The sequence below is a fragment of the Cenococcum geophilum genome (assembly GCF_001692895.1).
Source record: "Cenococcum geophilum 1.58 unplaced genomic scaffold K441scaffold_88, whole genome shotgun sequence".
In the NCBI taxonomy this organism is placed as follows: domain Eukaryota; kingdom Fungi; phylum Ascomycota; class Dothideomycetes; order Gloniales; family Gloniaceae; genus Cenococcum; species Cenococcum geophilum.
Window position 1 is genome coordinate 319,552 of NW_027137646.1, and position 67,100 is coordinate 386,651.

General features: G+C 44.0%; 15 protein-coding genes across 15 annotated transcripts in view; 8 read left to right on the forward strand and 7 right to left on the reverse strand.

Moving 5' to 3' along the window:
* Positions 1 to 21,116: 21,116 nt before the first annotated feature.
* On the reverse strand, positions 21,117 to 23,871 carry K441DRAFT_670982 (MFS general substrate transporter). Its single transcript, XM_067650352.1, has 5 exons — positions 23,446 to 23,871; positions 23,367 to 23,388; positions 22,207 to 23,228; positions 21,619 to 22,134; positions 21,117 to 21,553 (listed from the first exon to the last, which is right to left on the reverse strand). The coding sequence occupies exons 1-5, from the start codon at positions 23,704 to 23,706 to the stop codon at positions 21,341 to 21,343; spliced, it is 2,034 nt and encodes a 677-aa protein (XP_067496781.1). The 5' UTR covers positions 23,707 to 23,871; the 3' UTR covers positions 21,117 to 21,340.
* A 275-nt stretch (positions 23,872 to 24,146) lies between these two features.
* On the forward strand, positions 24,147 to 28,410 carry K441DRAFT_691227 (MED14-domain-containing protein; the record flags this gene model as incomplete). The annotated part of the gene is made up of 4 exons (XM_067652463.1): positions 24,147 to 24,209; positions 24,969 to 25,076; positions 25,150 to 28,151; positions 28,191 to 28,410. The coding sequence occupies 4 exons, from the start codon at positions 24,147 to 24,149 to the stop codon at positions 28,408 to 28,410; spliced, it is 3,393 nt and encodes a 1,130-aa protein (XP_067496782.1).
* Positions 28,411 to 29,256: 846 nt separating this feature from the next.
* Positions 29,257 to 30,101, reverse strand: K441DRAFT_670985 (uncharacterized protein). Its single transcript, XM_067650353.1, has 2 exons — positions 29,997 to 30,101; positions 29,257 to 29,934 (listed from the first exon to the last, which is right to left on the reverse strand). The coding sequence occupies exons 1-2, from the start codon at positions 30,078 to 30,080 to the stop codon at positions 29,329 to 29,331; spliced, it is 690 nt and encodes a 229-aa protein (XP_067496783.1). The 5' UTR covers positions 30,081 to 30,101; the 3' UTR covers positions 29,257 to 29,328.
* Positions 30,102 to 30,387: 286 nt separating this feature from the next.
* On the forward strand, positions 30,388 to 32,772 carry K441DRAFT_594729 (mitochondrial intermediate peptidase; the record flags this gene model as incomplete). The annotated part of the gene is made up of 1 exon (XM_067644966.1): positions 30,388 to 32,772. The coding sequence occupies one exon, from the start codon at positions 30,388 to 30,390 to the stop codon at positions 32,770 to 32,772; it is 2,385 nt and encodes a 794-aa protein (XP_067496784.1).
* A 171-nt stretch (positions 32,773 to 32,943) lies between these two features.
* K441DRAFT_358614 (Tat binding protein 1-interacting) lies at positions 32,944 to 34,362 on the reverse strand. The gene is made up of 7 exons (XM_067641362.1): positions 34,035 to 34,362; positions 33,965 to 33,974; positions 33,870 to 33,882; positions 33,774 to 33,816; positions 33,648 to 33,710; positions 33,572 to 33,600; positions 32,944 to 33,519 (listed from the first exon to the last, which is right to left on the reverse strand). The coding sequence occupies exons 1-7, from the start codon at positions 34,105 to 34,107 to the stop codon at positions 33,115 to 33,117; spliced, it is 636 nt and encodes a 211-aa protein (XP_067496785.1). The 5' UTR covers positions 34,108 to 34,362; the 3' UTR covers positions 32,944 to 33,114.
* K441DRAFT_648705 (uncharacterized protein) lies at positions 34,146 to 37,678 on the reverse strand. Its single transcript, XM_067646904.1, has 3 exons — positions 37,440 to 37,678; positions 34,684 to 37,378; positions 34,146 to 34,629 (listed from the first exon to the last, which is right to left on the reverse strand). The coding sequence occupies exons 1-3, from the start codon at positions 37,556 to 37,558 to the stop codon at positions 34,618 to 34,620; spliced, it is 2,826 nt and encodes a 941-aa protein (XP_067496786.1). The 5' UTR covers positions 37,559 to 37,678; the 3' UTR covers positions 34,146 to 34,617.
* An 11,401-nt stretch (positions 37,679 to 49,079) lies between these two features.
* K441DRAFT_682703 (uncharacterized protein) lies at positions 49,080 to 50,208 on the forward strand (the record flags this gene model as incomplete). The annotated part of the gene is made up of 4 exons (XM_067651610.1): positions 49,080 to 49,177; positions 49,208 to 49,272; positions 49,483 to 49,696; positions 49,788 to 50,208. 4 exons carry the CDS (start codon positions 49,080 to 49,082, stop codon positions 50,206 to 50,208), a joined length of 798 nt encoding a protein of 265 aa, XP_067496787.1.
* On the forward strand, positions 50,003 to 50,507 carry K441DRAFT_358730 (uncharacterized protein). Its single transcript, XM_067641364.1, has one exon. It carries the CDS (start codon positions 50,211 to 50,213, stop codon positions 50,409 to 50,411), a length of 201 nt encoding a protein of 66 aa, XP_067496788.1. The 5' UTR covers positions 50,003 to 50,210; the 3' UTR covers positions 50,412 to 50,507.
* K441DRAFT_358729 (uncharacterized protein) lies at positions 50,508 to 51,420 on the reverse strand. The gene is made up of 4 exons (XM_067641363.1): positions 51,253 to 51,420; positions 50,972 to 51,200; positions 50,791 to 50,868; positions 50,508 to 50,726 (listed from the first exon to the last, which is right to left on the reverse strand). Coding segments are annotated over exons 1-4 (432 nt in total). The 5' UTR covers positions 51,255 to 51,420; the 3' UTR covers positions 50,508 to 50,603.
* Positions 51,421 to 54,550: 3,130 nt separating this feature from the next.
* Positions 54,551 to 55,362, reverse strand: K441DRAFT_691232 (glycoside hydrolase family 23 protein; the record flags this gene model as incomplete). Its single annotated transcript, XM_067652464.1, has 2 exons — positions 54,551 to 55,163; positions 55,223 to 55,362. 2 exons carry the CDS (start codon positions 55,360 to 55,362, stop codon positions 54,551 to 54,553), a joined length of 753 nt encoding a protein of 250 aa, XP_067496790.1.
* Positions 55,363 to 56,210: 848 nt separating this feature from the next.
* Positions 56,211 to 59,475, forward strand: K441DRAFT_623207 (glycoside hydrolase family 55 protein). Its single transcript, XM_067646030.1, has 4 exons — positions 56,211 to 56,796; positions 56,846 to 57,675; positions 57,723 to 58,199; positions 58,255 to 59,475. The coding sequence occupies exons 1-4, from the start codon at positions 56,517 to 56,519 to the stop codon at positions 59,047 to 59,049; spliced, it is 2,382 nt and encodes a 793-aa protein (XP_067496791.1). The 5' UTR covers positions 56,211 to 56,516; the 3' UTR covers positions 59,050 to 59,475.
* A 499-nt stretch (positions 59,476 to 59,974) lies between these two features.
* K441DRAFT_623209 (uncharacterized protein) lies at positions 59,975 to 62,506 on the forward strand. Its single transcript, XM_067646031.1, has 10 exons — positions 59,975 to 60,525; positions 60,578 to 60,700; positions 60,761 to 60,808; positions 60,866 to 61,019; positions 61,078 to 61,334; positions 61,385 to 61,697; positions 61,751 to 61,859; positions 61,915 to 62,023; positions 62,079 to 62,298; positions 62,372 to 62,506. The coding sequence occupies exons 1-9, from the start codon at positions 60,086 to 60,088 to the stop codon at positions 62,278 to 62,280; spliced, it is 1,755 nt and encodes a 584-aa protein (XP_067496792.1). The 5' UTR covers positions 59,975 to 60,085; the 3' UTR covers positions 62,281 to 62,298; positions 62,372 to 62,506.
* Positions 62,507 to 64,276: 1,770 nt separating this feature from the next.
* K441DRAFT_742533 (the histone deposition protein Asf1) lies at positions 64,277 to 65,462 on the forward strand. The gene is made up of 3 exons (XM_067654391.1): positions 64,277 to 64,536; positions 64,611 to 64,650; positions 64,709 to 65,462. The coding sequence occupies exons 1-3, from the start codon at positions 64,428 to 64,430 to the stop codon at positions 65,034 to 65,036; spliced, it is 477 nt and encodes a 158-aa protein (XP_067496793.1). The 5' UTR covers positions 64,277 to 64,427; the 3' UTR covers positions 65,037 to 65,462.
* K441DRAFT_670994 (uncharacterized protein) lies at positions 64,709 to 65,603 on the forward strand. Its single transcript, XM_067650354.1, has one exon. It carries the CDS (start codon positions 65,043 to 65,045, stop codon positions 65,463 to 65,465), a length of 423 nt encoding a protein of 140 aa, XP_067496794.1. The 5' UTR covers positions 64,709 to 65,042; the 3' UTR covers positions 65,466 to 65,603.
* A 916-nt stretch (positions 65,604 to 66,519) lies between these two features.
* K441DRAFT_594569 (uncharacterized protein) overlaps positions 66,520 to 67,100 on the reverse strand; it is a gene marked incomplete at both ends in the record, with an annotated part of 1,367 nt that continues 786 nt past the window's right edge. Inside the window, 2 exons of the mRNA XM_067644958.1 lie at positions 66,520 to 66,738; positions 66,883 to 67,100. The exon at positions 66,883 to 67,100 is cut by the window's right edge and continues 471 nt beyond it. Of these exons, the coding sequence (XP_067496795.1) occupies positions 66,520 to 66,738; positions 66,883 to 67,100 (437 nt within the window). The remainder of the gene's footprint in view (positions 66,739 to 66,882) is intronic.

Here is a 67,100-nt window from a genome sequence, read left to right on the forward strand (position 1 = left end):
ATAATCAGCTACTATATAGAATCTATGCTTTTTTATATTATAAAGTTATTACCTTTAATACTAATAATTCTTAGAATGCCCTAGCTTAAAAAGCATAACTTAAGAATAGACTTCCCTGTTTTAGAGCTTAAGTTTAACTCTAATTACTATACCTATAACTATCTCCTATAGTATATCTCTAACTATAACCAAGTAGCACTATATAGACGTATTACACGGCTAACGCTTAGATACTATTAGCTAATAGTAAAAGAGGTACCTAATACTAGCAAGCTAATATATAATAATAATTCATTGCTTAACGTCCGATTTGGATCCCTATTAGGCCCACGCGGACTACTCCTTATGTACATGTGGGGAGAAAACTCTATTTAAGAAAACCCCGTGATCTATCTCCCCGCCTTTTGGGACTCGCCTATAAGGCGCCTACGAGTCGCCTGTAGTGCTCCTACTTCCTTACTTTTTAACCTTCTTAGGAACCACTGCTGCCGTAACAAGCCTATAGACGCGCTAGTATCGCAAACTTTATTCTACTACTGTAGAGTTATTAGGGGGCACCCGTTACTCGCCCCTCTACCCTCTATTACCATTTCCTTTATAACCCGGAACTGGTTTAGTATATTTTGGCTAATAAGCCACTAAGTAACCGCCTTAAGGCCTTTTTATGTTAAGAGCAGTGTATTATAGTTCTCTATACCAGCTACTAAGAGTATTGCTTCTTAGTTGGTACATAAGGGGCATAACAGTATTACGTATTTTAGTGTCTGTCTTAGCTAGCCGTATTCGCACCTCGGGCTACCTACTAGGATACCTACCCAGTAAAGCTAGTCTTTTAGTCCTATTATTCCTATTCTTAAGAGTGTTGCTATTATATTTTCTACCTTTGTTAGGCCTTCTCGAAGCCCTAGAGTGTTTACCCCCTATAGTATTAACCATGCTACGGCTTGGGTTCCTCTTACCTTAGTTAGCCTTTATACCTTTAACTCCTATATACCTCTCCAGCGTTGGTTTAGCCAGTATTGTATTATAGTAGATAGTTTCCTAGCGTTTTTTTATACTCTACTTTAGCCCCTTTCTCTTTCTTACTGTTGTCTTTACTAGCCTCTTATACGTCTCCCTTCCTCCTCTATATAGGCCTGGGCCCTAAAGCAGCACTATTCTTCTTTAGCTTTCTTTACCTGTTTCTCTAATATATCTTCCCTACTTTAGGGTTATTGGTTTGTTCTCCTATAGGGCACCCTAGGGTCCCTCTATAGTTTATTTAGGCGTGTTTTAATATACTTTATAACATTAAAATTGCGTTTATTTTGTGTCCTTTATATTGCGGCGGCTTTAATATATAGTTATAGGGGGGGAATATTGGCTTCCCTCTTAAGCAGTGCTGTAGCCGTTCGCTTATATCCGCCTATTATGCTCCAGAGGCAGGCTATTTAGACCTTTTGGAGTAGTTTAAGGAGCGACTTGGGGGGGCCTTTCTTAGATTCTCTAGTGGCCTAAATACTGGACCTATACGTTATGGTTGGCCGGACAACTGCTATATATAGTAGGCGTAACCTCTAGAAGCATGGACCCTATATAAAATTAATAATTCTAGATAATGCAATATACTGTACTTGGCCCTTACGGGCCGCTTAGGCCGCATATACGCTCTACTAGAGCTTGCTATCTACCTATACTCCTAATACCCTTAGGCCCTAAACTGGTTAACCCCCAAAGCCTTAGATATGAATTGTGTGCTAAAAATCTACAGATTGGTTACGTTTTCTTATAAAATGGATTAGCTAGTACTTCTCTGGTGAGAATTGGACTCTATATCGTCTTACCTATTCTATATATATGTTATAAGCTTTCTCTAGTATTCTGCAATTCTCTGCGGCTATTGGCCCGTATATAATTAGATTTATATCGTCAACAAAGCCTATCCCCTAGGTCGCCCCCTCCTTAAAGGAGTCTAGTAGGTTGCTTATAAAGAAAAGGAAGAGTATAGGCAAGAGGGGTAATCCTTATAGTATTCCTGTTGCAACTATAATAGGGGGGCTCTGGTATCCGCTAAAGACTAGTAATATCTCTTTCTAACCTATAAACCCTTAGACAAATTGTATAATCTATTCTGGGAAGCCTTTTACCCTAAGGATGTATAAGAGACGCTTATAGGGTATATTGTTGTAGGCGCCACTAATATCTAAGCTGAGTATTAATACTATAAAGTCCCTTCGCATCGCCTATACAGATTTAATGGTGGTAGCGAGTAGCGTAAGTGCTAATAGTGTTAAGCGGTTCTTTCTTACCCCTATTTGGCTTTATAGTAGTAGGGCGTGTTCCTTAGCCATATCTACTATACGGTCCGCTATTACCTTTTTTAAAATCTTACTAAGGGTGTTTTCTAAGGCAATAGGGCGGTAGCTTCCTAGGATTGAGTAATTTGCTTTACCTTCTTTTTATAGGATAACTGTCGTTATAGATCTTCTGAGTCGCAAATAGTAACCTATAGCAAAGCACGCTCTAGCTACATCTGTAAGCTAGGATGCTATAAGTAGTCCACAGGTCTTTAAGGCCTTATTTAGAATCCTATCTAGTCCTAGTACTATATTATTTAAAAGGCGGCTAATAGTTTTGGCCATTTCCTTTATTATTATATCGCTGTTAACCCGCAGGCAAGTTACCGGTATATTACCCGTAATATTACTAAGGTCTACTAGAGCCGGTTAGGGGAAGAACCTTTCTATAAGGATCTTTACCTTCTTATCGTTATTATTAGTGGCCTATAATTCCCCTACTCTTTAAAAGGGCGGTAGGTAAGGGTCTTCTACTAGGCGCCCTACCTTTTTCTTTACCCATTTCGCTATAGCCCAAAGGCCCTTATTATAGGGGAGGCTCGGGTTAAAAGTATGCTCGTTTATAAACCGTCTCTAGTTATTTCTTGCCTCTTTTTTTAGGATATTCTTTAACTAGTTTCTTGTGTCTTTATATCGTCTTTTGTCTTTAGGGTTATAGCTACTTATATATTTTCTTCTTGCTTGTCGTTAGCTGGCGATAAAAACCGCGTATTATGCGGGCCATACGTGTCGCGTATAGGGGCCCGGTTTTAAGACCGGGCAGTACTCTTCTAGCCCATTTTTAATTACTGCCTAGATCTTTTCTAGTCTTCGGTTAATTTCCTTAGGGGTAGCTAATAAGCCTTGCTTATTTAGTACTAGGTAGATTTCTTCTAGGCCTTAAAATTATTATTTAACTATATTAAGGAAGCTATTTATCTTAAGCTTTCTTATTACGTATCTTTTGCTATTTAGTTACGCCTTAATATCTAGATCTAGCTATATCTGGATAAGGATATAGTCTAAAGTAAGTACCTATTCTTCTTTGGGGTTATATCTTTTAAGTCTCTAGTATAGGCCTTCGTCCATAAATATAAGATCAATTATGCTTTTGGCGGTGCCTTATTGCCATATAATTGCTCTTAGGGGGGTGGCCAGCTTAAGGCCCTAGATGTCTATAGCTCTTAGTAGGCACTCTACCTATCGTTTAGCAGTAATATAAATACCCCCCTACCGCAGGTAGTAGAGGTTCATGTCTTCTAGTAGGATAAACTCTATGCCTTTGGTTTCTAGCAAGCTTATTACTAATATAATATTCTCTGTTTATAGGACCCCTTTAACCCTAGGGTTATACATATTAATAATCTATACTAGTCCCCTATATATCTGGATTATTATAACTGCAATATCTAGGTTAACTGCTTGCTATAACTATAAGGATAGGCTAATAGCTTTACTAATTATAAAGTATACGCGCGTGGCTGCTTTTGGTTTATATAGGAGCTAGAATCCTTAGGGGCAGTATGTTAATTATATATAGGTATTATAGTACGGCTCTTATATAGCGAGGATATGGTGTTTCTCTAGGTCTAGGCTGTCTAGTAAGGGCCTAGCGAGACGGTGGTTTGTATTGCCGTAGTTATACTATATAATAGATAGGTAGCGGACCCCTAGCAAGGGTCCTTCGCCTCTCCTTCGTTCCTCACTTCTTCTATTTCCACTTTCTCTAGAATATTTAAAACTTCTATCTCTTATATCTACACCCTAGTTACTACTTATTTTATATAGAGCTTTCTATTCCCGTATCTTATATTCCTACTAGCGCTTCTATATCTAAATCTATTATTATCTCCGGTTCTTCCCCTATTCTTACTAGTTAGCTATATACCCTTTAAGAGTTGGCTGCAAATATTATATTTGCCGCGTTAAGTCTAATTCTTAATTATCCTAGTCTTAAGCTTACTATAGCTAACTATAAGGGTTTTCCTACAGGGCGTTCTCTTCCTTGTGTCCCCTATAACCCTTATATCCCTATACGGTCTAGTAATATCGCACGGCGTCGCTTCTGGCCCGTTAAGGCTTGGGATGGCTAGCCTAGCCCCCCAGTGTTAAAGGTAGGAAACGCTAAAAAGGCACCTACGCCCCCCTAGCTTATCGCCTGTTATTTCCATTCGTATAACCTAGTATGCAGTTATTCCCATAGCTATTAAGCCCTTACCTTCCGTCTCCTATATTTAATACAGTCTTCTCTCTCCCACGCCTTATATGTGCTTTAGTGGCAGTTTACGCATTTTATTTAGTTTTAATTTAAGCAGTATCTTATATTATAGGGGCCTACACAGTAGCCGTAACACACCTATACTGCGTATGTGGATTAGGTATATCCCTATTATATACAGCAATAATATTATTTTAGGCGGAGTTTGTAGTTATAGAGCCTTATATTATATATAAGGCCATTTATAATAATACCTTTTTAGATAAGAAGTTTTTATATTTCTAGTGTATATATACTAATAATAAGGGAGCTATACGTTTAACTAGTGTCTCCCTAGTAAGTCTCTGGCGACCCTTATATCCTCTTATTATTCTTATTATATACTTAGTTTATATTTTTATATCGGAGCTATTAAATTTAGGTAATCTCAAGACCTAGTATAAGGCGTTCCGTTTATTTTACTATCTTATATATAGTTACTGTATTGTCCGCCTAGCGTCCCTTTTCTACTTTAAGGCTTAGGGGGACCGCTAGGACTTTAACTAGGTAATCTTTACGAAGCACTTTTATGCTAATACGTTCTCCTAACCTATCCCCTACCTTTATAGCTCATTCCTTTGCCTATTAGTCCCTTAGGGTAACTCTAATATCTCCGCTCCTAAGGTGTTAGACTATAATAGCGTTATAAACCTCTTTATAAATCTTTATAAGGACTTCTATTTCTAATTATCCCCTAAACCCCTCTACTTTTTCTATATTTAGTTATATTATAATTATATACCTAGATATTGTTTTTAGGGGGGTAGGTTCCCTATACTATAAAAGCGCAGCTATAGCGGCCTAGGTGCGGTTCGCCGGTAAGGGGGGGTTTTATTTATTTTTAATTTTGCTTAGCCGTTGGAGGATTTAATTAAGGGTTTGCTGGAGGGGCGCCTAAGGTTTACTGGACTGGCGGAGCCATTTTACTAGCTGTATTAGTTCGTTATGGCTAATAGTTACTCCCCCGCAGCTATAGATACTAGACGCGTCTAATAGGCTTTATATTTTATTAGATGCCTTTTTAATAGGGGTCTTCCCGCTTTATGGTGTGGTATTCGCCCGTTTTTGTTGTAGAGGGCTATTGCTGGGCGTGGTTCTGGTAGACGCGCGCAAGTACGAACCACCGTCGTTTGACGTATGCCTCCCCTATGATGCGTGCATCTTAGGGGGATTCTCTGGGTGTTTTTCAGGGTTCTTTTGGTTGGTTTTGGTCTTTTTGGGCCAGGTGCAGCAAGAGCTCCAGATCCTTAAGGCTCTTATATAATAAACTTTAAAAAAGAGCTAATTAATAGTAGTAGATTCTTTAATTAACGTCTGATACGGATCCTATCTAGGCCCACGCAGACTACTCCGTATATAAGGGGAAAGTAATATTAACAGGAAAAACCCCTTGCTATTGGGGGGGAGGAAAAACCCTATGAGCTACCTCAGTCGGATAAAAAACCCCGAATTGCTATATTTGCACGTAGTGCGGCCCTATAGGCCTACAGCTACGTCCTCCTCCTTAGATGTTTTGAACTCCTTAGGAACCACTACTTCCTTCTCTAGCTTATCCCAGCTAGGGTTCACTACATCCTAGCTAGGCCTTGCCAATTGATTGCTGTACTGTTGTTTCCTATATCTTGGCCATCCCCTATATGCTATCTCTTATCTAACCATTACCATATACGCTATGCCTCCCCCCCCCCTAGGGCCTATTAAAGGCGTAAGGGGGATTTATCTATAAACTACTACTATACCAAAAGGCGAGCGGGACGTGTGTGTGTATGCCTGGGTATCTTTTATGCCTAGGCCCTAGTTACTAGGCCCTCGCCAAGGGTCACCACTCCTTAAGAGGAGACAGGAAAACCGTATGGTGTTGTCCAGGCTGCTAGGTAGTACTCAATAGTTAATGGCGAGTGACCGTATGCTCCGCGGGCGATCGCCCTAGGGGTTAGGAGGGGCCGTATATTTACTCATTCATTCGTTTGCGTTTGTTTATTCGTTAATCTATTATTTACACGCTTGCGAAGAAGAGGATTAATTAATCTGATTGGTGGGTACGGGCTTAAAGGCATTAATTGAGAATGGGTATATTCGCAAGGCTATTTATAGGGGATTATCCTGCCTTAACTAAACGTGATGCCCATAGACCCGTGCGTAAGCATATCGCTGCAGTATCTATTTATAAAGCCCAAAATATGTAACTAAAGAAAAAGGTATAGGTGGGAGGGAAAGCAAGTAAGCAAGGCTTAATTTTATAAATGTTAATAATGTTAGTATTACTAAGATGCAGGGGTGCTGCTATAGTGCTCGCTTAGCTATATAGACATATCTATCTATTATTTACACGCTTGCGGAGAAGAGGATTAATTAATCTAATTAGTGGGTACGGGCTTAAAGGCATTAATTAAGAATAGGTATATTCATAAGGCCATTTATAGGGAATTACCCTACCTTAACTAAACGTAATGCCTATAAACTTAGAAGCGCAGCGCCCGTACCACATAAGGTATAATAGGGGGAAAAAAAAGTAAAAAATAAAAAAGGGGGGGAAAGGAGAGATTTAAGTTAATATATTAGAGTGCCAAAATAGGCACTCCTGCACGCTATTATGCCTAAATACCTTCGCCCATTATATCTAGGGCAAGTAATAATAAGAACGGTATTAGTGTTTTACGTTAGAAGTTTATACTTAGCTAAAATAGGTTTTTTAGGGATAATAAATAGTAAAGCTAAAACGCTTGTAAGGACCACCAGCCCAGTTACTATATTTGGCCGTCCGTAAAACCGTTATCTTAAGTATATTAAGCAGTACCTTTCTAAAATAAGTATCTGTTATAGAGCTTAGAGTAAAGGCTAAGAGCGGCAACTTTACACTTTAGCTTATTCCTAACTACGTAGCTTATAAAGGCCAATCTCTTAAAGTAAAAGAGAGGGGCGTTTTTAGGTTAGGGGTTATTTTTAAACAGGTGTTTTATAGCTTAAACTACGCATTTAGGTTGCCCTAAAGCGGCAATTATAATTAAGACTCCTTAGTAATTAATATCCATTTTACTACGCTTTAGACGTAATATTATATAGTCCTCTGCCAGCATTATATTGTTTCTAGTACATTTTATAGTAAAGAAGGCGTAGCTATCTTTCTAAGCCTTAGTATAGGTAATCTCGCCTAGATAAAGGAATTCCGTAAAGGCCGTAGTAACGGCAGCGTTAAAGTTAAGATCCTTAACGGATTAGGCATTTAGGGTAACTAATTAGGCAAGGATATCTTTAGTAATTAGCAATCTTTTAGCCGTAGTAAAGGGATTTATAGATATTACACTATTTAGGATCCTCTTAATAATAGGATTATTAAAGACGGAGGTGTTATAATTAGTATTAATATAGTGGGATTAAATTACGGAGACGTAGGCTCTAACTATAGTAGGCTTAATATAGCTTATTCCTAGACTAGCATTACTAAAGATCTATTAGGTAATCTATTCTCCTAGGTAGTAGAGGGGCGCTAGGTACTTTACCGCTCTATAAAGGTTGTAATAGCCCTCCTAACTTTTAATTACGGAATAGTATAAATCTCTTATTCTATTAGAGAGGCCGTGCTATAATAGTTAGCCAAAGCATTCTAAGGGGGCTTTTACCTTAATCTAGAAATTAGGTAGGGGGTCTTTAAGAGGAACTAGGTCTCCTATTTTAGCGTTAGATTAAATATAATAAAGAAGCGTATAGTAACGGTAAATTAAAAGTATCCTAATGCGGGTATAGTAATAATACCCTATTATAATTAAAACGAGATAGAGTATTAGCTAGCCTATTTTCTATAGAGGAAACCTACTCTATATAGAGTATAATATTATAGGCTATAGCTAGTTAGAGGATCTTACGGAGCAGGTAATTACCCAGTCCTTTTACTACCATATTTTAAAATCTTAAGAGTGCTACTATATTATCCATATAGATACAGACTAAGCTATACTCCTACTGCGTTGCCTAGAGCTAGAATAAGGTCGTAATCGCTTAGACCTCCCGCTTATTAATTAGGGTAAGGCGGTGTTTTGCATTAGGGTAGTAGCTTAAAGAATTATCTTAGGGTAGAGATACCAAATAGGGCGGCCATGTTGTCCCTTAAGAATCCTTAAGGAAAAAAAAGGCCCCGTAACTAAGAATTTTAAATACGTCTAAGAAGAGATAAAATTATTTTTAATCCGTATCGTTAAAGAAGAGAATACTATTTAAAAGGGTAAAAGCATCCCTCCACTATAATAAGTCTTGGCGAAGTTTAGCTATTAGCCGTTAGTAAGGATAACTACCTACCTTTATAAAAGTGGAGATAAACTCCTAGATAGAGTAGTTATATAAATACCTAAGCCTAATTACCTAGGCGCTCTAAGCAAGTTTATTAGCTAGTTTTTAACTCTAAACTAGCGTTAGGGATCTACTACTTAACGCTTTATTAATCTCCTTAATTATAGTAGCCTATTTTAAAGAAGAAAGACATAGCTTAGACTTTAGAGTATTTATAATATAACCTAGGACTTTAGCCATAGTGCCTTTAATATTCTTTAATTCATTTCATAGAATGCCTAATTTATCGCTTAATTAGTTATATATACTAAGCAATTAAGGGAGGATAGAAGCGTTAAAGAGTATAAAGATAAAGTTATTTAGATAGTGCTCTAAGGCGGCGTTTGGGATATATTGGATAAGTATTTAGTAAAATCCCTCCGTAAAAAGATTAAATAAAAAGGGTGCAGTTTAAAGGCTAAATAAGAGGCAATATTTAAAATATACTATACCCTTCTAGGAGAACCCTATAAGGCGTTAAGCTTTAATAGAAAGTAGGATGTTCTAAAAGGTGTCCTTAATATCCCTCTTAATAATTATATAACTACGGCCTATATATATAACGTGTTAGAGAACCTAATTAACTGTTAAATATTATAGTATGGCAAATGCTATAGGGATTAAGTTATTAACAGATCGGCTAAATAATAAGGATAAGTTATAAATACGGCGCTATTCCCTATCCGCTTTAGGTATTAAACCTAATAGCAAGGATATAATAGGAGATATTGCTATTATAATCCTACCTATATTTAGATTGGCGCTAATCTTCTCTAAAATTAGGACCGTATTTATAGCTATTAAGGCTTAGTTCTTCTAGGAGAGGAGCTTAATTTTTAGGTTTACCCTAATCTAGTATCTAAACTTTAAGATACTAATAATATTACGTTAGAGGTTGCTAGGGTATAGGGATAGATAACGCCCCTATACTTAAATAATTAAGGGGGAGGAAGAGTCCTATAGAGGAAAGGAGGGCAGAAAGACTAAAAATAATAGTATAGTATTCGGCCTACCTGTACTATAAGGGTAGAGCACAGTTTCGGTGGAGTGTAGGTATAGCTTAATAAAATCCTCTTCCTCCTCTTCTTTTTCCTTATTAACACTTTCCTCTAGTAATTACTACTTATAATTCCTCGCAGTATATAGGCCACCGCACTTACTGTAGGTATATAGGAACTTATAATTCTTGCCTAGGTTACACTTCCCTCTATTAAAGCTATAATAGGTCCTTAAGATATTAGTATTTACTTACGCGCGTTTTAAGATAGATGCGGATTTATAAGTACTAAGATTGTAATAGATATCTAGGAAGTTACTAAAGATCTTCTAGTTAGCTAGCTTTAACTAGTTCTTTTAAATAACTATAAAGTGGTACTCTAAGGCCATAGTTATTAAGGGAGCAATTTAGTAGGTAGTAGATAGCTAGATAACTTAATTATAAAAGGTAAGCATTTAGGGAATAAGATCTACTGAAAGATTCTTATATATAATAATCAAAATCATTATATAGTTAAGGAAGCCCTCTACCTACACTTTAACAGATAGGTAGTCCTTTATTATCCCTTCTTTTAGTTTTATAAAAAGAACGCTATTAACGATAAGGATATTATTCTAAGGCTTAAACCAGAGCTAGTGTATCCAAAGGCAAGAGAGGTTATTAGGCAAGAAAGTACCCTAAAATACCTTAAGTATCTCTTTATTTAGGACGCCAGGGAGGAAGGTATTTAGGATATTAGCTATAAATGGAAGCAACTTACCCAGTTTATTAATTGGGGTTAAGGATAACACTACTATAGCTAATCTTACTATTACCGTAGCGAGGCTTAATATATAGAGTTCAGTTACCTAATCTTCCTATTCTTTTTAAATGCGTAGCATTTTAGTACGGTCCTCCTATTCCTAAAGAAGTCTTATTTTCTAATTAGTTGCCTAGTCCTTAATCTCCTTTACCTAAGCTCTTCTAATCCTTAGGTCCTCTTTATGTAGTTACTAGAGCCGTTCTTTAGCTTTTTTAGCGGCTAAAGTCTCGCGTTAAGCTGCGGAAAGAGGCACCATTATAGAGGATAAAGACTGTAACGCTGGCGTATCGCCTAAAGATATAGGGGAAGGTAAGGGAGACTAGTAGGTAACCTCTGAGGAGTTTAGCTCGTCGAGTGTGTCGTTATTAGTTAAGTTTTTAAGGTTTTTATAAATAATTCGCGAAGGTTTAGACAAGCGTATAGGTTGTTAAGTTATTAACAGCAACAGTTAATTATTAGAAATTAAGTAAATAAGGCATTGGCTCTTAAATGAAACTAATATAGAAAGTAAGCAAGCAAGGCTCAATTTTGTGAATGTTAATAATGTTGGTGTTGCTGAGATGCAGGGGTGCTGCTGCAGTGCTCGCTTAGCTATATAGACATGTCTATATAAGGTCGTCAATGCTTTCTACTGGGGGTCGGGGGATGTTATTAAATACTGTGCATCCATATTGGATCGTACAGGTGCCCTGGATAGGAGAACAGCGTAGTAGTCGTCGTATGTAGAGGGCCGACAGTAGTGTTCTTCAAGATCTCACCATCCGAAAAATTTTCACCACCGCCCTCGACGCCCACAACCACCACCAGGTCCTGTCCGCACGCTGTGCGACGTCTCTGCGTTGGCTCTGGATCTGAACTTCGAAGACCAGGTTCGTAGCCGTCACCACGTACAGGTGCAGAGTCCGATTTCGACGGCCAGAGCTAATTAATAAGCCTTATTAAGTTAATTTAACCATCTAAGCTAATATATATAGTAAACGAAGTAAAGATTCTAGAAGATTAGACTACTACCTTACCCCTAAGAATATAAACACTGCCAGAACTATAAGTCCCTAATATATACCCGCTTAACCTAGGCTAGCTAATAAGATACCTAACTCTAAGTTATTTACTATACGTATACACGACCGCATGTATAATAGCTAAAGGCGTTATATCTAAGACTGAAACCAGAGCAATTAAGACCTCCCCCTTATACCTGTCTCCCACACGTACTATATAGGGCCGCCGCCTTATTTCCGCCCCCTTAGGCTAACTAAGCCGCGCTAGCCTAGCCGTAGCACTAGAGAACTAGACACGCCCTAACCTAGATAATATTAGATACACTTATACCATTAATTTTACCCAGTTCTATAAATAAAAAGACATAAAGGTGATAAGGATCTATATAGCGGAGCTAGTAGAACTAGTTAAATAAGAAGAGTATTAATAGCTAAAGCTGCCTATAGGCCTAATAGAAGTACTAAACCTATTAAAAAGGTCTTTTTGCTAGCTAGTGGAAGGTAACTATATAATAGAGAAAGTCTATAAAGCGCTACCCCCTTATTTTTATAACTTCTTTAAGATAAACCTAAAAACCAAGTCTAAGTTCCTACGCTAAAAGATAGTTAATACTAATATTAAAAAATTCCTAAAAGGTAAACTAGGATTAACCCGCAAAGATATTTTATAATACTTATTAAAAGAGTTCCGTAAATATATTAAACACTTCCTTCTTAAAAAATATAAATAAGCTGCCCCCTTACTAACTATAGGACTACAAAATTAAGATTATACCTAGAAAGTAAGCCCCGTATTATAAAAACAGACCACTTTTACCCGCTAAACTTAGTTATATAAAGAAGTAGATTAATAAGATACTAGATAAGGGTTTTATCTGCAAATTAACGTTACTAGCCGCTGTACTACTTCTCCTTACTACAAAACCTAGCGGTGGTGTATAAATCTACTATAACTACTAAGGCCTAAACATAGTTACTATTAAAAATTAGTACCTATTACCACTAATCTACGAGACACTTAACGTACTCTATAGCGCTAAGTACTTTACTAAGCTTAATATAATTATTATATTTAACTAGATCCGGATCGCGGAAGGCTATAAGTAGCTTATAGCATTTATTACCCAGTTTAGGCTCTATAAAATATTAGTTACACTATTTGGTCTCTATAATATACCCACTATATTCCAAAACTATATAAACTATATTTTATATAACGCCCTTAATAACTACTATACTGCGTATCTTAATAATATCCTTATCTTCTTAAAAACACGCGCCAAGTATATAAAATATATAAATAAAGTCATCTAAAGACTTATTAATACTGGACTTTAGATTAATATTAACAAGTCTAAGTTTTATACCACTAAAATAAAATACCTTAGCTTAATTATCTTAACTAACGGCATAAATATGGACCCTAAGAAGGTGCAGGCCTTATAGAAATAAAAGGACCTAATATTAGTTAAGGAACTATAGTAATTTCTTAGCTTTGCGAACTTCTACTAACAATTTATCTAAGGCTTTTTTAAGGTAGTTAAGCCTATAACTAGGCTACTAAAGAAAAGCACTAGCTAGTTATAGGGCCCTAATTAAGCACAGGCGTTCTAGACCCTAAAAATAGCGTTTACTATAGTACCGGTTTTAGCATACTACAACTATATAAAGAAGACTGTAGTAGAGACAGACGCCTTAAACTAGACTTTAGGATGAGTACCTTACTAAGCTAGCGAAGATAGTAAACTTAAGCTAGTTGCATTCTTCTCTACTAAATACTCCGCCCCTAAATATAACTATAAGATATATAATAAGGAGCTCCTAGCAATTATAAAAGCACTAGAAGAATAGCACCCTAAACTATAAGGAACTAAGTAACTATTTAAGATTATTACGGACTATAAGAACCTCTAGACTTTTATAATAATAAAATAACTAAACTAGCGCCAAGTCTATTAGGCTAAGTTCCTCTCTTAGTTTAACTTTATTATTATTTATAGGCCTAGCACCAAAGCTATAATCCTAAACGCTCTTAGCCGCCTTTTAGGCGTAGCACCTGCTAATACTAGTAACAAACGTCTACGACACTAAGACCGCGTTGTCTTACTACTAAAAAAAGTTAACCCTGCTATCCTAGAAGAGCTACTAAGTAAATCCCAAGACTAAAGCGTTAAAGACTTTATTATAGTAATAAACCCAAAGCCTAAGAAAAAAACCCTAAGGAGCTTATTAAGAATGCCTATAAGGAGAATAAACTTGCTAGGGATATATTAGCTACGTTATATAAATAGGAAGGCTATAAAGTACGCCGTTGGCCTAAGTAAATTAGGAAGTTACTTTGCTATAACAAATCCAAATATTTAATTATTAACGGCCTAATCTACTATAGGAATTAAGTATTTGTCCCTAATTTACCTAAACTCTAACTAGAAGTTATACACCGCACGTATAGTTTAGGTCCTATGGGCCACTTAGGCCGCGTTAAGACACTAAACCTCCTTAATTAAACCTATTAGTAGCTAGGTATTTTATAGTTTATAGCTACCTTTATAAAAGACTATACTCTCTACTTCCGTATAAAGACCCTACGTTTAGCACTACCTAGTTTCCTAAAATTACTAGAATTACCAGTCCGCCTATAGACTGATATCTCTATTAACTACATCGTTAACCTACCTAAGTGCCTTCGCAATAGCAAAATATATAGATATATCTTTGTTATTATTAACCACCTAATAAAGATAAAATACTTTATCCCTATTACCAGCCTAGACACAAAGGAGCTTATTAAAGTATTTATCTACACTATTTATAAGTTATATAGCGCCCTAAGTACCATTATCTCTAATAGAGGCTCTTTATTTATTTCTAACTTCTAGCGCCGCCTAAACTAGCGCCTAAAGGTAACTCTAAGCCCTAGTTCTGTATAGCACCCTAAAATAAATAGCTAGACTAAAATTGTTAACGCAGCAATAAATAAGTATCTACGCGCTTTTATAAGCTTCACCTAAAATAACTAAGTAGATTAGCTCCCCCTTGCTAAGTTTGCCACAAATAACTAGGTTAATAAAACCATAGAAATCTTATTATTCTTTGCTAACTATAGCTATAACCCACGTTTAGGCATTAAACCAGTAGGCCCCTAGCTATTAGCCCTATCTATATATATAAAGAAAAAGTACCTATAAGTTAATGCCATTACTAACCGCTTTAAGCGTATCCTAACTTAGCTTAAGGCCCTAGCTTATATCTCCTAATAACGCTATAAAGATAACGCTAATATAAAACGGGATAAAGGTATAATATTTAAAAATGATAATATAGTTATAGTTAGCCTTAAAAATATAAAGACTAACCGGCCTAAGAGGAAATGGGATAATAACTAGGATAGACCCTAGCCCGTCTTAGCCGCCTATAAAGGGGTAGTTATAGTAGACCTCTTAACCCATATTTGTGTTAATAAGTCTTTTTATACTTTAAAAGTCCGTCTCTAGTTCCCTAAAGAGATCCCTAGCTAAGTATATATTAATAAAAAGGAACGCCGTAATATTATAGGTAGGATAGCTAAAAGAGATAATAACGGCAATATCATAAATAAGTAGGAATTTAAAAAAAAATCCTTAATATATATAATAAATAAAGAGACGAGCACGGCTTAACGTATTATATTAAGTAGAAGTATTATAATAAGAAAACCTAGGAACCTAAGAAGTCCCTAAAAGGGTGCGAGCGTATACTACTAAAGTTCTATAAATAACACCCTAAGAAGCCTAGACCCCTAGACTAGGTATAAAATAAGAGAGACTTACTACGCTAAGGCCGTGAATAATAACTATAATAATTTAGAGAAGTTAAGATCTTATAAAACTTTAATTGGCGGTTAAAGTTATCTAATTAGTTAGGTTCTCGCCAAGAACGCTATACCTAATTAATTTAGGTAGTAGTGTAGAGTTCTACTAATGCTATTTATTAAACTGGCTATATAACCGCAGTTTGCTATTATATAATGGCAATCTAATAGTAATCTAACGGCAATTTACTAGTACTATAATATTTTGTTTTAAAGTTACTTATTTAGTTTAGGGACCAAACCTCCTAGGGGAGGGGAGTACTGTTACGGCACTAACCTGTCTTATACTATTTCCTACTATTGGCTAGCCCACTACTAGCGCCTTAGCGGCTGGCCCTACTATCTATATATAATACCCCTTTCGCCTCTTCTCCTCTTTATACTACAACGTAGTTATTTAATCTACTTTACTGCAGCACCGTAATAATTAGTACGCTGTTTAGAATCTAACCTTAAGCTATATTATATCTAATAAGCAAATTACTACCCTTTGTAGCTGCGCCTAGTATATAACTAGCCATAAGGCGCTTAAGAAAAACCTACCTAATTAGAATTAGAATTAGCTTAGTAATAATCTAAATAAGTTTATTGCCTTTATTTAAGCGGAGGTAGAAAAGGCAAATTAGGTAAAGAGCTAGCTATTAGCGTTAGTAAGTAAATTAAAAGATAGCGTAGAGCGGATATTACTACGGTCTAAGGTAGCAGGGAGGCGTATAGTATTAGCAGCTTAATGTCCGTAAATATAAGTAGCCTAGCTACCTTAATTAATATTTACTAAAAATCTATATGTAGGGCTGCCGACACTATTACCTTCTTAGCCTATATTTAGCAGAAACGCGTAGCTAGCTAGCTTAAACTCTAGCTAGCAGAACACCTCTAGGCTAAGTTCACTAACACCCTATAACGGATATCAGTCTTAATAACGCGATAGTTAGGTCTAGTTTTTAACGTAGGGCGGATATCTAAAATTCTAAAGTTAGGCCAAGTATTAACAGCCCTAGGGCAATAATTAGCGTTAGTTATTAGGTATTAAGTATTAGCCTCTTAGATATTAGGGTCTATACTATAACAATAAATATTAACTCCCTATAGCTTCCGGATATCTAAGTCTATACTATAATATTAGAAACTAGTCTTTAGGGTAGGCTAGGTATTATAGCTTATAAGGCAGCTCCGTATTTTAACCCTTAAAATAATCCGGATATTAAAGCTTACGGCATAGTATTAGGTCTTAGCCCTTAGAGTAATCTAGATATTAAAGCTTATAGCAAAGCATTAAGTCTTAACCCTTAGAGCAATCTAGATATTAAAGCTTATAGCGCGGCATTAAATCTAAATCCTTAGGGCAGTTTGAGTATTAGAGCTTATAGTGCAATACTAAGTCTCAACTTTTAAATAAGCCTAAGGTTTAATATTCGTAACACAGCACTAGATCTCCAATTACGAAAAATTTTAAAGTTTAAGATCTATACCGTAGCACCAGTTCCTAGGTAGTAGGAAATCCGGAAATTTAGAATTCGCAACATAGTATTAGATCTCCGCTCTCTAAACTAAGCATAGCTTAGAACCTATAGCCTAGTGCTTAATATCCGCCCTTAGTTTTAGATATAACGTAGCTTTAGCAGGTTAGTATTTAATATTCCTTAGCATTATACTTATTTATTAACTTAACTAAGACTTAGGCAGAGCTCTAATCAATATTTAGGTATTAAGTGTCGATCTCTATATACGCATTTAAATAGTTTATTAGATTCTTATTTAAAGAAACACTAAGGTTTATACCTAAAGCTCCTAAAACCTATAAAACCTATATTATATTAGCCATTTAGTTTAAGTATCTTATAATCCTCTTAACCAGATATTATCCGTTCTTCTTAGGCTACTATATCTTAAGCCTCTTAGCCAATATTAGATCCCCTTCGCAGTAAGAGAAAACGAAAGGACGTATCTACGTACTTTAAAAGTAAGAAATCCGCTTACTAAGTAAACCTAATATCCGCTTATAACCCTTCTCTAGCACCTTAATTAAGCGGTAATTCTATATTAATATTACTTCGCAAGTTAACTAAACGGCGCCCACTTACTTTAATTAGCAGTAATTTAACTATAAAGGATTTGCGCGTTACAAATAAGCGTATATAAGGTAGTTAATATTTACTAAGGTAAGTCACTATAACAGTAATTATTTATTAGTAAGCTAATTCGATAAAATCTATAGCGCGGATATTTACCTTTAATTAACCTCTGTACCTTCTACCTTACAGCATCGTACGCCCAGTACTGCTTCTAGTACTACTGCCGCTCCCACTAGCATGNAAAATGTTAGGGTATATTTAGTAATTACTATTTCCGCACGCGTTAATATAGTTCGTAAATAGGTAACTAAGATAGCAAAAGATATTCGGGCTATAGATCGCCGGTTAAGTAAGCTTAAAGATTCTCTAAGTAAGATAAAGGATAAGCTTGCGTTTATAAGGCGTGGTATTATAGCACTTATATATAACGCCGGGTTACTAAATATAGAATTTAAGTAAATGCCAGTTAGCTATTGCTGCGGGTTAACTATTACTATAGGTTAACTGTTATTACGGGTTTAGAGTAATAAAATAGTAGCTTTTACCTCTTTACTACTATGTAAGTAGGAATTAAGTCTCTACCTTATATTTAATAGGTATAATTAATATTATAATATCCGCATACGCTAAGATAAAGATATTTATATATATTAAGATAAATATATCCGTATAAGCTAAGATAAAGATATCTATATAAGCTAAGATAAAGATATTTATATATCCGCACCGTTAATAATTACTAAAGTAAGTTACTATAGTAGCAATTATTTGTTAGTAAGCTAATTTAATAAAATTAGTAGCGTAGATATTTACCTTTAATTAACCTCCGCACCTCTTCTTCCTCTACTAACCTTCTACCTCATAGCACCGCACTGTAAACTTTATCATTATTATTTTATCTACTATCTATAATACCTTTATTTATACCTATAAACGATATTAATGCGAATAATAGCAGCTAGATAGTTAAGGAACTTAATATACGCGAAATGAATAAGGATACTATTAAGCACGCTATAGCTACTCTTACTAAGCCTTTAGGCTCTGTTCCTAAAGAGTAAGCTTTCTAATACTAAATTATGCCTATAGCTAATATAATTTTAGAAAATATATACCGAAGCGCTCTTTATTGGATTTAGTAAACGATAAAAATATAGATAGAGCAAAATCCGCTAAAAATCCGCGTACCTTTTTGCTGCCTATATCTTTACCATAAACTACTTTACCGTTAGTTTCTTTGCCGTCCGCTTTTTCATTATCTGCCTCTCTACTGCCGCTACCTAATACCTTTAAAAGGAGGCTTAATAAGGCTTATTTATCTTCTTTTTTTAGAAAGTAGGCTAAAAAGGCTGCTAATACAAATCTAAAGACTAAGATAGCTATTAAATCGTATATATTAGTTATACTATTTTAATATCTTATCTACTAATTTACCTCTTATAGTAACCTAGATATTTATAAGGTTTCTTTAGATAGCGGCAAAGATGAAAATCTTAATAACGCCGACTCCTACAATCTCCGCAGCCCTTATAATCTCCGCAGTAACGTGTTCCACCACTCGCTTGCGAACACCACTCGCTTGCGCACCCCCAAAAATCACCAAAAATCAGAAAAACTGCATCTTAATATCTCAACAATGGCTTAATAATAAATTCCGAAATTTTATAATTAGCCTTTCGTGCCTACATTAAGACTTTTAATAAAATTCTAGCGTAATAAGCCTGGCCGTTATTGAGATATTGGGTTTTGGCCCCCAATTTTAAGCCAAATTACGATATCTCTAGAGCTACTTAATAGATTACTTTTTAAATCTAATAAGATGTTTAAAATAGGTATAAAAGGCTAATTATGGGATTTCGGAATTTATTATTAAGGTGTAGTTTTTCTGATTTTTGGTGGTTTTTGGGGGTGCGCAAGCGAGTGGTGTTCGCAAGCGAGTGGTGGAACACGTTACTATAAACACAAACAAGCGCCTTCCTATCCAAGTGCCGTTAGCGAATAAATGGTATACTTTAAAAGCTAGTGTTTAGGAGAACATAAAGGAAAGTCGCTAGTGGATATTAACACACGTCTAGAATATTAAGGGTAGCTTTAATAAGCTGCGTAACCCGCTATATACTCTATACAAGAAGCATAGCTATAAATGTCGCGTTTATAAGAAGGACTCTAGGCCTTATTTTAGGGGTACGTACTTAAGATATTGTGTAGGTAGTAGGCCGTGCGGAAAGGTACGTGCTAATAGTATACTATTATTCTATCAGCTAACACATATATAGGAAAGTTTACTAAATCTAAAGCCGGTTACGCCTTAGGGCAAAAAACGTGCGAAGTTAGCTTCTGCTAATAGTCCAGCTAAAACGCCTACTAAGAAGGTATAATATCCGCGTGTTAATAATACGGATATTACTAATATCCGCATAGCTTCGTTCTTACTCTCTGCAGGGCTCGTGCTGGTGGTTCGCTGCCAACCGGTCACCGGCGCCGCTTCAATCATTCATTGGTCGAAGTCCAGAATCCGTTGCCCAACTCCGCTGCCGCCTTGACCAACCGACCACTCACCTCGTCAACTTCCAGCCATTGAGTCGGCATAGATGCATCATGCATGTTCAGTGATTATGCTTCTTATCATCCCTTATCCGTCCGTCATTGTCCAGAATTTTTTCGAGTTCCAAGACGTCCCTATCCAAAACCTGTATACTCTCCATAATTTAGATGATGTCTTAACCCATTCACTATCGATAAGGAACATGGCCCGTGCGCGCTTTTCGAACACCAGTACACGATGATATATTTCATCAATCAATTACACCGCTACCATGCCGTCTAATCGTGCTTATAATGACCTGGATATTGTTCAGCCTACCCAATATAAGGTTCCCCCTGATCGGATTGCGAAGAAACCTCTCCCCTAGCCTTGGGAGTCGCCGAAGTTCAAACCCTTCCTCCTAGACGATTATCACCAGTTTATATATCCGAGCACTGGCAACGATCTAGCTACTCTGATTGGCTGGATACTTATCGATACCGTTGGACGAATTCGAATAGGTTAAGGGATAGCTCGTATTATTCTATTAGAGACTAAAATATCTCCTTATTTATCCTATATTCGTTTTAATACTTCTTATTCGGTTTTTATACAAACTCTACTTGCTGTTCGGAGTATATAGACTATACTATATCTACTCCGTCTAAGAAAGATTATATATTATCCATTTTAGTTTTATATCTAGCCTATTTTTTCCTATGATGGTATCTATACTGTGGGCGTAGACACCTATAAGCCCTTTACCGAACTGGGCCTAAGTTATGATGTGTTTGCGCAGGCGTTTAAACATGCCAAAGTGTGTTTTCGAAATGTCACTACTCTGCAGCCTAGTTTCGAGGCTCCGGGTTGGCTTCGGTCATTACAAGAAAACGGATTTGCGCTCTTTAAACAGTGTGAATAGGTGTAGGTGGAATAGAGAGGGAGGCAGAGTCTTGAATAGGTTGGGGTGTACCGTAATTCAGATCTGGGATAATCGACGCCACTTGGGAGACATCTACTAACTACGCTTTGCATGCAGGTGATCCGCAAACCGGTTAGGGATATGCGATCTTTGGGCTAGAACTACATAACTCTCTCCAAAGTCTTTCAACGCGTTCAAGAAGTGTAAGAAGCACCAACAAACGTCGAGCGCAGTATAAATTCAACTAGGAAGTAAAATGGCGCATCGGCCATCACTAATTCTCTTCACTATATTCAGGTACATCCTCGTCCATCAGATTTCTCTGAATATCGCTCTCACTGCTATTGTTCTCTGGCGAGTTCATGACATTAGTCGTGCCTTCCAACTCTCTCGCCAAAGNCATGCCCTCAGCTCTTCCCCGCTCAACATCAACAAAAAGCATAATGGGAAACGGTAACCCAATCAAAACTGCTAAGAACCAAAATGCCTATTCGGGTTAGGATATTGGCACACCAAGCTATACTAAGCTAGAAGGGTATAGAATGCACTTACGGGTCGAATCTCTCCGTACGCATCGGTAATCGCGCCGACGATAGCAGGACCGAATACGCTTGAGCCTTTATCTGTGATAGCATAAAGCGCATAAAACGCAGCCTCGAACCCCGGGGGAATGAGCTCGCCAAACAGGCTTCGACAGTACGAGGACAGCCCTCCGAGCACAAATCCGTACACTGCTCCTAGTGGATACATCTCCCAAGGTTGCTGCAGCCCGAATATACCCAAGCGTTGAATGGCGGGAATGAAGCCGAGCAGCCCGTAGATGGGAATGACTTCGAAAAGACATATGCAAGCTAAAATTGTCTGGCTCGGTCTGAGGCCCATCCAAATCGACAGTCTACTCCACGTAAATGCACCAACGACACCGGACATTGTGGCGATAACGTTTATGAGAGCTAGAGCCGCTGGTTTCATCTCAAGAGTGGTTTTGGCGAAAAGCACAGCTGTTCCACTCACTGTCGCAATGCTATCGCTAAGCAGGAACCAGGCAGCAAGGAAGAGCAGGACGTCCTTTAATCGTCGAGCATGAAGGAAGAGCAGGACGTCCTTTAATCGTCGAGCATGAAGGAAGAGCAGGACGTCCTTTAATCGTCGAGCATGCATGACCGTCTTCCCTAGCGATCGCCACGAATATGTGAAATACGCAAAAAAAGCACGGCTGTTGCTGGCATGCTTAAGATTGAGGGGAGGCCCAGGTCGAGGCCTAAGCCATAAGGCTGCCGGAATGGTAAACACAAACCACCAGGCGCCTATGACGAAGAGAACTAGGCGAAGCGAGAATGTAGAGGACTTTGTGAATATCACAATAAAAATGGAGAGAGTCTGAAGGAGTAGCGCAGCAATATAGCCAATCCCTATACCATATGACGATATTTTCGTTGAAAGGGCCAACTCTGGAGAAGGCGTAGCCGAAGACGTAGGGTTGGGAATAGTGAGGTCTTCCCCTGACCTAGGCCCTGATAGTAAGGCTGTAGTGGAGTCTGCGAATCCCTCAAGTAAAGGCTCCTCTTCTGCGAGCTCGTTTGTATGTCTTGCCTCTCGAATGACCAAGGGTTCGTTTGATCCTTCAATATCGTCCTCTTCAATAAAAGATGGATCCTCAGAGTTATCTGGATATAAGTACTGTACCGTTGGGTGATGGCGGACTAGAAGGGGCAAAAAGGAATTCAACAGAACAAATGATGCACCAAAACAAGTATTCGCCACAATCGCCAGTAATGCACCAAGAAGATAGATCTTTGGAACAATAGGAAGAAATAACATGGTAGCAGTAGCGCCGATGAATGCAAACCAAAGCAGAAATGTCTTCCGGAAACGCCCATGATCTGCCGCGCCGGACATGGAGATGATCAACAATGCTTGAATGAGAACGCTGATGGAAAATGTGTACATAGCAAAACTGGCGGTATTAACTTCCAGACCGAGGATATCGACAATGCATTGTCCCTTTTCTGGATTGGGAAGACGGTATAGGAGGGAGCCAGAGGATATATTTATGCTTGGAGGGTTGATATCGAAACTGGCACTGCATGGTGTTTTCCTATCCGAGAGCAGCACTCCCCGTTCTCGCGCAAGTTGTTCGAGGGTGATAGGAATGAAGGAGCCTATTGAAGTCCTCAGCAGTGAGCATCACGGTGCGTAAGCAGTTTTTTGGTTAGGGTTGCCTAAGTATCGCGATCCAACTTCGACGCTTGGATTGAGGCGTTAAGGAAGAGGTGACTGGAGTGCTGATTGAAGCTTACCGATTCCGCAAACGACGAAGACCTGTTCCTATGGTTAGTACAGTTGTGTTGGAAATAATGCAGATGTTGGAGAGCGAACCTCAGCTGCCCAGCCATACACATAGAAACCTGATAGCTCCTTCCTACTCGTCAATCGTGTATCCTCCCCAGCGTAGTGCCGAGGCCGGCGACGCGCATCAGGACCCATAGTGGAGGACAGGTCGGAGATGCTTTGCTCGTCATCCGCTTCGTTGGACTGCGATGATGATGGAACGGAGGCTTTGTAGTATGCGGAGGGATCCCTGGATAACTCAGGCCGGAAGAGCCGTTGCGGGGGCAGTGATGGAACTCTAGGCGCCATAGCTCCAGTCACAGTTGACTAGCACCGCTATGATTGGCTGGGAGGGATGAACAGGCAGCACGAAGATCATATGGATTCGTTCATGATGGAAGTGAGTCTGCTCCTCGAGGGATGCTCGAAGGAGGTGGAGATGATAGAGGAAGCCGCTGTGTGATAGCAGGGGAGTTGGGGGGAGTTTGTTGAGTTTATTGGCAGGTGATTTTGTCCTTTGACCAGCCCTAAATAGTCGGCCATGTCTCTCTGGACCACGATGGCATTTGGCCTTACAGCTCTCTCAAATCAGAGCCATTTGTCTCTATGCTGCTAGGTATAAGAGTCTAGAAAGCTTGATTGGGCGTCTACACTAAGGTCCTCTTACATGCGCTATGATGTAAAACCCTGAGCTGGCCCGAAAATGGCTGAAGCTTGCCGCGAACTCCAGCACTAGGTGTGCTCTCAAGATGCGTGTCGGTTATGCTGCTTGCCTGCCTACGCCTAATCAGGAGCAACTGCTGGTCTCTGCGGTGCGCAGGGCTTTGTGGATGGCTTTGAGAGAGATATGCACAAGAGTGTTATAGAATAGCGATATAAGGCCTTCTACTACCTCGTCCAGTCGCCTTCACCATGCAATAACGACGCTCTTCAGCATAATTCCTTAGGCTTGGCGTGCTGCTGAGTAGCCACGCCCTTTCGTAGGGATTTCAGCACCGGCAACGTAACCGACACCTCAGCCAGGCCCGCCTCGGAGCAGGCTGCATCGTAACAGCATTTGGCACCCAGAGAATTTGCCAAAGTAATATACTTGTCTTCCAACACCGAAAAATACCAATAACGGCATAACTGCTCTGACACTGCTGCTGGGATCTTCGCTGTGGGCGAGCAGCATTGTCCTCGATCTCTTTGTTTATCGGAGCGAATTCCTGAATGGCTGGCAGGCCAAGAGTTTTGCTGAACCCTGCCCGTCGGCGTCGCGAACGTTGAACGGAACAAGCCCTCTCCCTCCCGCTCACACACGCATCGTCCTCTCACCACGTCGCATACACCCGCCGAAGCCCTCCCTACCCATCACTCCTCGCCTCACTTAACCTCTGAGCAAATATCCGCCGCTGCATACAAACCGCCTTCCCTTCGCCTCACCTCTGAGCCGTGAAGCCTGAGAAATGAGATAGACCAGGTGGACCCTTTCCTCCTGCGCAACCTTCCCATCTGTCTTTCCAAGGGCCCTACTCTCCCTCACTCTCTCCTTTTCGGAATTTATTAGTCGCTTCACTGCTTGCTTTCAGTATTTCGCCCTGTTTCATTGCTTGCGACAAAGGGCAACGAGTTTGACGGCCTCTCCTCCACCCCCGATTCTTCATCTCCGCGCGCCTCACAACATAGATCAAGATACAGTCGGCGGGCCCGAAAAACGGAGAAGGGGCGGGAGGTTCGGTGGTGAAGCCAGAAAGCGGCAGGAGCGGCGAGCGCGCCGGGGAATTGGAAAGTGGGAAGAGGAGTATGCCAGGAATTCTCATCATGAATCAGAATGGCGCGGAAGGCGCTGGAGGTGTCAAAGAGGCCCAGGATCGTAATGGGAACCCAGTGGCATCGTTTAGCGATATGAAGACTATGGTGAACGGAGACCGAGCTATCCCTCGGCTTGATGGACCCGCGGAGGCAAACAACGCAGCCACAGTCAACGGCAAACACCTCTATACCGCTGGTCAGGTAGACATACCGTCCTCACTTTTAGACCTTCCACCGGAGATTCGGCATATCACCGAGACGTATCAGCCTTTTTCGAAGCTCCTCACTCGTGTTGCGCAAGAATGCTTTAACAGCCTTTCGGAATTACTCACGAGAATGGCAGAGATGCCAGTGTCTCAACAGCCTGGCGGCCAGCTGACGAATGGCGTCAGTAGCCATGCGATGACCAATGGGGCTGGGAACACTTCCACAAACAATGTTCACAAGAAAATCATGATGATGAGGTTTGCGGATGACCAGCGGACAAGATTCATCAAACTGCTGGTGTTATCACAATGGGGCAGGCAAGCGGAAGAAGTTGGGAAACTGATTGATGTTGTGGCATGGACCAGAGAGCAAGAGGAATGTTATGATCATGCAGCATATTGGGTGGGCGACTTGAAACTTCAAATGGCTGGAGCAAAAATATCCAATCCAGATATAAAGACTGCCTTAGAAGTTCTGTCAACTGGGAAAACCCCCTGGATGCCGGACGTAAGTACTTATTATATCCCCCCGGAACCGCTCTCTCCGCAAAAGACCCTTAGGTTGCTAAGGAATATCAATACTCTGCTCTCCATTAGATTAAACTTACATGAGGAACTACCGCGGAATCTGAAAAACTGGAGCGTCGCATCAGGGAGGGCAACTTTTGTCATCCCTTCCGAATTCGAGCTTGACGTATCTGCATCAAGTGAAGATACTTCGACTCCCTGGTACTTTATTGACATTCGGCTCTTGTTTTCCCCAGCGCCAGAAATACCGGATAGCCAATTTAGGGGGATCATCGAATACCAGGCGAATCATTCTCTGGCAACCTCTGGATTAAGTGGCTGTTACGATTTGCTTCATAATTTTGTTCTTACTCACAAGATCGCTGTTCTGAAAGCACAGGCCTTCGAATTGAGTGCGGCGAATTGGGCTGGCTCAATAAGAGTAGAGCCCGTCCGCAGGTCACTCGTCGTGCAGTACTGGACCGATGTGCCCGGGGGTAAGAGCTGGATAGAGATCGGTATCATGAGTGGAAAATCTAGAAATGGAAAGGCTTCCTGGAGGGGCCCTGGAACATCACAGTTAGCCGTTCGTTGGTTTCGCCAAGGGATTGAAGTCAAAGACACTACTTTGACCTTTGATTGGGGAGCACTGTCTATGGAGCGGATGCTAAGAAAAGTGATCGCCCTCCACACAAGTCATATCTTAGAGACCCTACAAGATCGACTCATTACGTCTGCCCAAGCAAATCCGAACTTATCGGCAAGAGCGACTACTTCTGATTCTGAACCGTCCGATTGCGTCCTGGAAGCAGCTTTGGGCAATCCGATGAACAAAATAACTGTCCTAATCCACCCTGTAACAGGAAGGTTTGCGTTCCGACCCTGTACTGCTATTTCGGCTCGCACAGAGCACGAAATCAATTATTCTAAAGAACCAATCACCGATCCTAGCTCGAGGATCAGCTCATTGCTTTGCTCCACTCTTCAGAACTCCATCGAGAGACAAGCGCAGCAGCTGGGTTGGACGAAGTTGAGCAACTTGAATCTCAAGAACGATGCTATCAAAGCGGCATTCGAACAGGATGTGATACGACAAACATTCTTCCGAGGACAAGGCTGGACTTCAAAATGGGCTTTAGCTGCAGTTATTAACCTAACAGGCGAATCATGGTGGATCGTTGAATTAGAAGACGAAGTCACCGGGGGTTCGATCCTGACAGCTAAACAAATTCGCATCAACCTAGAGCTCCAAAGAAGGGAGCCAGTCTCCCGCATTGTGTTAAGTAGGATTGAGCGAATAGCCGTAGCGAAAATATCCTTTTCTGCGACGATTCGCGTTCTCAGGGAACGAAACATACCTTTCAGCATACGGATGCAACCTCTCCCGTCTTCTAATGGCACAGCAAACCCTCAGACTGGCCTTCAAATCCCAATGCTATTCATTAAAACTCCTGCTTTGCTTGCCCAGGACGGAATGAGACAGAATAAGTGGGCACAGGAGGGTTTGAGATTGGTCCACCACGGCTTCGACGCTAGCCAAGGCCAGGTCCGGCATGTAGTACTAGGCACCATGGCCAAGGACATGACGACAAGCCTTAGTAAGCTACTAACGACTTCTAACGATGTTGACGTTGCCTTCCGTGACAAGGGAGGTTTTTCGATCCTCCTTCGAACTCCCTTCGGCGCTTCGTTCGTGGATCCTTTGATCGAACGTCTTCGTGACATCGAGCAGCTCCGGAACTTCGTCACGATCCTGCAGAAGCGCAAACTAGTCTGTGAAACCGTCTCCCTAACCAAAGTCGTCTTCCGCTATAGCGCCACGCTGACCGCCACCGTCCTATTTAACTCCGGCGCGCCTATCCGGCTCCAGCTCGCGCCAGAGAACCCGCACCAACGCATCCGCACGCTCCTCTCCGCGCTCATGAACGACAAGCAAACAAACTCGGCCGCCGTTGGCGTCGGCCTCGACAACTTCACCCGCTGCCTCATCTCCACACTCCCGCTCCTCCGCTGCTTCGATGCCATGGAAGCCGCCAACCCCGGCCTGACTGCCAACCCGGCCATCCATCCCCATGATGTCTACTACTACCGCCTCACATACAACAACCCGCTCTGCTCCTTCGACATCCGGCTCAATGTCCAGCACGACGCGCTGAAGTGGCACATCGACGACAACAACAACAAGCCAGCAGACGAGCGGCCCGCGCTCGAGCGGCCCACGCCCGAGCGGCCCAGAGCCGTCGTGCGGTCAGAGGCGTTGGCCACGGCGCTGAAAAAGCTGTTCAGAAATCAGGGCAACGACTGGATCGGGGTGCGGACGGGGATCGTAGCGGGGCTGGAGGCCGTAGAGGAGGCCGTCAAGCTGCTCGACGAGGTAGTCCGAGGGTCCGCCATCGAGGCACCGGCGGCCGTGCCGGGCGACACGAGCATGAAGGAGAACGAGGTCGCCGTGAAGTCCGAGACGAAGGGCCACCCGAGCGAGCGCGACGTCATCACGATCGACTAAAATATTTTTCACTGGTTGAAACCAAAAAGGGGGGTTCGAGGTGCGAGTAGCCTGGATGGCTGGCTAGCTGGCCTCGGAACACCCCCCCCCCGGGCCCTTGGGAGGACGAGTTTGTATTCTTAAAAGAGGCTTTTGGGTGACTTGGAAGCGTAGTGATTTTTTTCTAGTAAAATTATTCTTCTCTTTATTTTTCATCGCTTTTTTTTGGGGCTACGGCTTTTTTGTGCGTTCAGGGTGATGTAAGAGCGGGCTTCTCTTTTTGTGCGGAGATGCGGTCAGCGCGGTCCTGGCCTGGGTCGGGCTGGTTTGGTAATAATCTTTATCCGTGGGCTTTTGGGAGGGCATATCAGAGGGGTTTGCGGCTGGGGTTTTGAGAGTGCGAGTGTGTGAGTGTGTATATATACCAGCCGATTAGCCTTGGGTTACTTGTCTAGGGAGAATGCATCTATTAAGACTGCATTTAGGAGGCCATGTTGAGACAGAGCTCTGCGGATATGTGATTGGACCAATTCTTGAGGCCTAGTTATGTTTATTCAGATAAGGAAATCTAGATATTAGTTAATTTTTCTAGACTCAGGTTTCTAGCTAGGTTGTAGACAAGTAGAATTTACGTTGGGGTGTTCAGGACTGCATCAGTTCAATAAATGCCATTGGTTCAAATAATTGGGGACGTTGCTGAGTTGATATCTTAATCATACAGTGCCTCGGTAAGCCTTTCGAAGCTATCTACAGGTCCTGTACAATAAAACATTCAACATGACTCCAGATCTCTTGAAAGATCCGGAGAACAGTATGGTGACTTAGTTACTTTGGAAAATAATACAAAGTACATTTTCCCTCTCTACACCAGCCGCATTCACTCTATCAAAATGGTGTTACATACGCCCAAGGAACCACCCCAATCCAACCACATCTTATTTATTTCCCCTTCTTCACCCATCCCTCGATCTGCTCCCTCACCTCAGCAACCTTATCCTGCACCATCCCGACCGTCATCTGGCTGTGGGCCTTGCCGGTCTGCAAGAAGTGCTCGACGCGCGCCTTGGTGCGCAGATGGGTATCGGCGAGCGCGGGGAAGCGCTCCTCATACGTCCAGACCAGGCTGCCGACGTTGCGCATGGTGAGCGGCAGCACGGCGTAGGCGGTGCCGAGCCCGATGGCCACGGGCACGGAAGCCCGCAGTAGGATGTTGCGGTTGCGGGCCACGATCGAGCCAGCCATGGCGCTGACGAGCACGTAGAGCGAGCCTGGGAGCAGCTGCTCGTTGGACTCTTTTGGCGGCGCTAGTGAGCGGATCGTCGAGGTGAAGGAGTGCTCGAGTTTCAGGGTTTTGGTTAGGGCTGCGTTCAGCGTGTCTTCGGCTTTCGTGGCTTGGTGATAGAGTGTTAGTCGGACGCGAGCGATTTGCGAGGCTAGTTGGTCGGTGGGAGTGGGTCGGGAGGAGTCCGTTAGGAGAGAGGGTGAGGATGTGCGTTTGGGGGTGTGTGTGAGGGGTGCGTCGTCGTAGATTGGCTTCCGGGGGAACTGGAGCTGGGTGAGCTTCAGTATTAGGATATTTTAGAGCGGTTTTCTGGTCGGTATCTTACTATAGAGTCTTTGGAAGGTGGTTCTTCGGCGTCGGCGTAGCGGGATGGATATAGGATTAGACCAGCAGACACGGCAGCAGTCATCGCGGGAATCACGGTGCGCTGGAGAATGTCAGCAATTGCCATTATCATAAGAATAAGGTACTCGCCTGCCGTAGGAGAGGTCTGAAGGCCATCGCGGACGGGATGGGTTGTCAATTGGCGTGGGGAGAGCTTGATCGGGTGAGAAAGGTGACTTTCTCGATAGCCAGCCGGGCACGGACTTGCACATGTACATGTATGTATGTAACACTAAGCTCGGCATAAAAGTTACTTTATTTTTCGTATCTAGCGGTATCGCCGCCTTCCACCAGTGCTCCGCCGACAATCCATCCTCGAAGTCACCTTCGACATGCTCAAACGCTTCGGGCGGCCGCCATCATCATGGACTTGCTCCCAGTGCCTCCGCCTGCAGCGGCAGCGCCGGTGTAATAGCAGCCTTGCCGCTGCTAGTTCGGCACAAGACTCTGTACCACTTGCGCCGACCCCAGGTAACCTTCGGGGCTTCGGGACTCCAGATGCGAACCACGATGATCGCATACTACGGCAGATATTCGATTCGCAGAACTTCTGGAGAGAATTCTCGCAAAAAAAAACACAGCTCTTGAAGAAATCCGCTGGCCTATTTCAAAACCGCTACTTAACACACCCCGAAGGCTTCCAACGCTTCGCCGAGATTACCGTTCTAAAATGTGAAAAAATAGTGGACAGTGTGGTTGCTGCCAGCACAGTTGAAGAATACAAGAGCCTTGCGAGGGACCTGGATAGGCTCAGCGACCTGCTATGTCGGGTTATTGACCTGGCGGACTTCGTCCGCGCCACGCACCCAGATAGGAGGATACAAGCGGCGGCGACGCAGGCATATGCTATGATGTTTGAGTATATGAACAAGCTCAACACTACCACGGCGCTGAATGACCAGCTGAAGAAGGCCGCCGCGATACCGGAGGTGCAAGAGTCCTGGGGCGAGCAAGAGAAGGTGGTCGCGAAGATGCTGATGCGAGATTTCTCTAAGTCTGCCATTGACTTACCAGATGGAGACAGGCAGAAGTTTGTGGAGCTATCAAATGAAATTGCTCATACAGGGACCGAGTTTGTGGACTATATGACACCAGAGAAGCCCTATCTGAGTTTTGAAAGCAACAGGATGAGGGGCATGGAGCCTAACATGGCCAGGGCATTAACAAAATGGGGCCAGGTCAAAATACCCACTATGGATATGTCAGCGCAGATGGCTCTGCGGTACGTGGAAGACGCAGACGTCAGGAGAGACATATACATGGCCGTAAGGACGGCGTCTAAGGCGAGTATCCAGCGGCTGGAGAAGATGTTGAAGGACCGCGCGGAACTTGCAAAACTCTCTGGCTATAAAACATTCTCCCACATGGCCCTCTCAGATAAGATGGCGCAGACCCCGGAAGCCGTAAACCAATTCCTCAATGCTCTGATACCAGACAATCATCATCAAGTCCAAGACGAACTTGAGGAATTGATGGAACTCAAGAAATCCGATGCCCACGGAGGGAGCTTTGCGGATAGGATTAATGCATGGGACAAATTCTACTATACCCATCGCCTTGTCTCGACCATGGACACTAAACTCCGCTCCCCAGACTTCCTCTCTGCCTACTTCTCCCTGGGCACCGTTATGCAGGGCCTGTCCCGCCTCTTCAACCGTCTATATGGCATTCGTCTCGTCCCACGCGAGACCCTCCCTGGCGAGACCTGGAACGACGACGTACGGCGCCTCGACGTAGTCTCCGACACCGAGGGACACATCGCAGTGCTCTACTGCGACCTCTTCTCCCGGCCGGGCAAAACTCCTAACCCGGCCCACTTTACCCTGCGCTGCTCACGGGAAATTCCCTCCAGCGAAATCGCCGAAGCAGCCAACACGCCGCACCCGTTCCCATCACCGCTGGAAGCCGCCACAGACGGCATGTCGGTCTCCTACAACAAGTCCACAAACACGTACTTCCAACTCCCGACTATCGCCCTCATCTGCGACTTCGCACGACCCCCTGCCTCCAACAACACGGCGCGCCCAACCCTCCTGACCTTCAACGACGTGCGCACCCTCTTCCATGAAATGGGCCACGGACTGCACTCCTTCCTGGGACGCACCGCACTGCAAAATGTCTCGGGCACACGCTGCGCGACCGACTTTGCCGAGCTGCCCTCGGTGCTGATGGAGCACTTCGCATCCTGCCCGTCGGTGCTGGGGCTGTTCGCGCGGCACTGGGACACGGACGCGCCGCTGCCTCTGTCCGCGCTCGAGCAGCGCCTCGCCATCGACGCGCGCACGCAGCCCGCCGAGACTGAGGCCCAGATCCTGCTCGCCATGCTCGACCAGGCATACCACAGCGACCTGCCGCTCGCGCCGGACTTCGACTCCACGCGGACCTACCATGATATCTATAACGCGCATGCGGTTATCCCCGAGCCGCAGGGCACGGCGTGGCAGGGGTTTTTTGGCCATCTGTTTGGGTATGGCGCGACGTATTATAGCTATTTGTTTGATCGCGCTATTGCAGGTAAGATCTGGAGTCAGGTATTTCAGGAGACGCCTGATGGGAGCGTGAGTCGGGAGAGGGGGGAGCGGTATAGAGAGGAGGTGTTGAGATGGGGCGGTGGGAGAGATGGGTGGAAGTGTATTGCGGGTGTGCTGGGGGATGAGCGATTGGCGGAGGGAGGAGAGGAGGCGATGAAGGAGGTGGGGAGGTGGGGTGTACGATGAGTTTTATGATGAGATGCTGGCTTTAGTGAATTGATGTATCTGCGAAATATAGTGGAGCGAGGATCTGTTGTCATGATATCTGTAAGGGTGGTTTAGACCTCATTGGGAACGATAGATGTTTCGGGCACGATTTTAGACTTTGTAGGTATAAGAAATACACTAGACTAGCGTCCCTGAATCTTCTGCAGATCTGCGTAACCCACTGGAAGTACCTTAACGCTGTACTTCCTTTAACAACCCTCAAATTCTTCTCTTTTCCTGATGAGAGAACACTCCTCGTCGTCCATCACGCCGCAGAAACAGCATTCCACACCCACCCAGTATCTCCCCAGCAACTCCACTTCACTCATCCAACCCCAACCTCTCCCTGAGCTCCGCTTTATCCACCCCCTCGGGCAAACTCTCCTCCACAAGCCCCCACAAATCCCCCGCAATCCGCTCCCTCGCCCGACTAACCTTCCGCCACGCCCCCCACTCCCGCTCCACCTCCTCCCTCTCGCCCTTCCCCACCGGCCGCACCTCCCCAGCCCGCAGCGCGCCCAGCCGGCCCAGCAGCTCTGCCCTCTCGCGCTCCTGCGCAGCGACGGCCGCGCGTAGCTCGGTGGTCGAGAGCGTGGTGTTGAGAGACGTGAGCGAGGCGCGTAGTGACTTGGCGGTTGTGAGAGCTGCGGCGGTTTCGGCACGGAGGGACGCGATCGTGGCGTCGATTTCGGCGAGTTGCTCGGGGGAGGCGGTGCTAGAGGGGTCCTGGGGCGTGGGTTAGAGAGGGTTGCGGAGTTGGGATGGGCTAGGAGTGGACCTGGATTGCGTGGTAGACGATCTGCTTGCCTGGGAGCGGTTAGGGGAGAGTTGGATGGGGCGGTGGGAAAGGGTACCAGCGGCACGGCCTTCGATTTCTTTGCGCTCGTGGAGGTCTTTGAGGATTTTGGCTGCGGCGGCTGGATGCGGGGTTATGTTAGCTGGATAGATTGTGGAGTGTTCTGAGGGTTTTTCGAGAACACCTTTGGTCACTTTGTTGTGTAGATTGGCTGAGATGTCGGTGGCCTAGCTAGGCTGTTAGATGTGTGCACGAAACTTCTTCCGCTCAGATTGCTCACCGAATATGGGCGGCTGGGCAGAGATGACGACGCGTCAGTGAGCACTCATCCTATGACACGCTAAAAACAGCCAGATATTGCGATATGTGACTGACTTTTGCTTGCCTTGAGAGCGGTTCCCGTCAGCATCGCATAGACGCAATTTGCGAAGCAGGAATTACTCACGAAGATAGTTGAGTATTGTATCCGCTGCCGCGTCTGCAGAGACTCTCTCAGCCTTCTCTTTACGTGGTGCCATCCTGATTGCACTCGAGCTTCGAGATGACTGCAGAGTATCAATGTAAGGTGATTAGATAGCGGATGGTAGCTTCGCAAAGTAATGAAATAATGGCTGATCAGGGAGTATACGGACGAACAGTGAAATGGTGAGAGTAAAATGATGGAGATTGAAAGTGGTGAAAAGATCAAGGGACTGACACACAAGCAACCCGTACCACTCGATAGCACGTGAGATTGCGATAATCACCAGAAGCTTATGCTTACGAAAACGTCTCTATGATAGAAATATGCGTCTACCGAAATGTTGAATTATAAGTCGTGAATCTTCATCATTTGAGTTGCAAGATAACTGATGCCAAGCTCTACTCCCACTAGAAGAACAGGCTATATTAGGGGTATAGAGACAAAGAGTTGTAATCAAAATCATCCTGCATGTCAACTGGACCAAAATCCCAACGCTCCGTTATGCTATGCCAACTCAACTCACAAATATAATATGCTAACTTTCAACCGTGTTCCTTCACTGTATTTACATGACAATCTAGACAGTGTTAGTGAAATGAAAGTCTCGACTCGTTCGCAAGAATTGACTTACGCATTCTTCATCTTTCTTAGCTGCGCTGATACCCATCTCATCGAAAGTCTTGGGACCTTTGCCTGGTGGTGCTGCAGGAGCGGCAGGCTTGGGTGCAGGCTTAGGTGCAGGCTTTGGGGGTTCAGCGGGTTTCTGTTGCGGTGGACGTTCGTTCTTTGGTTGTGGCTGCGGCATTGGATCGTGATGCGTTGGCCGGCCAGCTGAACCTGGTCGAGAATTAGGCCCAGATCCTGGTCGAGAATTAGGCCTAGATCCTGGTCGTCCGCTTTGGGGTCCGGCAGTAGGGGGGCGCTCGGTTGGCCGAGCAGAGGGAGGTCTTTCCTGAGGTGGAATAGTAGACGGTCGATTATTGGCAGGCTTAGGAGGCTGCCTCGGCTGCAGTGGTGCCACATAACCTATATCAGGGATTGAAGACTGTGGTTTTGACAGATTGGGATTGCCGCCCTTCTGTAGTCTATTCCTACTATCAGGTGGGGCGGTATATCCAATATCAGGCCGTTGTGGCGGAGTCCTGTCATTTCCTCGAGGTGGGCTAAGCGGCTCGGGCCGATCTACACTTGGTCCTCCAGGTTGACGGTATGCTCCAGGTCCTGGCGGAAGGCCGCCAGAGGGCACACGCTGGCCACTCGATACTCGGCCTCTTCCTCCGCCCACGTTCTCCATACTTGTATATGGCCGTAGGGGCAGTTGGCCCATATTTCCCGGTCCTGGAGGGCCCATTCGTCCACCAGGAGGAGGACCTCCGTTATCTGGACGATAGATGTTCGGATTAACATTAAAGGCCGATGCAGGCCGAGGATCTCGTGGCGCGGCCGAAGATGATCGTATTTCCGGGGCGAACCCACCTGCCAGACTCGGTCTTGTGGCCGCTCGAGGAGGTCCATCACCAATTGGATATGGCGTTACTGTTGCTGTCCTGTCGTAAGGATTTCCAGGAGCGGCAGCGCCCAAAGGAGCCATAGGGCCCAACGGAGCTACCGCAGGTGGCTTGTCCGACAGAGGGTATGGGGTGGTGGTAGCGTTGCGGTTTGGAAGGTGAGAGTCGACTGGAGAAGACACGGACGCGTCTGATCCGTAGTCGGAAGGACTGTCATCGACAATAGAAGGTAATTGCGGCGCAGCAGTCTTTAATCTCGCCGGACGCTGTCCACGCATAGAACCGTACTGGGATTTTATCCTCGATATTGCTACATCTTCATGATCTTTCTTCGAGAGGGTTTTCGACTTCGAAATACTCTCAATCCTCGAGGGAGCATCTTTGTTGCCAGCCCGCGCAGCCTTCTCGTACCATTCCATTGCTTTTTCCAGGTTTACAGGCACGTACATGCCGATTTCATTAAAGTATCCCATGGCAAATTCAGCGGTTGCGAGGCCCGTCTGGGCGGCGCGCTGGGCGTATGTGTATGCCAGCTCTTCGTTCTTTTGGAAAACCCCTTCGAAGCCACAGAGAAACCATTTACTGATCGACATGTCTGCTTCGGGTTCTCCTTGACGAGCAGCAAGAGCATTGTAATGCAGTGATAATGCCGGATTGAAGTCGCACCCAAGTGTACATAATTCGTATGCGGAACCCATCTTCAGCTGGGCTTTTGCAAATCCTAGATAAGCAGCCTTCTCAATGTTTGTTCTCGCAGCTTTCTCGTCATATGGTAAGAATATTTCAGGGACGTTGATCTGTAGTAATTCTCGAGCTTGAAGCATTCCCAACACATAGGCACCCTGAGGGGCGTTTTCGTCTGCAGTTTGCGCTGCCAATCTGATAAGTTGAACACCTTTCGCGTAATCCTGCAGTTGGCCATGTTGACCAAGCAAAGTCATCATCCCAAGACGGTAGTTCGATGCAGAATCCCCAGCTTCCGAACCCCTCTTGTAATGTATGAGTGCTTTAACGGGATCATTAGACTGTTCAAATTGCATGCCAATCCGGTATTCTGCCCTTGCGTAACCTTTGTCTGCTGCCCGAGAATAACACCTAAATGCCTCCTTTTTGTCAACCCTCAGGCTGAACTTTCCAAATTCTAGCCACATGCCCTTCATGAATTCTGCTTTTGGATGATGTTGGTCCGCAAGAAAGGATACCACGTTCATAGCATCTACACGCAATTGATGCTCCACCTGAGGAGTCGCAGGCCTTGCGGGTTGACTCTCTGCCAAGCGCTGCTCATGAAGCATCGCTGCGTCCACGTATGCCAAAGCATCTTGCGCCCAAGCCAACTGCATCTCTGGGTCATTTGAATTTAAAACCGGTACTCTCGCATTTTCCAACACCGCTTCTTTTTCGTCGTCGGTGGGTGGTACATTAGGAAGTTGCTGTTGTAGCTTTGGGAAGGGGGAAAAATTAGGTAAATCAGGAGCATTCGCAAATTGGTTATAATCATGACTTTGTTTGACTTGTGTCTGTACCGGTTGTACTGCTACGCTTGGGGGCTGTTTGTATGTTGAGGATATGCTCGAGTGTCTCGCTGGATAGTTCGCTGCCGCGGCCGGTGGTCCAGTTGGCGTTGCGGGTGGCGCTCCGCTGAGTGGCTGTGCCTGCTGATAGCTAGAAGTTCGAGGAGGAAAAGCATTCGGAGGAGGCTGATTATGTGTTTGCGAGGCTGGCGGGGCAGGGCCAGCTAAGGTTCGAGGCTGGTTTGCTTCTAACTCAAGATGTGCAATGTTTTCCTGCATATTCTCTGGGACCTCAGGCATTATTCTAGTTGACACAATCAAAGTCAGCGGAGTCTCTCTATTATATACAGTACAGGTACACAAACCGCTGAGGAGCTGGAGACACAACTTCGGGCGACGGCGCGGGTATATAGTAGTCATCGAAGCCGCCGGGAATGAAGGTTGCCCCAAGGAGGGGTCTTTGCTGGCCCTGCTGGTAACTCATCGTTGCGGGTATTCGAAGGTCTGAAGAAAATTAAATCAGCCCTTATCCACCAGAATATAGTGACTTCGAATATGTCTGCAGCGGAGAGCTGTTGCTTGTGGCGGTCTCATGAGGTTTGGTTATAGGAAGGTGGGATGTGGAAATTCATCGGCGGATCGACGTACCTGTCTCTTGGCGAAATAGCTTTTCCTAGATCTGCCGTGTCAGCATTTATCTTCCGCCCGTTAATAGCATGCCACTTCAAGCTCACCTGAATGCCTTTAGCAGATAGCGCCTCTAGATCGCAGCGTGTCAGATTCGAAGACGGAAGGCGACGGAAACGGGGACACTGCCGGGTTATAGTAAAATGTAGCAGGCCAAGGTGATGATCTCTAAGAAAGCGACTGGGTAATGCAGCAAGGTCTTCAGAAAAACGCGTGTCTCGCAACGATCAAGGGAGATTAAAGGAACGAGAGTTGTTCATCGAATGTGATGCGGCATGAAGTTCTAATAAGCAACTGTAACCGTCATCGCCGTCATACGGATCACAAGCAGTAGTAATCCTCATGAAACTCAGCAGATATTCGTTCACCGCGCCCTGAGACTCTCCCACTATTAATGTGAGCTGAGCTGCCCCTTAGGCGTCAAGTCGCGACGACTCTACAGCGACAAGGCTGCTGCGCCATCCAAATCTGGGGGGATCCTGAGGAGGCTTAGCATCTGGCCAGTCCGAACACGAACACTTTTAGGATTGCGACGCCACCACCCCTAGTCCAGGACCGCATTTGGTAATTCTGATACTCAGGGTATTGACTCTAGCCGTGTGGATATGCGCCATCTGCAGCAGGCTGAGATACCGTACCTAGGAAATTTAGGGAGTACAGTCTACATCTGTCAACATTCAGCTTGGAGCACGTTCAACGTTTCTTTAGCAAGGGGTTGGCTTTATTTGGCTTTATTTCCGGGCGTTTACCATATGCCAATGTTCTCTGATGTTTGCGCCTTCTATTATACTTGAAAACATAAACGTTCATATATGCACTTTTTATAATTCTCGAGTGTTCCTCTGTTCTATTTGCTTGCGTCACCCAACCAATGACGACGATGCAGATATGAAGCCGCGTTTCAGATTAGACGCGGGAGAGACTACTGCGGCCTTTCAAAAGAAGATGCTGACGACATCCGCCACGAGATTATAAGTGTTTACCGTCACCCTTGTTCTTGCATAAGATATCGCGTAATCCCAACATAGCGCAGCTTAGAAGTGTCACCAAATCCTTGGATTCAGGCCCATGCTGTCTCGGCTTCTTTGTTGTCTTCCCGGTGTAGAAATATGAGAGAGAATCTCTATGGGAGCCATCCAATCTTTCGTGCAATGGCTAAGAATAAAGACCTCGAAATTTTTCCAAACTAGCAAGGAATTGAATTTAATTTCCGGACTTCCGGCAACTCATTGCCTGTCAGGAGGATTCTACGATGGGTTACCTCATTCTGGCTCGCTGGTGAGCTTTCACGAACCCCGGGACGATCAACAAATATCAGAGGAAATTACTTCACCTGTGAGGCCGTAGGCAGCCTGTGAGATACAAGCCAGCTATAAACAGATCGTTTAAAAGGCCTTCCTAAGTTTCCGCATAATAAAAGTCTTTAATTTTTAGGCTAGTTAGAGTGGTGCAGAACTATTAGCATTTATCCTTCTCCTTAATAATGAAGAAGCCATAAAAATAGTGGCCGGTATACAGGGTTAAAAAATACTTAGGAACCCTTCTTTAGAAGAGCGATGTTTGAAAAAAAAATTTGGCCGTAACTTTCACTAACGTGATGGCGCGGATGCTTATCCGTCTTAGAGAATTCGCTACTGGATTTGATTGGGCACTTGCATTGAACTGGGTTCTCCGATTGGCTGGTCCTTTATCGATAACCGTCGGACCTGGATAACTACAATGCGACATACTCATATAACAGACGCCATACTACGAAGTTTTTTTATACAAGGGATTTATAAATAGATTGACTAATTGTTTCGATATCATGAGCCTTTGAGTCCGTTGTGTGGGCACAAAAGGAGTCCCTTTTCGGTTTTCCTAACATTTGTAAACAGGAGGTGACAATTTTTAGAATTACACTAGAATCTCTCCACCAAATGACTATCTCGAATCACAGTTCTTCAAGGTGTATACTAAAGAAGGCCTGTCTTCATTCCAGGATGCTGTAAAATTGGTAGCATCTGAATTCTTTAGACACCCTTACAGAACTCATTGCAGCGTCTTCAATAGCGTATATATTTCCAGTTCATTCAACCAGGTTATCCAATGAAAGTAGCTCTTCGTTTCATTGCTAGTAAATAGTGCCAGTAAACGGAGAGTAACAATGCCCGGGGCAATGTGAGTCCTGGCCGGAAACACGTGATGTTAATTGGCCAGTGCAGAAGGCGATCTTTCCGATTCCGATCTAGATGGCTTATCAACATACTTAAAGAAAAGGGCAGCTGTCTCTTAGCTCAAGGTCGACGATCTGAAATTATTGGCTAACATGCGGAACGTTGGTCCCCCAACGCAAATTTTAACCCGAGTGTAATAAGCCAATTAGTTAACCCAAAGCTTTAATTTAGAGCTTTATTATATAAACTTTAATTAATATATATAGAGATGAGGTTTTCTAGGGGGAGACCCCCTGGGACCCCCCTATATAGAGCTTTTGCTTAATTTAGAAGTAGTAGTAAGATTAAGGCGCCTTGGTTATTGCTAGGTAAGGATCTACTGTAGTGACCGAGGCGCCCTACTTGAGCCGGGCCTAAAGAATATATTGGTCACGAATATAGCATATATTTAGACTGCAGAGCTTTAATGTAAAGCCCTTTACGTAGGATATAATATAGTAGATTATAATTCTAATTTAAAGCTTTATATACTAAATATTTTTAATACCTAATAACTATTAACTACGTTATTGCCCACCTAGTTTGGATGTATAATGATATGATGGCTTAGCGACGATATAATAGCTTAGCGCCGAGTAATGGGAGGGAGGAGAGGGAGGGGAGGAGATTGGGGGTGGCTCGGCCACTGTAAGAAGGTTGTGATATTAGTATGGTGTTAAACTTTAAAAATCGTGTCCTAGGAGCTTAATTGACAACCCCTATATAAAACGTTAATAACGTTTGATTGTAGAGCTTTAAACCGGTAGATCTCTTAGGAATGCCTATTGTAAGTAGCTCCGAGTATAAAATCTAGAATATTTAGTAGTGGTGTAAGTATAGGATAAGGTATATATTTGCGTTCCCAAATGTTATTACGTAACGCAATTTTTGGGTGATGAAAACTAGCTATTAATATTACTCAACTAACACCTACTGGAGGTTCCTCTGTCCTTTTTGTCTTCTCTCTCGCCTGTTTTTTTATCCGATGCTGTTTATATCGCTACGTTAACTAATAGGTCCCTTAGTGGGGACTAGGAGGAGTATTAGAGCACCGCCAGCTCTTATAAGGAAGAAGAAAGGAAGAGAGGAAGGTATAGAAGGAGTATTTATAGATAGGAGGAGGCCCTATAAGTACGTGATTTGGTAAGTACTAATAGCACAAGATTCTTATATAAGATGGGTTTGATTACTTACTAAAATATAGGGTATCTCTGTTACTGCAGTGGCTACTGTAGTAGTAGAGACGCCTTAAATATTTGATGTAACCGACTACTGAGGCTGTTGATAAGTGGAAGGTAGGCTACCGATATAGTGCGAACGATATAGTTATTAATATTGTTTATAGCCTGTTTTTGCTTCTAGTATACGCGTAGATCGTCTTTATATTTGGCGTAGAGCTAGTTATAGGTAGTAAGCTAGTTTAGGTCTAGCTTTGCTATTAATATAGCCGTAGGTAGTATATCCCTTGGTATAGGCCGACTTAGTAGTTCTAGCTTTGGAAGATTTAAAAGATCGTTTTTCTTCTTAAATAGGTTGATATACTACTATACCTTATTAGTTTTGGCTATATCTTAGATAATAAAGAACTATTGAATTTAATTAGATGGCTTGTTAAGGATGAGGTTGATTTTTAATTTAGTAGGGGTTGTTATTTTTAGAATTTAATAGGTTAGGAAGGGTTTAGGTTAAGGTCTAGCTAGCGTTTTAGCAGAACCTTATTTGGACATTAATTTAATTTATTAGTTTAGATTACTAAAATCTAAAATTTTGTTACGGGGAGCGCGATTAATAACCCCTACTAATAGCTCTAACTACGTCTAATTTTTAATTTATAAATCGGCAGATCTATAGGTAATAGTTATTATAAGTAGCTCTAGGTGTAGTATATATAAAATTTTAACTATAGGGTAGAAAAGTTATAGCTGCTAATATACGGTCCTAAGTAGTATGTATTCTTAGAGGTTATATAACTCCTTATATAAGTGATATTTCCGCCCTTTAAAAAAAACTTAAAAAATTCTAAAAATCAATTAACACTATAGATAGCAGTAATATTAATCTAGCAAGATTGCTAATTCTCCCTATATACTATTATATGTATATCTAACAGCTTTAGAAGCGGTAAGAAGGTAGGACGGATAGGGGGGTTAAAATTTAGAAAATTAGATTTCGCGGTTAAGCTATTTAAAAATTAGGAAACTAAGATAAATGTTATATTCTTCGCTTACCTCTAAGCTAGTACATAATTTCCTATTTAGGAAAAGTTATTTATAAGTAGTTACTGCTGCCTCCGTATAAAATCTTCTTATTATACCTCTTTAGTCTTACTTATAGATGACTGAAATCGTTCTATATTAAACCTATATTCGAATATAAGCCCTAAAAGCTTCTTAACTTATAAGATTGCTACATAGGTTAGCCCAGCTGTTTTATCCTTTTCCTTAATATCTAGAACCACCTAGTTAAGTATTAGGCCCTAGCTTTTATATATAGTAAGAGTAAAAGCTAGAGTAATTAGAAATTAATGCCGTAAGTAAGAGCCTCTTATACCCTCTTATTTATAAAGCATGGAAAATATAGAAATAACTTTCTTACTATCCTACCAAGTGAATAGGGTAGGTCCGTTGTACCTATTTACCGTAATTAGTAGTAACTGAGGCTAATCCTTTTTAATATCCGCGTGTCCCTTCCATACAACATCTTTAACTGTATTAGTAGTACCGTTTACTAAGCCTAGTTTAACCCAGATATTTTATATTAGTATTACTTTTGCGCCAATATATAGGGCTAGATTCTCTATAGTATTGTACTAATTAGGAGTAACTTTTCGCGTACCTATACCAGTATTAACTAACTTAATAACCACTACTAGCTGTAAAAGGTCGCAAAGCTGAATAGTATTATACTTACCTATAGTAGCGCGCGTGCTATATAGCCGAATTGCGTTATTAAAGCTTGTAACCTTATCGGTGGATAGGCCCTGCTTATACCTAGTTAAAAGAAGCTTTTAGGTCGAATTACTTATAGAATTACTACGTAGCTCTATAAGGGCTGTCCTAAATACAGAGCTTTTAGCGTTATTACCGCCCTACCGTATAACTTAATCTAGGATAGCTATTTGGTTAATCGCCTTATAGGCTCCCTTTTTATAGCTGGCGAACTCTAACGGCCTAGCGGGTAGATTGCTGTATAAGGCCGCCTAACCTATAGGGGGAAGCTGATGGAAATTGCCTACTAGCAAGATGTTTAAGCCTCTAAAGTAGTTATTGTTATATGTAGGGTAGATCTGACGGAGGTGGCGATTGATTTAGGCTAGATATACTTGCCCGATTATAGATTTCTCGTTAAGGACAAGATAGTAAATATCCTTAAAAGCTTGCTATAGAGGTATAAGACTAGTAGTAGGTAATTCCTTAAACGGGCGATTTACTGGTAACCTTAATAGATTATATATAGTTCTGCCGTTAATATTAAAGGTAGCTACCCTAGTAGGGGCTACTCGAGCCAATGGTATCGGCTTACTATTAGCCCTTGCTATATTATAGAGCGTAGTAGAGAGGACAGTAATAAGATATAATTTGCCGGTTCCTGCCTCTCTATTAATATTAATCCGCAGTAGGGGGGGGCTAAGGCCCGCTTAGATCTGCCTATAGTGATTAACTATAATATTATAGATATGATGCTGACCTGGTTATAAGGAGGACGGAGTTGCTATTTAGGATAGGCGGCTCTATAGTAGAGGCTATAGCTATACTTCCTGCTAATAAGTCCTCTTATTAAGCTGCGGGTATATACCCTAATGCGTACTCTAGTTGTAGTTATAATTAAGCTCCCTATTACTAAGCCTGTTAGAATCCTTAATTTTAACTCTATTAGTATTTTAAACGTAGGTATATAGGGCCTTAAAGGACTAGTATAGCTCTAAGTTATCTGTAAAACCGCCATTAAACTTATTAATATTATTAGTAGTTTCGCGGCCTTTCTCTAGTTTCCGATTGTAGAAGTAGTTGGGTAGGTGCTAATAAGAGTTAACGTAAGCCTAATAGGAAGCTATATAATTAGGGGCCCCGAATCTATTAGTATAAGTAGCTACTTTCTTATACTCCCTTTATAGGTAATAAAGAATAAGCTTTATATGGCAGAACTTAAAATACTGCGGATAGGAATGATTACCGTTATATTGCGGAAAGTACGATATAACTTAAGGCCTTGCTCTTAGCCGACGCTTATAAGTAAAGTGATTAAAATAAAGTAGAAAATTAAGGAAAGTAACGTCCTCTACCCTATCTAGGTGGTGCTTATATTTCTTATAGTTAGACAGTCCGCACCCTCTTAGTTGCCTATTATTAAGCTTATATATAGCACTTTAATTATCCTCCTAGTAGTAGTCTAAAGTTACTATATTCCTAGAGCCTTTATAAAGGGGAATATTAAGAAGTAAATAGTATACCTCCTGCGCTAACTAATTACGTTTAGTAATAAGCTTATTTATAAACCTAGCTACGACCGAACTAAAGGTATAAAGGCTATTGGCGTGTGGCTATACTAATTAGAGTAACTCCTAATAGGAAGTTAACTTCTTTTCTTCCTTGCTATAATATTTGCCTATATAGTTAACTATTACTAATATACTTATAGTAGGTGACGTATTAATATTTGCCATCTACGCTAATATTATAGCTACATTATAACTATTAAGAAGCTTATTATTATGCTATGGATAGAACGTCTAGTAATATGGATTTTAATCCTTTAATACAGCGGCCTTATTACGGAGAGAGCGTAAAAAATAGAAGCGGCACTCCTTTGCTCCAGTGGAGCCTTTCTTTAATCTTAAGTAGTAAGATTTGGTATAATTGCGGTGCCGTTAAAATTGATTAAGGTAGGTAGTAAGAAGCTTACTAGTATTAAGCTATTCTTTATAGCTAAGAGCAAAAGGATATCGGAGATTAGGAGGCCTAGATTAATTAGGATTAATTACAGATATAAAAGTAGTTTAGTACTTAGTAAAAGCCGCCCTTAAGTCATTAGCTGACGGATCTAGCCTTGGGGCTATTAAACTCCATAAGAAGCTATATATATAGCCGCTACCTTATACCTACCACTTATATCAAGACTAAAAGTCAGTGCTATTAAATAGGCCTATAAGTATATGCTTTCTAAATAGATCGAAGCGGCAATATAGCCAGTAAGCAGTAATATGCGGATTATTATTAAGATTTTAAGAAGTAATCCGGTAGCGCTAAGCCTTATTAATAGCCTTATATTTATTAAATAGAGGCATATAAGAGTGTAGATTATGCTAATGTAGATTAATAGCGCTAAGTGTAAAGAATAGAGACCCGCTCTTAATATTCTTAGTATAAGCTGTAAGCTTATTTCTCTTCTACCTCTAGTAAGGTCTAGTGCCCTTAAGGTTCCGTATATGCCGTACAATCTTATTTAGTAACTGGCTACCCCTATTACTATTTATAAGATTACTAAGCTTATTTAAAGATAGATTATTCTTATCTAATCGGCCGCAAAGGAAGCGGGTAGCGTTAAGGGCTTGCTCTCTTATAATCCGATTAAACACGTAGTAGCGAAATAAGGGGTGGCGGCTAAACCGACCGTCCTGATACTTAAGCATATGCTTGGCGTACGCAGCCAGGGTAACCGTACGGCTTCGTGGCATATCAAAATCGGCTTTGCCATAAGGAAACAGAGTAGGAAAGGCGCTGCGCATAATAAAGCTAGCTGATCGCTTAGAGAGAGGTATCTATCGCACAGTAGGAACCTCTAGGCCCGCTTATAGGTCTTATTAGTGTTAAACCTTACAACCTAAAAGCTCTAATTTATTAAGGTTAGGTACTAAATTAGGAACTAAAGTATCTAGTACGTCGTTATTAAATTTACCGTCTAATATATTACTGCTAAGCTTGGTAGGTAGAGGATTAATAGTAAGAGGACGTTATATAGAAGTAGTAGGGTAAGCCGTTAGGCCACTAGAATTAGACTCTAACTTATTAATATAAGGTAGCTAATCTAATATAGAGCTATTTTTGGGTAAGCTAGTAAGCTAAGTGCTATATATTTTAACGTCGCGATAATTAAAATAATTGGCCTTTAGAAAGTAAAGCCACTATGCTATAGTAAAGCGCCTTATAGTATACCGCTTAGTAAACCGCCGACCTAGGTATTTACTACCCTCTACTGCCGTAGGCCTCATGACTAGTATATTAAGTTTAATAGGTAGCCGTGGTAGCTGCCTCTAAGTCTTTAGTATGTTCTGGCCAAAGCAGCAAACATAGCCAGTATAGCGATATTACTGGCCGCGTATACGCATGACTTATAGATAAACGTATACGCGCGCAATTAAAAGCTCTTCTACCACGGTAAGTATAGGTAGAAAGCCAGGAATAGGCCCTAGATTAAGCCCGTTGCTTTCACCAAATAGGGAAGGAAGGGTTAAATATTTAAGGCTATCGGCGTCCTTAATACAGGCTTTATATATACCTATATTATTACCCTCCGTAGCTAGGCCCATTTAGAACTACTACTCCTTGTAATAACTGCACGTCTCCATATATTTAGCCTATAGTATACTCCTAAACTTCTTAATTCGCTCCTAATTAATAGCCGAAATAGGTAGTAATATAGCTATAGTCGGAGCTTGCCGTAAAAAAGGTGGTATTGGTAATAGGGTAGGTATTAGCAGTAGAGTAGGTATAGGAGCTAGTTCCGGCAAGGACGTATTTAGGCTATCTAAAGTGCTTCTTCTGCTGCACGGAGCTTTATCTATAGTATATAGCGGAGGAGTAGGTAAGTAAGCTTTACCCCGCCAATTAAGAATGCGGTGCTCCTATTATATTGCCCTAATTATCTTCCGCCGTTAAGCTATTTTAGGGGTATCTTAACTATTCTAGCCGCAAGGTAAGAAGACGTCCTTAGTATTGGTTTTAGGTAAAGCATTTCACTAGCGCTTTATAGGACAAGTCTTAGTAGAACTAAGCTCTGCTTTCTGCCTATTTAAATTATATTTAGAGCCCTAGGAAAGTAAGTAAAAGTAAAAAAAATATATAGGGAAAACGCGCCTTTAACCGACATAATTGATATTACTTTAAAAGCTTAGTAGATAGGCCGTTTTTAATAAAATTAATACGGGGTTATATTAAACAGCACTTGTTACACTTAATTAGAGCAGGTTCTACCATAGTTAAGACGCGTATAGTAGTATTAATAGAGATGTTAACAAAAAGGTTGATTTGTTAATAGTGAGATCTTGAATATTTTAATGTTCGTCACGTGTATTCTGCAGGTAGATACCACCCGCGGTTTTTTTTTGGACTAATTAAAAGCCGGCTTAGCAAGGGTTTGAAATCCAGGACCCGAAAATATAGACCACTCGTACCTCGGGTTAATAACTTGCGTTTCGGGAATCTAACGGTATTTGGTTAAGTACAGCCGGAGATACAATCAGCCGCATCATCATCTCAGTTTACTTGATTCCGTTAGTGCGGATGTGGATTTTTAGTCGGCCCGCAACCTAACCGCCGGAATCGCGTCTAAGGGCATTTTCTAGCGTTTATCAAGCGCGTCGGCCTATTTTATGATTTCCCTTCTCTCATGAATCAGACCCCGGCGGACCGTTGGTACGTGTACTACGCGCATGTGCAGGCATACTACTCCTTATTAACCAACGAACCCCCCACCGAGGGCCCGAGAGCTTATGGGCGTCGCTTTATTAGCACAGCTTCTTAGATCGACACACCAGCATCTTCTTGCTGTTTCCCATTCAGCTATGGAGGATGATGAAGTGTGAGGATGGTCAACTCCTAAGATGCTTTTTTGGAGCTGTACATCGCGGATCTTACTGTGAGGTCGCTAAGTTCGGCGCCATATCAGGTGTTTGGTCAGTTTTGATGCTACTCCAGTGAACCTTCAGTCAAGCGTTGCTGCAATGTTTGGAATCACGATCTTGACATTAGATGCACCTGACTTATCTCATAAATCAGATTCTCGGTGGACGGTTGGTACGTGCACTACGCGCACGTGCGGGCATACTGCCCCTTATCAGCCAAACGAATTTTCCACCGAGAGTCTGAGGCTTACGGTCACAGCTTTGGTGCGTCAAAATGCACCAAAAATCACCTTTTTCACTGCTGTATCTCAACCATTTTATAACGTCTAGTTATTATAAAAATACTACAAGGTAGAAGCCCTTTAGCTTCTCTATCCATTGCATCAAAAAATGATGTCGTAGCTATATTATATAAAATATTAGACATGGGCAGTCGGTCGCATTTATAGTTGGTATTTTGTCGCAATTTTGACGCAATTTTGCCTCACTGCCATACCTTACATATTTCTCTACGTCTAATTATCCCTAAAATACTACGAGCTAAAAGCTCTTTATTTTCTCTATTGCCTCGATATTGCGGCGATATTGTAACTCTATTTTATGAGAAGTTAGATATAGGCAATCGGTCGGTTTTGGTTAAAATCTATAAAGATTTATTTTTAAAATCTAACTTACGTTCTACGACGATGTATCTCGCCCCCTAGTATTCTTAATAGGGGGTTACAACCTATAAATATATAGATACGATTACCTAAAGAATCTATTGCACCAATAAAATATATAATAACTCTCGGTAACACCTGACAAGCTCATGTAGTTCGGAGCAGCGATAAGTCACGTGTCTTCTACTATGGAGAGGAAGAAGCGGACACGCTTGAGAGCGAACGATTGAGAGCGAACGATTGAGAGCGACTGCTTGCGGGGCGCAGGTGCTGTGGCACCAAAGCGGAGACTAAGCTGCCGGCCGCTCAGTAATGTAAGGATGGACTTGAAGGCAAGGCGACGAAGCCGTCATCTCAGCCTGATTACTCTCCACTATTTTGCTTTCCGGTGGCCGCCCTCAGCAGGCCGGCGCTCTTTCTGCGCCAGGCTTTCACTCTGAAGTCTCGAAAGAACAAGCTCAGAGCAAGCAAGACTCTAATTCTGAGTGAGTTATGGAGCAAGCAACCTCGGCCAAGCACGGCAGAGAGCCAATCCTCTTGACAGTACGGGCCTATGTCTGTTGTCCCTCAACGGCGGGGACGAGCGAGGACTGCCGGCGCTCTATATCTTGAAAAAGTATCATGGATCGGCTGAACTACAAGCGAAAGAAGAGTAACCTTTCTGTGGTGAAACCATGCGAGGTATTCGACCTTATTGGAGGCACTAGCACTCGACCGTGGTAAGTGCGGCGAACTGATCGTCGAAACAGCCTCATTGCGATCATGCTCGGCCGGCTCGGGATGGACTTGCTTGACGACGAGACTGAGCGCGGATGTAAAACGTAAGTGTTCTGTTGACCGAGAAGATCCCATTCTAACAATACTAGTTTTGTTTGTACTGCCGACCGCGACACGAAAGACATTATCCGTCTTCGAAGCTAGAGCCTACCCGACGATATGCCAGGCCGCCCTTCCGACGTCGGCCGCCACGACCTTCTTTGAACCGGTCAGCATTGGAGGCACTCCTTTGCGGATGGTGGGCTAGGCGCAAACAATCTAGTTGACGAAGTGAAGGGAGAGGCGTCGAACATCTGGTACTCGGAAACTGGAGACTTGAAGCCACTAGTCAAGTGCTTTATTTCGATCGGGACAGGAAACCCCGGTAAGGCATTCGAAGACAGCATAATCAAGTTCCTCTACCAGATGGTAGTTCAGATTGCTACGGAAACTGAGAACACGGAGAAGAGGTTCATAGCGAGGTGGGCCAAGCATTTCGACCAGAAGCAGTATTTCCGCTGCAAGAGCTACGGAATATTGGGCTTGACGAGCACAGAAAGAAAGGCGCCATAGAGGCAGCGATGGAAGGGTACCTCACCCACATGGCACGGAAGTTCCGGGTGCGAGATTGCATTGGCGAGTTGTGATTGCAAGAGCCTCTAAGCCGCTAACCTCCACCGCATTCGTACTGGACCAAGGAAGAAAAGGCGGCCAAAAGACAGCTGGTCGAGTTCCAGCGGACTCAAAGCGGCAGCACTATTTCAAAGCCGTTTTACCTGAAGAGCGGTCGCCGAACAACCCGTGCGTCAGTTGTATCCTTTGGGAGAAGAAAGACCAATACTTTGTGACAAGTGTCAACACTATCGCACTGCTTGAAGCACTCGTTGGTATGCGTTTCACCTTAGAGGAGAAGAACCGCATCGGCGCAATCTGGAGGGCTTTAAACCTTACACGGTTTCCAGGGCAAAGGATAAATGCGACATCATCAGATTAATCATGAGGTTCCCTAATCCGAAGCTAAGAAATATTAAAAAGGATATCAATAGTATATTCCCCTGGTCAATACTGTCTTCTGCCCTAAAGAAGATTATCAGCAAATACGTAAGTCTCGCGCTTTCTCCCAGTCTAGCAGCTTTCTCACTTCGTCGTTTGGTAGTCGGCAAGTTCGACGGGCTGATAAGCGATGCAGGAAGATGACCGTAGGAACGGAAAGAGTCAAGGGAGTCCAAGCCAAACGTGGAGCGTCTGTCCTAAAAACGCCCGCCGTGGCGCACACCCGAAGCTTGCAGTTTCATGATAGCGGCTGTCGACAGCCCACAACTTATCCATCTTTCCTGTACCTCATCTGGGAATTGTCATATTGTCAATAAATATACGTACAATAAGTCTCTACTGGGTTAACAACCCCTGTTCAGGTGTGTCCCAGTACCCGCAATTATCAGCAGTGCATTGATCGTTGGTAGTGCATTCGCATTCATATTCCTTACCTCCCGCATTACCTCCCTCAAAGCACTTAATAGAGTTGTTAGCCACTTCTGCAAACTTGGTAGTTGGTAGATCTTGGTTATATCCTTACCTCTCCCCAATTCTCGGGCCAGCACCATTGCCGCCATCCATTCGCTGCCTTGGTGTTCATGTGGTGGTTTTCGTCCATCTGAGAGGGGGATTAGTATACAGTCTTGGGTTCTTCTCATTCCGCGAAATGCTTCGTTCAGGGACTTAAATGCCCATACAGTTTGGATGGAGAATGAACTGACCCAATATACGGTGCCTTCGCAATTGCCTCCACCACGGAGTGTTATGCGGTGGTTGAAACCTATCCAACAAGGTGTTCCTTGCACGGTTCTGCAATGTTCACCATCTATGGTAAATACGCTGTAACCAAATCCTTCAAGATTTAATGCGCGGCAGCTGACTGTGCCAGCAATGGCACTTTTCAGATACAGCATTGACATCGCTGCTGCGGTAGCCACGAATGTGGATTTCCTATGTCAATTAGCGTCTTAGATCGCACATTAGCATGAATACAAGAACATACATTCCTCGAGGCTAAATGACAAAAGGGTAGAAGGGTGTTTTTAGTTGCCTGTATAGTAGACCCGCGCAATGGAGTTGCCGAGAAAATAGTTTAAAATTATCTAGAGCTCTAGTCTGATAAAGCTCCCTAAGCCACGGCTTTTGTAGAAATTGGCTTGGAGGAGCATGCATCGTCCGGAGACTTGGAATTTCGGGCATGTGCCTATTTCATCGATGCAGCATGTCCAGAATGCGTCAAGAACAATTGCCAGAAGAGTCCATGAAGGTGAAATTTCGTATGGAGTGGATGCTATTGGTTCATATGCGCCACAAGAAGCGCTCATACTAGCCTCTGCTTACGGATCCGCCTTGGTAATGCACGTGAGAAAGCCATCGCGTGTAGGAGGTACTGCACTCTGCGGAAGTGCTGCGAAAGTGCTGCGAAAATCAAGATTAAGTGAGCCGTTCGCTGTCGCATTTTTCATTGCCAAGACTGCCAAGATGCAACACTTTCCGCTTGAACTCTGCAGAATAGCCAGCTCTTGACGCCTTGTGCATTTCCCTCGACAATTGGCCAGACTCATGCTCTTGACGCCTTGTGCATTTCCCTCGACAATTGGCCAGACTCATGCTCTTGACGCCTTGTGCATTTCCCTCGACAATTGGCCAGACTCATGTCAGGGATCCCTTGTACGACAGGGGTTTGAATTAATCTTTGTGTGCGCAAAAGGTGAAGCCGATTTTGCAAGCTACTGTACTCTTGTTGTATCGGAGGCAGTTGGACTGGAGTTGGACTCGCCCCAGTCTTAGACCCAGAATCGGGTGCTCTGCTTTCAGGGTCTGCTGGATCCCCCGAGGGAAGGCCAGAATTGAAAGTCCAGGTCGAGCGGTTGCCCCTAGGAAACACCCATAAGCCGTAAAACAGGCTGGAGGCGCCGGACCGGGACGTCTCCAGATTCCAATTTAGTCGCAACTGCAGCTCACCACAACCTGGCTTAATGTTAAGCTGCTCGGGGGACGTGAGGTTGTATGCTATAAACGCTTGATCGGCAAAAATGAGGCCAAGGAGGAGGCCATGAGGGCTGAAACTGAGGGACGGATTTTAGATGATCTCAGGAATTGGAAATATGTTTCTAGCTGACAATGAGCATTCATTTCTCGCTGAAGAGCGCTATATATAGAAACGAACTTAAGATAAGAAGGCAAGAAGTCTTTACCACAAGGATGTCATGTACTCCTGTAAAGTCACAAATGTGGTTTAATAGCTGTTTCAGTGAGCTAGCGTACAAATAGGCAGAACGTGCGCTGTTTTCGCGCTTCGAACAGGATTCTCAGGATCGGCGTGGAGGGGATCAAGCTAATCTTCTGCGCTGTGTTTTCTAGGGAGATATTTGAAGGATAGGAGCGCCTTTCGAAGTTTGAAGCGATCGTCGACGAAATGAGCTACTACTGCTAGAAAGCCCTTTCGATTCGGTGCAGACCTGTTGAACACGGCGATTAAGGATGAGAACTCTGGTTTATTGCGAGGGGATGGGTCAAAGGTACCCCTGATCTAAGCTTGATATGGTAGTGATCGACGCCAGGCCGACAAGACTAGCAGTCAAGTGCGAGGTGTACATCCGACACCGCATAACTTACGTTATAGGAGCGTTGGACAATTCGCTGGGCAGTCTTCCCTAGAGTTAGGGAGAACTCCCTTAGCTATATACGCCTGCTTCTGATTAAGTCTATCCAGGGATTACTGTTAGGAAATGAAATACTCACAAACACGAAACCCAAGCCCTCATGGTACCTATATCACTGCCTTCCTCTCTCACTGATTCCTGTATGCTTTTCCCATCTATCCATGCTTTTTGTCACCCTTGCTGCAGTGACCAATTCCAGCAACCTTGCACTCGGCAACTGATCAAACCGCCCACGAGCATCCGTCTGCCAGAGTGTGGTCCGATATTTCCCCCATGCTGCAGCAGCTTCGGATGGACGATCCTTTAACATGTTCTGTAACTGCAGCTCGCAGGCCTTTTCTAGATCTGGAGTCGAGTGCCATGCGTCGGGACTCTCTCCGACATCTCTTATCATGACACACCCGGGGAAGCTTGTATTAAAGAAACCACGCATCTGCAGATAATCCCTTCTTATCTCTTTGGGCTAGGTTTGTGCAGGACCGCTTGCTTGAGATCTCCAAAGCGAAGTAAAAAGCAAAAGTTCAAGGACATTCGCTGGATTAAGAGCCATCCAAATACTCTTTACGAAAAATGCCCACTCGTCGTGCAAGGGTTCGATATCAGACAATTAGTCCTTGTGGATATAGTCAGTGAATGAGTGGAGACCTACACCGTCGATGTGCTGACAAAGGAATCCGTAGAAAATATCGAACACTTCCAAGACCTCAAGGCTCTCTTGCAAGCCAGTCCTTTGCCACCACATTGCAGTTGCTTTGTCGAAGGCTTGATTCTCGACCGATTGCAACGTATAGCGACACTGTTGAGCGAGCTTTAGGCTCTCAATGGCGACCCAATATCCGGTCAGGGCTTCGCAGAATCGGCCTGTTTCAGAGGGGGAGAATGCTGTAGTAGTACATATTTCGCCGTTGTTGTGGTCGATTTCCTTCCCATTGCGCGCCAGCCTTAAGATGTCGAGTATTTCCGTCTCTTGTGGCGCGTTATCCCCCGTTATACACGGACTTTTAGTGTACTTTAAATTTATTACTGGATTAAGGTATAAGTGCTGAAGTGGCCGGAGGCCCTGCCAACGAGCCACAATATCCCAAATTTGCCAGTCGCTACGGACTCTGCATGNAAGCACTGTTCAAAATGGGTCGATGGCGGATGCAATTCGGCAGGTATAGAATCATGACGGCCGCTAAGATGCCGACCGCTGAGATGCTTGGAAGAAAAGTGCTGGAAAGCGCCCTGCAAATAACAGGGCATAATATCGTAGGTGTGAATGCTGGGAGGGAGCTGCTGATGGTGAGCCTAATACTTAGCAGCAGATACGGCTGGTCGCGATTGCCGCCGGTGAAGTGATACTCACGATATACATAATACCAGTTAAATGTCTACTCGATTTTATAGTCCTAATATATTTCCTAAAAGTTATTAATATATTCCCTCTACTAAGAACGCTTATTCTAAGGTTAACTTTACTTGAACGAATATAAACGGCGGTGATTATTCTTATATTCGACAGTCCGATTAAGCGACTTGTAGATACCGAAGAAGGCGGAATCCTTCCGATATATCCTAAGCTAAGGACCTGTAATGTTCCTGAGCCAAGCTAGCTCTTTTCGGCTCGTGCAGAAAATCCCGTTCTGGTACACACTAACAAAGCTGGTCGTTGTCGCAGCTCCCTTTGCATTGATACTGCCCAATCCAATTTTCATCCCCCTGCGGATTCAGTCCCACGAACCAACCATTCAACGTCTGCTGAAGGTAATCCAAATTCTGTGGCTGACCATGAGCCTGCCCATCCGCCGAGCACGGATAGTCTTCTGTCAGACCACGTCCATTGTTTAGACCGGTCTCATCGCCCTCTGTAAACCAGCCATTATAATTTCCGATAGTCTTGATTGCATTTCTCCCTGTGGCGTCAAGTTGCTGCTTGAGAAACGCCGCGCCGGCATCAACGTTCTTTGCGACGTCGTTGGTGCACTGATGGTCAGGATAGTTCTCGCAAGCCACCTGCATCAAACCCGGCGTTGGACCGCCTGCATCCGCATTGCAGCTTGATTCCTGCATAGCAATGAAGGCAAGAAAGACAGGATCAATGCCATGGCTGTCACCACTCTGCTGAAAAGCCCAGTCGTATTGTTGGCATGAAGAGCCCACATTTCCATAAAACGTCGGGCGATCGACCTTGATCAAGCTATCCCAGGACAGGAATGGTGCTGTCCAGCCTTCACCCCTAACGCCAGTATTCAGGAAGTCCTCGGATCTAGCAGTAGCCATCGTTAGCTTCACCGTCTGGAAGACTGGGACCCGTGAAGAACCTACCCGTTTGGACCAGAGCCGGGAGTCACATCTGAAGTGGCTCCTTGGGCGTCCGGGTTTGTACCTAGGCCCGGATCTGAAGACTGTGCGAGGGATGTCGCAGCACAGGCAATTAACAGTAGGAGGGTTTTCCGATGAGGCATTTTCATAGGTGGGTAAGTGTCTTGGTATTGAAAGAAAATGGACAATGTCGGGAAGACTGCAGCTTAAGAGGTTATTTCCTCTTAATATCTTTCCACTCCATCCTTTATATCCTGAGCAGAAGAGTAAGGCTCAACTTCATAATAAACAGGCGCATGAATTTTTGAACAAGCATTTTCTTCATTTGCTTAAGTCCTCAGGCGGACTTACCAGCTGAATGTTGAGATGACTACGCCCTGGTTACGGTGTGAGAGCAACTCAAGGGCAGTTAGTTGGCTTGCGGGCCGATTGAAAATCATGAGCTTGCTGAGGTAAGATTGCCTCCTCGTCTCGGAATAACGTTTGCGGCTGACCTTGGAGCTGACGTAAGCTTTGACCAACCAATCCACGATCACTGCAGGCGGTTGGGATGTTCTCTCACCTATTGTATCGCTCTGCCCAGAGAGACGGTGCATCCACTATTATGCCGCTGACCACGTTCCCAGCTCTCTTGGCCTGGGTGTTCTATCTCTCATGCAGCTGACAGTGCTCGTACAGGGTGTACGACCCCTAGCAATTTCGCTTCGTACGCGCTAGAGAATTTTAAGTTTAACTCTTGTAATTAAGCTTAAAAAATTAAAGGCTTTGCCTTTCTTGCGGGTGCACAGCTCTTGGCAAGCGCATGGTATCTACGCCGCATGGTGCACTTGACTGGTGATTACCGAAATTGCTGACACTGGAGGTCGTACACCCTGTAAACATGACCGAGGTAACGTGCTACCCCCCCAAAGCAAGCCACCTCAATTACCTAATTCTAAGCCACGCTTATTAAAATAATATTGTATTGCTACTAAAATTGAGAAAATGTGTTAAAAATTGTCTCGCTTGGGGGGGTGTCTCGCTTGGGGGGGAGGCACGTTAGAGTCGTCCAGCGCCTTGCAGTGCGGTGAACGATCCAGTGGGTCATCAGCATTACAGCCTTCTACCAGTTTGCAGAAGAATTTGTGCATGGCTAGCTCCTCGTATATTTTGTTTTCCGATATGGATCATGATATAAGAGTCTCTGATATCTGGTTGATTCAAGACTCAGCCTTTCACGGATTCTCCACCGAATAGTACCAAAGTTACTCTTCTGCTTTCAAATTTACTTTCATTCGTTCTTCCAAAGTTCACCAAGATGAAATTTCTGGCTCTGCTGGCAATCTTGCCTTCGACCGCCTTTGCTGGCGACGTCGCAGGCTCACAGCAGATTCCTCTTGGCTCAAGTCTAAGCGACCAAAAGCCTATTGCCCAGTCAACGTACTGGTACGAAACAATCAACCACAACGGCGAAGCCTCTTTCATGCAACCCTCGTGTAAGTCAGGTTACCAGGTGTTTCGCAACGTGGTCACAGACTTCGGCGCAGACAACACAGGCAACACTGATGCTTCGACGGCTATTCAAAATGCCATTGACGGTAAGTTATTCCAACTCTTCCGTTGGAGGGTGCTAAATCACATCTAAAGCCTTTGCCTCTGGTTCGAGCGCTTGCGCGGGTCGTGCTGCGAATGCATATGGGACCACAGGCCAGCCTGCGATGGTCTATCTACCCCGTGGAACCTATCAAATGGCAAAATCTATACAATTGCGTCTAGGGACAGTCTTAATGGGTGACCCCACCGATCCACCTACGCTCAAGGCCGTGTCAAATTTCCCAAGTGACCACATCATCTTTGCCAAAGATCCTGTCCAGCCGGGAACTAACAACTTCTACATCGCGATCAAAAATCTCATAATCGATTCCACTAACGTTGACAAGGCCACCACTATTGGTCACATCGACTGGACGGTTAGTCAGGCCACACAACTGACCAATATTGTCTTCAACATGCCGAACTTCTCCACTGGTCATGCGGGTGTTACGGTTGCTCTCAATTACCCCCCGCCCCCTGACCCCAGCGGATTCAACAGCGCTCTCATCTTGAATGATCTCACTTTCAACGGCGGTGCAACTGGTATGATACTGAATGGCCAGCAATGGGTCCTCAAGGGAATGAGCTTCAACAGGTGCAACACCGGCATTAGAGTGAACGGGTTCAACGTCGTGGTACACAACTCCAGCTTCACTGATTGTACCACTGGCATTGATGCACATGGTGTCTCCGGCTCCTTGACCGTTTTGGACACTATCACCACAAACATCGGTACATTGGTTAACTCGGGAGATAGCGGTAACGCCAGAAACTCAATCATTCTCGAGAATGTAATCAACAATGGCAAAACAGTTGTGTTAGATAACAGCCCAAATCCACCACTTACTGGCAATGTACCGAATACTTGGGTTCATGGCGACATGGTAACACTCATCCTGCTGCATTTGCGGACATTTCTGACCATCCATAGTATGCTCCAGGGAATCCGGTAACACAGTTCGAAGATGGTAGGTTCCTAACAGCAAAACGAGCTTCTGCTCTGACTGTCAACGGTAACAATTACTTCACCATGAAGCCGCCAACCTACCAGGAGTTTGCTATCGATCAGGTGGTAAACGTGAAGACTGTCACCAATCTACCAGTCCGAGGCGATGGGATCACTGATGATACCGCAAATATCAATTCCGTTCTGCTCCAATGCGTTGGAAAGGTTGTCTATTTCCCCGCTGGTACATATATGGTCACCGATTCCCTGATTATACCTCCCGGATCTCGCATTTTTGGCGACGCGTACGCATCTGCAATCAGCGCAGCATTCAGCACTAAATTCTTCAATCCTGATGCTCCAACCGCCATGGTCAAGTTGGGGAACCCAGGCGATGTTGGCGTGGGGCAAATCAGCGACATGCTTTTCACCGTTAGTGATGTATTACAAGGCTGCAAAATGGTGAGTTAATCCAAGCATAAAATTGTGACTGCCACTGTTGCTAATATTTTACTAGCTCGAAGTTAACATGGCCGGCAATCAGCCTGGCGATGTTGGTATTTGGAACTCTCATTTCCGTGTCGGTGGCGCCTCAGGATCCAAAGTCAAGACGGTTTGCAGTACTACTCCTGACCGATGCAGGGCTGCTTGGGGTATGATCCATCTGACCAGCACATCATCCGCATACATCGAAAACATGTGGGGCTGGACTGCAGATCATGATCTTGACGGCGGGCCTGACTCTGTACAAGATGCACCTGTCATCGCAGTCGGACGAGGCGCACTCATTGAAGCGACTAAGGGAACATGGATGGTTGGCACCGGCATGGAACACAACACTCTCTACCAGTATAATTTCAATGCCGCAGCCAACGTCTGCAGCGTCTTCCAACAGAGTGAGACTCCATACTGGCAGGGACCAGGCAGTTTTGGGCTTGCACCGGCTCCATGGACCGAGCACTTACAGCCAAGCGACCCTACATTCAACAGCTGCGGGTCAGAAGACGCACAGTGTCGTATGGCCTGGTTCGAGCTCGTGAGCGACTCCAAGGACATATTCCTGTATGGAGGCTGTGTTTGGGTTTTCTTTAACGGTGGAGTCAACCATGACTGCCAGGGGGCTCCCGGAATATGCCAGCAAAACGCCATCGACATTTCTAATTCTACTGGTACCCACCTATACGGCACCAACGTGAAGGCTATCCAGACCATGATGATCAGCGACAACGTTGAGATTGCTTTCAGGTCCGACAACGATGGCAGCTTTTTTATGGGTGGAGTGGTTGCTGCGTATCTGTTCAATTCCGCCTGATCGAGGAGAAGTACGAAAACCGTCTCTTTCATGGTTCTAATAGTTAGCCTTCTGTTTCAGCTTGTCCGCTTTTTCACTTCACTCTCATTAAAAGTTAGATTGCTTTTGGGCAAGAATCTTTTCTCGACCATAGAGGAGTAATGTAATTGAGATGGCCAACTGCAGAAGCAGAAGTGAGACTGTACGAGGGCTTGGTTTGGTGCTGTACTGGTATGAGACAGAAGTGGATGGAATGGAGCCTAGGAGTGCAAAAATATGGATAGATTTTTCTAGCGCGTTTTATAAGCGGTTTTCTTCTAGGCTATGGTTGAAATACTAGAGAAACCAAGAAAAATTAGTGTATAAACTAGAAAAACCAAGATAAAAGTTATATATAAAAAAGCACTTTCTCACTTTTTTAAATTTCTTAACTATTCTATTCAGGCGGTTTAGTTCGGTTTTATTTACGTCTTTAAGCCTTTATCAGATATTAAAAGTAATAAAGATTCTTCTTATATTTCCTATTAGCTTAAAGCCATAGAGCCCATTCTAAGCAACAAACCGCTTCCTAGTGGGCCGCACCAACCTCTACGGAACATCAGAAGCCGATTTCGCTAGAGCCGATTTCGCTAGTGACTGTACAAGGGAACACGAATTGCTCAGATGCCCCCCCTGCTAGTGTGGTATACAAAATAACCTAGCCCTGCTATATTACTTGGGACTCGCTTATTTTCCTCTCCATACTAGCAGGGGGGGTCTGAGGCATTGATGTTACCCCCTTGTACGCTGCCCTGCGACCTAACCACTTATCAGCACCCTCACAATTCGCCGATTGACGTTATTCTCTCTACATTGTCACCTCAGCAATAAATCAATGTAAGCAAATCAGATAAAAGAGTATCCAAGTGAACTATTAACCAATGACTGACAGCGCCTTAATGGTTACAGCCCTTGGCATTACTTTTACAAACCCCGGCGCGAATTCAGCCTTGCAGTAGAATAACCAACGTCATCTGCCACACTTCGCTGCATTTTACCGTGGCAAATCCCTAAAGAGATGCCTGTCGCCTTTGGCTTCTCCGTAGGCGATTTCATTGCCGCATTAAATCTTGTTAATACAGTTATCGAAGCAGTCAATAACAGTCGCGGTTCAAGCGCGACCTATCGGGCGTTAATCAGAGAGCTATACGTCCTCGAGTCAACCTTGTTGCGTGTCAAAAATCTTGAGTTCGAAGAGTCGCAAGAGTCTGAGAAACGTGCGCTAGAGCAGGCCGCTTCGCAGTGTCAACATGCTATTGACGACTTCCTAACGAAAATCCAGGCTTACCAGCCACATCTACGCGCAGAAGGGTCCGGGAATTGCTCTCTGGCGCGAGCAAAAGACGCTTGGATGAAGATTAAATGGGCTTTCTGTAAAGAGGAAGATGTGGAGAAGTTCAAAGCTGACTTAAGAGGACACTCGGCGTCGATCCAGTTACTTCTGCAAACGATCGAAATGTACGTTATCCCGTTGACTAAAAGCGTATATAATTCTACTAAGCAACAACAGGAGAAATTCCTCGATCCAGGCAGAGAAGGAAGATCAGCAACACCGAATGCTTGCTGGACAAATTCAAGATGCGTCGGTTGCACTTATGGCTAGGGTTTCTTCCGTTTCTAACGGCGTTTTGAGGTAATATCAATTCAGCGTGTTGTGTCAGCAGGCTTTCTAACGCAGTAGTTGCTTATTAAGATGCATTCAACAGGGTGGAGAACATCTAGGGATGGCGACAAATATCATGTNAGTCAATCTTAGCTGCACGGTTCTTCCAGTATCTGTGACTCATGCTCTATAAAGGCGAACAAATTTCCAAATATTTAATATGGTACTTGATATCCATAAGTTCATCAGCAGACTACCATCTCAAATTCAGCGGGACCAGCCTGTGTATATGATTGATGCCTTTGGACGGTCAAGTCCGTTTCATCTCGAGTTCATTCGCTCTGCAGAGGTATGTTAGTTACGAATATCGTGTTATTATTAGATATTGACAGGAAATTAATTGGCAGGGTCTCATAGCTGTCCTTCGCGTGAATTTCGAAGCTGCAGGTGCAGGTACGGAGAAGATTGACCACCGAGAATTCGTGTTCGAGGACGCGTCATCAAGGCGAGAAATTGATATCACAAAGAATTGGGAATCATGCTTTCGTCCGGGACAGCGAGTTACCATGAGCGTCGTCTTCCAAAACGTATCTCAGAACATTACTAGCACGTGCCCTAATTGTCATTCGGAACAGGAAGGTTCTCCAGACCAAGATATTGAATGGTATGGTTCCCCTGCCTCAGCCTATGTACAACCGAGCTAATTGGGAATAGCGAGATGTGTTATATTGTTTTCCGGAGGATAATGGAACTGCCACAGAATATGGCTCCTGTGCAATCTCGCGTTCACGATTCAAATGGCGCCAAAAAACAGACCCCATTTTCCGAATCATGGTCATCAACATTTGATACTAAATCAGTAACGAGTCCCAAAGCTGATGAGCTGGAGAATCTAAGCCTTTTTCGTCGCGTGCGTATTATCCCTAAGGAGGAAGCTCACAAATGTAAATTGTGGGCTTTGTGGAATAATTTTACCGGCACCAAGACACTGGAAGGCATTGGAAACGTCTGTGTCAGGACTATTAAGGCAAGTCGGTGAGCTACCACATATTTTTGGAGCGGAATATTGAACCTTTGCAGAGTGAACCATTTCTGGAATTAATTGGCGATGACGAAAATGAGACGTTAAATGAGACGTTGATATTCGAATCACTTTCAAGGGGCAAATGCTACTTTCAAAGGATGGAACGTGCGTATACCTGTTTCACCTGACCGATTCTTACGAGTCTCACTTCACTATTTAGCCCAAAGAATCGCTGTGTCGGGTTACCTAACGCATCCTGTTTACTTATCGCAAGCCCCATTGGCACACGCACTTGACTTTAAAGAAAGTGATTGGTGCGATACAATATGGTTCGTATACGCTCTCTTACAACTAGAAATGTATAAAACTTAGACAACCGTTTAGGAAACTTTTACCTAAATACGAAAACCTGAATAGTGGCATACCGAACCATCTATGGCACAATTATTCGCAAGCTAAGCCGCCCTCCAGGTCATCTACTTCCTTCGGGTCATCCAAGCCCTGCGTTGTAGTACACAACAGTGGCGGCCAAACTTACGACACGACTACATCCTCGCCCGCTGGTAATACAGGGTTTTATTCTTAAGTGCGGAAGGACGATTAGGTAAGTTTCCATAGCCTTCGCGGCTTATCGCTTATGCTCCTAGTGCCAAAATCTAGTACTGATTTTAATCCAGTGTCTGTCTTAGTCCTTTAAGAGTCTTATAATATCCCTAAGCAGGAATGCATATAACTATTAAATTAGTTGTATAATCTAACTAATTATAATTATAATTAACCTTATAATTATAATAATTAATATAATTACCCGGATTCCGTAATACTTAAACCTAAAAATTGGAGCTCTTGCTGCACCCGGCCCAAAAAGACCAAAACCAACCAAAAGAACACTGAAAAACACCTAGAGAATCCCCCTGAGATGCATGCATCGCAGGGGAGGCACACGTCGAACGACGGTAGTTCGCACTCGCGCGCGACCGCTAGAAATACCCCTAGCAATGGCCCTCCACAATAAGAATGGGCGAACACCATACCATAAAGCGGAAAGACCTCTATAGAGAAGGCATTTAATAAAATACAAAGCCTATCAGACGCGCCTAGTATCCTATATGCAGTAGGAATATCAAAAACCTTAAACACAAACCTCCTTTACATATGTTGCAAACTTGCAGATCCTAGAGTTAGCATCTTAATTACACTAACTTGTAGCCATAGCCTTGGTGTGGCTCTAACGAGTCCCCTTAGAGGGGCTACTCCATAACACCACCAAAGCCCTTTCCCTCGTCATAGAAAAGAAACCGAAAATTCTAGCCCAGCCAAGGACAGCGGCTAAAGGAGTAAGCCCCGTATACCCATAGTCTATATCCAACTAATAAAGATTTCTGGATAAAGAGATTTACCTTCGCTTCAATCATACCTATCATCACCACCTCATCATCACCCTGATCCATCCCATTATCATGTGCTGCCATACGAGTAAAGCGCCCATCGGGTTCCGCAACGCGAAGCCGCATGTGTAGCTTCAACCTTAAACCAGTAGTCCACGGTTAATTCACTAGACTTGTCGACTTGAAGGAACTCTCAGAGAGATCTAAATGCCGGCGGGTCTGGTTCTATCGAGCTATGATGTTCTATCCATTTCTTGGTGAAGTCCTCGACGAAAGGATGGTGAGCTTCTCGGCGTCTTTGTATAGGGCTGGGCATCATCATTTAGTCACTTTAGGGGTAGCCGCATAGCTCTTCGGCCGCGTCGTGCTCTCCCTTAGATCCTTTATATTCGGCTTAGCCGGCGGTGCCTTGTGCAGTAAATAAGTTCGCTTTTAGTAACACGGTGATGGTTGTTCGCAATAGAGGATTTAGGGGCATAAAGGAAGGCCAAAGGAGACTAGGAACGATCGAAGGAGATTGGAGGGGGTCGGTAGAGGCTGCGGAGATCGAAGGAGGATCGAGGGAGGCTGGAGGGAAGCAGAGGCGGGAAGGCCGAGCAGTGGTGAAAGGTAGCTATGGGCTGTAGCCTAGAAGTTTCGCAAGGATGAAAACGGGGGAGAAAGAGCCCAATCTGCGAAGTTTTGGAGGCGGAGGGTTGATGGGGAGAAGGGAGAAGGCCTACGATGGAAGGTTAAGTGCTGGACGGGGGTCGGCTAGTTCCTCGTAAGGGAGACTTCGCTTCACATTCGGAAGTAAGAATCAAATATCAGACTTTTGTGAAAAAGCCCGAGGTGCGACTATCTATTTTATCAGCAGCGCGGGCGAGCTTTACCACCGCCTGATTGGCATAGTCATTCTTTCGCCGAGAACACCCGCGAGACATAGTTGTGTGTCACGCCTTGAGTTGGAGCTGCATCGCGAAGTTCAACGGTGATTGTCGTGAGAACTGGTTTGGGTTCGGGAGTCCTGGCGCTCTGTAGTTGACCTAGCAACCCGCCTTAGCTCATCATTTTAACCGAGCTCAGCACACAAGGGGAAGGGATTGTGGCTGGTGGCGTTGGCTGGGCACGCTTAACTGCCACAACGCCACGCCCAAGACAGTCGCGACACGCGCATTTTGGGAAAGTGGCAGGGACGCTTTGACGAAATCTTCTGCTCCACATAAACCCACACACCGCTCCGACCACAACACCAAACACTCCGCACTGCGCTTGCGATCAACATTCAGCTACTTTCGAATAATTAGGCTCCATACAACCAAATTAATTCCAAAACCATCTCCCTACTCACTTTCAATCAGTCAACATGTCTGTCGTCTCGCTCCTCGGTGTTGAGGTTAAGAATAACCCTGCCGCGTTCGACGCGCCGTACGAGTTCGAAATCACATTTGAATGTTTAGAGCAGCTACAGAAAGGTACAAAACCAGCCACACTGTCGCCTTTCGCGCGAGGCCCCCCANCATGCCCTCCCCGCTAACGCTTTAATTAGACCTCGAATGGAAGCTGACTTATGTCGGCTCTGCTACCTCGTAAATGCACTTTCCGAGCTCCTACGGTGTATGATTAAGCTATCTAACTTCGTCACAGCTCTGAATATGACCAAGAGCTTGACTCATTACTCGTCGGACCTATCCCCGTCGGCATCAATAAATTCGTCTTCGAAGCCGACCCACCAAACCTCTCACGTATCCCAAACAACGAGATTCTGGGCGTGACGGTGATTCTGCTTAGCTGCAGCTACGACGGCCGAGAGTTCGTGCGCGTCGGCTACTACGTGAACAACGAGTACACAGACGAGGCACTTATCGCCGAGCCGCCCGCAAAGCCCATCATCGAGAAGGTGCGGCGTAATATCCTGGCTGAGAAGCCGCGAGTTACGCGCTTTGCGATCAAATGGCATTTCCCCTATTTCTAATTATCTATGCCATTGCTGACGAATCAATACAGGGATTCCGAAGCTTCTGCCCCACCAGAGTTCCCTCCAGACCAGCCGGAAGCAGATGCACTAGAAGCTGATGGCGAAACTTATGGTGCCGAAGAGGAGGAGGAAGAGGCGGCCGAAGAGGTCGAAGCTGAAACCGCGGAAGGCGAGGACGCTGAAATGGCCGGCGCTGAAGACACGGCAGCTGCCAAGAAGGACGACGATGCTGCGTCGGACGCAGGCAGTGAAGACCTCGAAGCCGAGAGCAGTGGCGATGAGGAAGACGAGGAAGAGGAAGAGGAAGAAGGCGATGGTGACGAGGACATGGATATGGGTGAGGACGGCGAGAAGGCCCCTGAGGCGAACGGCAATGTGCACGCAGAGCAGCCGCTGCAGCAATCGGCTGACGTGATGGTTCACTAGAACGGTCTCTGGAAATAGATGAGTTTAGGACTCCCTACTTTTTGGGTTTGGTTATTGCCTTATGATGGTTCCTTTTTGGCTTCACCCTAGCGTGTTCGACCGTGGCATTTGGGTTACTCCGGGAGGGTAGAGGGCACTGCTATTGCTAGTTGAATATACAGCAGTCACGATGCTAAAAATTAACCAACACTTACTCTGTGGTTTGTAGCTTGATAATTTATAAAGTACTTCGGGATACTCGAAGATTAGTAGTTTCGCAGAGGATAATCCCTAAAGTACTCATCGGCCTTTTGAAAACATGGGAGATATCTTAGGCCTTGGCACAACCCATTTTCGACTCACTTGAAAAACAGCACTCCAAACCGACGCCATTCGACACCTCCGCTCCCTTCTAAGCTACTCTGACGCGAGGATGTACTAGAACAGTTGAAGAGAACGGGAGACTGGGTAGAGTGAACTGGGTCAATTTCCTTGGAGAGAGACAGAATTAACAATTGTCCAAAAGGGGAGACCAAGAATGAGAAGTGGCTCTCGGGTCTCTGTATATACACTGGGTAGGCAGCAAGGTAGGCAACAGGGTTGAAGCCTACGAAGGATTCAATCTAGTCTTGACATAGTCTTGCCACTAGGCAGACATGCTCCAGGTCGACAACAATGCATCGCTAGTCAATAGGAACGATGTCACAGTCATCTCCCAAAGGCTTGCGTATTAAAAAAAACCAACTTTTATACCCATTACCATAATCCGTACATTAGACATCCAAAGCCAACGCCCCCCAAATACCACTTTTAAAATTACAGTTCATCCACAACACAGATACAATAAAAGTACATCCCGTTGTCTGAGGATAAGCCTCTCAAACAACACCCTTCCATTACCTACAATACCAAATTCCTCAAAGCATTAAATACTCACATATGATGCCAGAAGCCCATTACCGATCTGAGATCAAGCTAAAATGTCAGTAGTCAAAGATCTCATCGATTCCATCACATCAACGTATATCCCGTTCTAGTCCAAACCTCGGAATTGCACGGACGGAGACAAAATAGTTTATAGCCCCATCCTGGCCAACATTTCCCGCGACTCTTCCGGCGAAACACCCTCGATGCACCCTTCCTCGACCTGCACCAAATCGGGCTTCGGCATCTCGGAGTGCAGGGCGGTCAAGAAGCCAAGGACGTTCCGCTCGAAGCCCGCAACAGGGTAGTCGCGGCTCGCGATCTCCATAGCCTCGACGAACGAAGTGGACGAGCCCGGTTCCGGCAGAAGCTACAGCGCGGCATCAGCAACTCACTCACCCACTCACACAGAGAGAAAAAAAAAGGCCAGACAGCGCAGAACAGAGCAGCGCAACCAGACCACCAGACCACCAGACCACTCCTCCAGGGAGCAAAGGGGAGGAGGAAAACTCACATAATCAATAAAATCCCGCCTCGTCGTCCTCCACTCCTGAATCTGCACCCGGGGCTCCTCCTCCCGACAAAACAGCGCCCGCAACACCTCCACCCCCTCGTCCTCCTCATCCCCCCCATCCCTCCGCAGCCCCGGACACCCATACGCAAACGCCTCCTCCAACAGCCCCGGGCCGCTCGCGCCGCCGGCCAAATACCCCTCGACCGCGGCCTGCAGCA

Bases quoted from the DNA above. Each gene is read 5' to 3' on its own strand.
- K441DRAFT_670985 (XM_067650353.1), bottom strand. From the start codon at position 30,080: ATGACTGCTGCCGTGTCTGCTGGTCTAATCCTATATCCATCCCGCTAC. The intron at 29,935-29,996 runs GTAAGATACCGA...ACCCAGCTCCAG, and splicing joins CACCTTCCAAAGACTCTATA to TTCCCCCGGAAGCCAATCTA.
- K441DRAFT_358614 (XM_067641362.1), bottom strand. From the start codon at position 34,107: ATGGCACCACGTAAAGAGAAGGCTGAGAGAGTCTCTGCAGACGCGGCA. The intron at 33,711-33,773 runs GTGTTCTCGAAA...CCCCGCATCCAG, and splicing joins ACACAACAAAGTGACCAAAG to CCGCCGCAGCCAAAATCCTC. The intron at 33,601-33,647 runs GTACCCTTTCCC...AACCGCTCCCAG, and splicing joins AATCGAAGGCCGTGCCGCTG to GCAAGCAGATCGTCTACCAC.
- K441DRAFT_648705 (XM_067646904.1), bottom strand. From the start codon at position 37,558: ATGAGTTACCAGCAGGGCCAGCAAAGACCCCTCCTTGGGGCAACCTTC. The intron at 37,379-37,439 runs GTTTGTGTACCT...TGTGTCAACTAG, and splicing joins GTGTCTCCAGCTCCTCAGCG to AATAATGCCTGAGGTCCCAG.
- K441DRAFT_358730 (XM_067641364.1), top strand. From the start codon at position 50,211: ATGAGGTTCCCTAATCCGAAGCTAAGAAATATTAAAAAGGATATCAAT.
- K441DRAFT_358729 (XM_067641363.1), bottom strand. The intron at 50,869-50,971 runs GTCAGTTCATTC...TCCCCCTCTCAG, and splicing joins GCGAAGGCACCGTATATTGG to ATGGACGAAAACCACCACAT. The intron at 50,727-50,790 runs GTAAGGATATAA...AACTCTATTAAG, and splicing joins GGCCCGAGAATTGGGGAGAG to TGCTTTGAGGGAGGTAATGC.
- K441DRAFT_623207 (XM_067646030.1), top strand. From the start codon at position 56,517: ATGAAATTTCTGGCTCTGCTGGCAATCTTGCCTTCGACCGCCTTTGCT. The intron at 57,676-57,722 runs GTAACACTCATC...GACCATCCATAG, and splicing joins CTTGGGTTCATGGCGACATG to TATGCTCCAGGGAATCCGGT. The intron at 58,200-58,254 runs GTGAGTTAATCC...ATATTTTACTAG, and splicing joins TATTACAAGGCTGCAAAATG to CTCGAAGTTAACATGGCCGG.
- K441DRAFT_623209 (XM_067646031.1), top strand. From the start codon at position 60,086: ATGCCTGTCGCCTTTGGCTTCTCCGTAGGCGATTTCATTGCCGCATTA. The intron at 61,020-61,077 runs GTATGTTAGTTA...ATTAATTGGCAG, and splicing joins AGTTCATTCGCTCTGCAGAG to GGTCTCATAGCTGTCCTTCG. The intron at 62,024-62,078 runs GTTCGTATACGC...ACAACCGTTTAG, and splicing joins GATTGGTGCGATACAATATG to GAAACTTTTACCTAAATACG.
- K441DRAFT_742533 (XM_067654391.1), top strand. From the start codon at position 64,428: ATGTCTGTCGTCTCGCTCCTCGGTGTTGAGGTTAAGAATAACCCTGCC. The intron at 64,537-64,610 runs GTACAAAACCAG...CGCTTTAATTAG, and splicing joins TTTAGAGCAGCTACAGAAAG to ACCTCGAATGGAAGCTGACT. The intron at 64,651-64,708 runs GTAAATGCACTT...ACTTCGTCACAG, and splicing joins TATGTCGGCTCTGCTACCTC to CTCTGAATATGACCAAGAGC.
- K441DRAFT_670994 (XM_067650354.1), top strand. From the start codon at position 65,043: ATGCCATTGCTGACGAATCAATACAGGGATTCCGAAGCTTCTGCCCCA.